Source organism: Bufo gargarizans, unplaced genomic scaffold (genome assembly GCF_014858855.1).
Source record: "Bufo gargarizans isolate SCDJY-AF-19 unplaced genomic scaffold, ASM1485885v1 fragScaff_scaffold_286_pilon, whole genome shotgun sequence".
NCBI lineage: Eukaryota > Metazoa > Chordata > Amphibia > Anura > Bufonidae > Bufo > Bufo gargarizans.
The window spans coordinates 206,666-278,754 of NW_025334080.1; the positions used below are offsets into that span (position 1 = coordinate 206,666).

At 39.4% G+C, this 72,089-nt stretch overlaps 1 protein-coding gene across 1 annotated transcript; it reads right to left on the reverse strand.

Annotated features, from left to right (window-relative positions):
* Positions 1 to 32,595: 32,595 nt before the first annotated feature.
* Positions 32,596 to 54,813, reverse strand: LOC122922365 (ammonium transporter Rh type B-B-like). The gene is made up of 10 exons (XM_044272953.1): positions 54,344 to 54,813; positions 48,652 to 48,838; positions 46,191 to 46,341; positions 43,912 to 44,059; positions 43,426 to 43,592; positions 39,580 to 39,717; positions 39,329 to 39,462; positions 39,118 to 39,239; positions 34,003 to 34,076; positions 32,596 to 33,114 (listed from the first exon to the last, which is right to left on the reverse strand). The coding sequence occupies exons 1-10, from the start codon at positions 54,582 to 54,584 to the stop codon at positions 33,049 to 33,051; spliced, it is 1,428 nt and encodes a 475-aa protein (XP_044128888.1). The 5' UTR covers positions 54,585 to 54,813; the 3' UTR covers positions 32,596 to 33,048.
* Positions 54,814 to 72,089: the final 17,276 nt, after the last annotated feature.

Consider the following 72,089-nt stretch of genomic DNA (forward strand, 5'->3'; position numbering starts at 1 on the left):
GTCAGACTAGCCCACATAGTTGGATACAAAGCCTGATTGTACCACAAAAATGTTCTGCCATCATATCCAAAACATTGTCCAGGGTCAGCCTGGCCCAATGAAGTACCAGAGAATCCTCCAAAACATTGTCTTATTAGAGTTCTTTGAAACCACTAGAAGAAGTGACAGTCTCTCATCATCTATACAGAACATTATTGACAACGCTACTATTAGGCAATCAGAATATGTTTATTGTATAAGTGTGCATTATTTTTAAAAAACTATCTTTGCTTTGAATTGGGTTGGAATGGCCCACCAGGTCCTCAAGAAGACAACCCACATTAGTCATTGGCTTAACAGGCATTTCCTATGTGTCAAAACAGGACCAGAAAGTGGAGACAAACGGGGACTGGGTCATGTTGAGACAGGTGCAGTGGCAGTCATGAGGTATTATTATTTTATTTTTTTTATCTTACCCCAAGCCTTCTGCCACTTTTTCCAGCAGGAGACCCTATACAAGGCAGTGATGTCAGGATATCAATGGAAAAACAACATGGAGAATTATAACAGAAGAGTTTGTAGATCTAATAGTGACCTATGTTTGGAATAAGCCACAAGTGGTAGGTCAGCAGAAGGACCAAGGAACTTGCCATCATGGAGCAATTCAAGAGATCAGAATGGTGATTTTCCAGGAGATAAAGGAGCATTGACCTCTTATATGACTCAAGTAAGGGTTTTTTCTGCTCTGTATTTGTTGGGCTGATCACAAAGTGCCCCTGCTGGAACCCACCAGTGATCAGCTATAATCTGTCAGTAAGTGTTCAGTTTCCCTGCACTGCCACCACAGGAGAGATCAAGTATTACACAGTGTCCATTCATATCAATGTGCTGTCTCTGGAATGGAGGAAAGCAAAAGTGCCCCAGATCAAGAGAACTATGGTCTACTTAGAGCAGCCATGCTTAATCAATATTCAATCTCTTAAGCTGCTAAAAGGAGCAATTGCTAGTTATGAGATTGTCTAATGTAATCTTGAGGGTGACACCCAGACAGAACTTTAATCTGTCATAAATATATTTCTATTACACTTTTTCATTTCTCTTCCTATAGCTGATGTCTTATTTTTTCCCCTTAATTTCTATTTTAGCCTCTTGCCTTCGGAAATATTATCAGCCAGCCAGAGGGTTAAGAAAACCGAGGCACACTATCCTCACCGCAGAAAGCAAACACCAACAAAAAGCCCATTGTATTCCATCCAGACTGAAACCCTCCAGTTCAATTAGTTAGGCACACACAGTAACAAAAAAAAGCCTCGCATTCAGGCCACTGGCTGGCCGCAGAGGACAAGGCGAAAGAAAAGACTGCTCTCCACAGCTTTCGCAGGGTGTCATAACAAGCAGAGAAAACTCTTATTGTGGGATTATTGGAGCTAAGAGCTCACCAGAGGGGTTAGGACGGGATCTGGAAGGCGGGGGTGGGTCCATGTTAATGGAACATAGGTTTGTGTTCTACAAGACTTGGCATTCACCAACATGAAAGACTCTGAATTGTCTTCCTGGGATCTTCCTGATTTCCTCTTTCCTTGTCTTTCCACTAAGCGTCACAAATAAACTAACCCAATAAACCACCTATATATCAGGTAGTCATCATGGAACGTTATGGAAATTGCCCAACTGCAGCCATGTATTGATCTTCAGACTTACTATTGATCTTCTGGGCTAACAAAGACAAGTAATGAGTACCTTGTTCATGACTATCTTCCCTAACTTTTCATCGAGAACCAACCTCTACTCTTGATGAAATCAGGGGATATTGATTTAAGCTGACAAAATTAACTGGTCGCTAATCAATATCTGTTAGCAGTGCAATTGCTATACCTGTCAGGCTCCCTGCAGGGTGAATTGACCCATTTATCCTTTCACTGATTGCCCCCAGCCTACAAACGTGTCATTATGTATCCTTTAAGACAACTCTAATTGAGAGGAATTCTCATCAATGAAGAGGAAGACAATTCACACCACATTGGAGTTGTACAGAGGACAAACATGGTGGATGTGCACCATAATATGGAAAGGACATGGCCTTCAAAAATAATTAGCCCTACCACTTTTATTTCTTAAAAGGTATAACAGAAGGCCTAAAGAAATAAATGACCATGTGGTATATAGTAATATATAGTGAGCAGTAGCTTGTATAAGATGCTCCTTAGACAATGTTGATTGTCCATTTTTAGATCTATTGGTGCCCCCACCGACCTATACAAGTATGCACCATCTTACAGCCACCACTTTTAAGTAATTTTTAAACAGTACTCTGCAACATTTCCCCGTTTCATGATTGAGTAATAAATGAGATTTGGTAATCTGTTAAATTGACAACGTTGACAATGTTTTTAATTTTTTTCTTTATTTTGTCCACTCTATGTCTTCCCAGGAGATCATGATTTTGGATGTCTAAATTCTTTCTCTTCAACTACACTGTTAAAGTCACGCATAGTTTTTGTCACCGTTTCAGTGAGCGATCAGCTCTTTTCCCCGGATCACATCCCCAGGAACAATGGACTAAGCAGGCGGGAGACCCTGTTGTTTGAGAAATGAACTTGAGCAGTGGATGATTGATTGCGTCTCATGGGAACGAACGCTCTTTGGGAATTTTTAACTGTTGAGAAAATATTTGGGACTGTTGGAGATTCATGTTGGCCTGTGAACATTTTTTCCCATTCCACTTTTTAAACTGTCTCCATAATGGGACAGTATACTGATTAATAAAGGTATCTGCTAGTAATGGTAATTTATATCATCTTAGAATATCAGAAAGTTATCCTCTATTATTACTAAATATGTTTGTATCAAAGAAAGCCCAGAATGGATAAAAGTAGGCGTTTTATATTCTCTTAAACTATTAGATAAAAAAATGTTTAATGTCATGAAATATCTTCTCTCATGTGTTTAAAGCCCAAAATTTTTGTTAAAATCTTAGCTAAAGGCAATTTAGGCAAACAAAGAGCCTCGTTGACTGACACCATGATGAATTAGAGCTAAGCTTTAAAAGTTGGCTATTTTCCAGGCCTCAAGGCCTTGTCGTGCTGTGTTTTTGACTACTGAAAGTTCAGAAGTCGGATGGGAGATGACTTTCCCCAAAGAAATGACACCCAGTCTAGATGTGAATTCCAAAGATGGACACACAAGGTAGAAATCTACCATCTAATTAGTAGCAATTGTCCCTGATCAGCTAAAAAAATATTTCAGACCAAATTTTTGACAGGGCCAGATATCTGGGGAGCTGAAAACCAAATCATATTGTGAGGAAGCCCAGACATAGTCTTATCACTTCATGGTTGGGACAAATTAGTCTCATTTATTTTAAAAAAAAAATGGCTCCACCATCATAATTCTGGCCTTATAAACAACTTAACCTGATATTTGGGTAAAACTCGGCCTGTTGAAACAGCTCAAACGTACTCAATGAGACTGTCCTACATGTTTTCTGGTGAACACCATCACACCTTGAATCTAACGCTGGGTTCACACCTGAGCGTCCGCGATGGAGCGCTCTGTATGCGCGATTGTACGGGCGTTTGCAATCGCGCATACAGAGACAAGCGAACGCCCATTGTCGCGCGTACCCGAAAGTCTATGTACGGGAACGCGCGACAAGACGCCCCAAAGAAGCTCATGTACTTCTTGGGGCGTCGGGCGTTTTACAGCGCGATCGTACGCGCTGTAAAACGCCCAGGTGAGAACCATGCCGATAGGGAAGCATTGGTTTCACCTTGTTGAGCATTTTACAGCGCGTAGGAACGCGCTGTAAAACGCTCAGGTGTGAACCCAGCCTAAGGGTTGGTTGCATTCTCTAAAGGCCTATAGTTTGGGAGATGTCATGTGACCAGTGGTGTCATGACACATTTTTTTTCTCTATGGACCCCCAAAGACTTTACACAACTGTCTGCTAGCCTAGAATAGAACACCCCTTATTTGTAGGCTGGTGCTATATAAGATGATATATTGCCTATGGTAGCCTTCCATTAAGGCAGCAACTTGGGCGATATGGAATGTGCCTGTATTAGGATACTGCTTTGAACCTCTTTTTGTTGACTGTTCCAGAATACAGAATTTTTTTTCGCTAGCAAATGAGATTAAGCCCACCATCATAATGTAAAAAATTACCAGGCTGCCCCTTTTCAGAATAAACCCAAGCTATTATTTTTCCCTTGAAATAATTGCATCTAGTTGCCTGGGTTACTGAACTACTCTATTACGATGCATGCAATATATGGCATAAGTAAATACATTTTTCTGAAAACAGAAAGGGCTTCAAAATTACTTTTTGGGGTGTTTCTAGTTTTTATCCCCACAATTAGAGTTTTGAGAAAATTTTCTTTGGAAATTCTAAGAAATAAATCTACTCTTCCTGTTACTACATTAAAAAGTAATAAAATAAACATCAAATAAACCACACTAGAATAGCAATACATTTTATCTAGCTAAAAAAAGTTTTTGAAAAAAAAAATTCATTTCATTTTCCTTTTTTCTTTTCTAAAACACCTGTCGGCCATTAATACCATGTTACAAATGTTTTAACCTCTTGTAACTAAACTGGTATTTTATTTCAATAAGAGATACCAGTTTGTATAGGCCTAGTACTACTTTCTATGGTGCACACATCTATGATGTCATATGATACTTTCAGTACTAGTAACAGATATGTCAAAATACATATTAATATGATGGGTTTTACTGGTTATCACCATTAGAGGTGAGGAGACTAAATTGGGTTCAGATAATTTTAAGCTTATAATGATTGGGCGATATAAACACTGTAGTATCTAATGCTCTGCAGTTAGAAAATGCTTAATTGGTGGCCTCTCGTTATCCCATTTTATTAGTGAGTTAGATAAGCAAAATAATAGTCAGAAGCAGCCTTTGGCCTACCCATCACCGGGATATACACTCAAGTTGTCAACGTAATTTAATATACTATATATCAAGAGCAGTCAGAGGTTGAGGTCTCAGCAGGAACAATAGTTTTAATTACCCACTATATCACATACTCGTTGGAAGATACCGCAATTGTTGCTACACACAGTAGTGAATGTCAATCGTAAATGTCTTGGCTATTTTTATTTTATTTTTAAAATTTTTCTAGCTTAGTATATTTGTTTTATGTTTTTTAGCTATATATATATATATATATATATATATATATATATATATATATATTTTTTTATTTTTTTTATTTTTTGTATTGGGCGGGGGTGGGGGGGTAGGTCAAGTTCTAATAATTCAAGTAAAACAATCAATGCCAAAATTTCAACATCTCCAATTCAGTTTATTAAAATCATGCATCATATTATATAACATTTCACACATGGATTTTTTTTTCCCGCATCAAGAGAATCGGTCAACGGACAGGCTTGTATTTTCTGGAACATTCTACTATATTAATATGCAAGCAATTGAGTTATAATGTAATAAATCACCTAATCAGTCCAATTTTAAAATAAAAAATTGACAAAATTCTGACTTGGTTGGATAGTGACAAGAGATCTGTGATTATTTTGGAAACCATAGTCTTGTAGACACAATTAGAAGTGGTTTTCTTCAAGCAAATTGACAATTCTAGGCGATGTGTATGACGTAGAACCCTGCATAATAATTTCTTAGAACGGCTTGACTGAATTTTGGCAAAATTTTTCACATTTTAGACTCATCAATTGAAAAGACAACGCATTAATTTTAACCTTTTTTGAGCACTAAACCATAGAGGATGTCCAAGTTGACTGGCTAATAGAAAAATATCCATCGAGCTATCACAAATGAGAACAATCGGTCTGTTAATGGGCATGGGGGATGTTGAATATTGTGGACAAGGCATTCCTCTACATCCTAACCATTCTAGAACATTGGGTGGAAAAGTCTATGACACTCGTGAATATTTTATGACCATTATCTCCAGAGATACAACAAGAGTCACCCACTCTAGGGGATCCATTGTGACCAGTCTTTACATCTCTGCATACAACCAGGAAGCTTGAGGATAATAACATGTTTTAAGCCACTCCCTAATGTTGATAGCATTCCAAGAAGGTGATTTTGAGATGTTTGCTGGTACTATTATAAAAATTACTACCCCATGCAATATGGGTTACATAGTGGAAGGGGAGGTCTTCCCTGTCTTAAATATTATAATACAAGGTGTCTAACAGCATGTCCATCATTGGCAGATTGCTAATTTATTGGGATTGTTACAATGTCTCCATGCCAGTCAGTCCAGGATGATGATTCCATTGGTACAGTGACCCATGATAGGCCAGCACAATGGTGGAACCCTATTGGCTCGGTACTGTTCAGTACACCAGTAGACTGCAAGCTGCTTGGAAGGGAAACAATTGTATACATAGAATTTTTTGTGCCTATTTTTGTTAACTGCCCAGATATACGCATTTTTGTAGAATATCCAGGCCCCTAATGCCTAGGGTATTTTTTCAATCATGTTCTCCCATTTACAGCTTAACCCCATTAAGTGTGAAATAGACAGAACCGAAATCAATGGGGTTAAATATCCCTTGTTCATGTTTAGGTTTGATTCTAGTAGGCCTTTTATTTTAGAGCATTTACTAACTGCATAATCCCCTTACATAGGGGGTGGGATTAAAAACCCAATCCCTCTCAGCAGGCAGAGACCTCTGGTCAAATGTCGCTTCCACAGACTGAAATAAAAAGTTTTCTTACAAAGCCATTCTAGTGTAAAACAAGTTAATTATAGAGGGTTAAATCAAACAGGGGCTGAAGGCGGATTTTTTTTCTCTCCTCGACTGAGCTAGTCCAATTATGGGAGAAAGGGATTTAACAATGAAATAAATAAAAAAATGTCTATTGAAAATCATTTTTTTTTTTAAATTATGGAGGCTGTTAAAGTTAAAAATAACAGAAATTTTTTACAGATTTTTTTTTTTTGCCCATAATCCATATTTTTCATGTTTTATGGGAAAAAAAGGAAATTGAAATAAAAAGAAGAAAAATACCCACAATGTAAAAAAAAAATCTTAAAATTCAATCTTCGGCCTCCTGTAGGCCCATTTTACACGATAGTCTATGACAAAAAAATAAAAAAATCAGAGCTCATAATCCGATCAGATGGTTACTTAGGCCTCATGATAATCAGAATTTTTTTCTTTTCTTTTTTTATCCTACACACTGATCCGTTTTTATCCAGGTGGCGCTTTGGATTTTTTTTGAACCCTGGAAAAGTCTTTTCCTTCCATGGAATACCTTTTGGTAAGTCAAGCATGAGGCGCCTGGAGGTCTTGATATAGTCCACAACAAGGTCACTGATAAGTCATTATAGGTGACAGAAGAGGGATGGTTCCTACCTCCAGATATAAATTCCAGGAGCAAATCAAGACTTAAAATTTTATTTTCTGAATTCTTCAGCTTCGACCCAAAGTTATTTTTCCTGTTTGGAAGCTCCAGGTTGGTTCTTTGTCCCTATGATTTCGACATCGGTAGAACAAGGCGCGTAATGGGGTTATTTTTACTTTCGGTTATCTAGCTTTATGAAGAATTGACAACACTCATACAGCTAGATAACCAAAGATAACAATTAACCCCTAGTCATCCCACTGCTGACACCATTCTTAGGGAGAAGTCTTCTCCTCCGCAACAGTCCTCTGATTTGGACTCTAGTTAAGAAATACAGAGATTACCAACATGCGTAATACAGAATTAATAAATTACTAATGCACCAGCATACACATAGATGTAAAAATTCACTAAAATCAACACAGGCATCAAACAATCGAATAATAAAAAAAATAATAAAACATTCAAAATTACAGAACAGTCAATATAGGGGAAAATATGCATTTTGAGCACGCCCAGATGAGGTTTGCGGCTACCTCCGTCAAACCCTGTGGTTTAATTACACACTGCCTCGTTAGTTAAATCAAGCGTTGAGAACGTTCTTCGATGACATCACAAAGGAACCTCACGATATAGGATCTAAATCTCCTGTAAGACTCATTAATTACAATTTGGTCGGTCTCCAGAGACAGATATAAAAAAATAAAAACATCAAAAATAAAAAAATAAAGGAAAAAAATCCCTTTGTCTTTACCAGCCTACCCTTGTGGCACACACCTAGAAAAATCACGAGACAACACAACAATCTATAGAATAGCTCATTAGAAGGAAGGCTGATTTTCTGGTTAGAAGAGTGGTGAGGCTTGGGCTTCTGTTCACCTCGTCTCGAGGAGAACATTCCCTGGGAATGATAGCGGAAGGTGATTAAAATCTGAAATGTGAAACCTTAAAAAAATAAATAAAAAGGCCCCGAGGATTCCTGGAAAGCTGTACGCAGGGTTAACGTGTATCCAGAGATCCATCTGCCGTGGTGGGTTCCTCCGTTCCTCTGTAGCCCAGAGGTTGCACCTTGCAATGCTGCTGCGCTGATGTATCATCTGCTCTGGGGGTGTTAGACCAATGCACGTCCATTCATTCTTAACACACCCCTCCTTTGCTTGCCTGCCATTGGTCAGAATAGCTGTGATGTCACCAACCTGGACTGACTGGCAGATATTTCATTTCATCAATGGGGCGGTTCAGGGGGACAGGGTAAAAAACAATATCTGCTTGTTGGGCAGCACCATTCGCTACAGGATCTTTCGCTTTTATGCCCCCCCCCCATTCTGCCTTTTTGTCTTGCCCACTGAGTGTAAGTTCTGTGGCCCAGCCTACCATTCTAAATGATTATTTTAGTAACCCTTTACTTCCTGAAAAGAAAAGTAACGTCTACTGTCCTACTACATATTGCTCAAGCCCCGATAATTCGCCTGATACGATCCATAACTGGTACAATTTCTTTGTAATATTTATCGGACACGGTATAGCATTTTTTTTGTTGTTGCTTTATTATGAATTTTTTGAGAATTTTTGACTTTGGTCAAAACCAATGAATTCTCAGCAAATATTTTTTTTTAAAACAGAGCTTTTGACTTGGGTTAAAGTCAAGGTTATCTGAGGTCCTGTGATGGAAACTCAAGGTTCTCAACTACCATGTCTACATTACCCCCCATCATCTGTATGAAGAGGATGTAATGACAGACCTCCATATAAGTTGGCACCAGCCAAGAGATGCTAGCCCACAGATCGTTGAGATTTCAGGAACTTGAGAAAACCAAGATTTTGTGATATGAGGGATCTAATTTGCCTTGAGTTTTGCTCATTGCTACAATGGGAAAACTGTTTAGACCATGGCCAAATGTACATTATCATAGAAGAGTCTCTTGAATGATCTAGGCTACCAATTCTACTGGGGCCTACATAGTCTTTCACTTTTGTTTGGCTAAAACCTCAGCTCATGTGCTCTACTGTAGTTTCGTATAAAATAATTCCGTACACGGGCTATAGTGGCAATTTTTTCCCCTTTGCCCAATGCAGGAAATGATGCACAGAACAAGATAACACACGATGCATGAAAACCTGACTGGAGACAAGATGCTGAGCCTGGAGCTAACAGAAGAACAGAATATACAGCGTGAGGGTCTCCAGGCCTGAACTAGTACCTGAGCTATCTATCTACTACTTATCTATCTCTCTATCTAGTCCACTGTATTAATGCTTTGTGAATGATTTCTTGCCAGTAGACTGCATTATGCATGTGCTGGGGTAATATATGTAGACAGCCTCTTCCACCATAACCAGGGATGTGGGAACAGCTAATTAATACATTCATGAAATAAGCAGATGGACTTCAAAAGAGCTAATGTCTAGAGACACAGCACATGCATATATGTATGTATGTACAAGGAGCCCTCATCCATAGAAATATTATCTGTAGACTATGGGCCTTCTCATCCTCCCGTGTAATATGAGCTGAAAGATCTGTGCGTTAGGTTCCTCAGGATGTGGGGCTGATATAAGAAGGAACATATATTTCCCACAATCAGAGGCCGAAGGACATGCTTATAGATAGGACGCAGGTCAAGCTTGTACTCTATCTCTATAGAGGAGGAGCTACAGCCTTGGAATCGCCATGTTTCCACTGTGACGTATCGGGGGCCACCGTGATATCATCAAACGCTGTGATATCATCCAGATACAGACCGCCTAATATACTCAATAAATGCCAATGTCCTGGTGTCATCTATCTATCTATCTATCTATCTATCTATCTCATATCTATCTATCTTTCTATCTATCTATCTATCTCATATCTATCTCATATCTATCTCATATCTATCTATCTATCTATCTCATATCTATCTATCTATCTATCTCATATCTATCTATCTATCTATCTATCTATCTCATATCTATCTATCTATCTCATATGTATCTATCTATCTATCTCATATCTATCTATCTATCTAATATCTATCTATCTCATATCTATCTATCTATCTATCTCATATCTATCTATCTCCTATCTATCTATCTCATATCTATCTATCTCATATCTATCTCATATCTATCTATCTCTCTCATATCTATCTATCTATCTATCTATCTCATATCTATCTATCTATCGCATATCTATCTATCTCATATCTATCTATCTATGTCATATCTATCTATCTATCTCTCATATCTATCTATCTATCTATCTATCTATCTATCTATCTATCTATCTCTCATATCTATCTATCTATCTATCTATCTCATATCTATCTATCTCATATCTATCTATCTATCTATCTATCTATCTATCTATCTATCTCATATCTATCTATCTATCTATCTATCTATCTAATCTATCTATCTATCTATCTATCTATCTCATATCTATCTATCTCATATCTATCTATCTCATATCTATCTATCTATCTCATATCTCCTATCTATCTATCTATCTATCTATCTATAATATGTATATGTGAAACTATTAGTAGTATCTTGATCATCTATTACAAATTCCATAATACACATAACATGACATATAATACCGCACTACAATGCACCCGTCCACCTACATTAAGATTCCTTTAAATGAAAGGCTTAGGGAGTAAAGTGTACCCCTCCCCATTACAATATTATGTTTCCCGAAACAATCCATTTAACACAAAGCCTCATGTAAAAAATAAAATAGAAAATGCCAGAATGACTAGGCCGACGTCACCAAGAGGATATGCTCAGTCTGAAACAAGGAACCTGTATAGAAGAGCGCATGTTCCCCTTGCTTGGATGCTCTCTCCTGACGTGTTGTACCTGCCCCGTGTACCGCAGACGACTGATCCCCCGTATTTACATCTGATTAGAAATGGGGATTCTGCTATTATCTGCTGATGTTGGGCTCCATTGTGCTCAGCCACATAGCTGCACTCCCCCTGCCTCATTATACTGTATGGAACTGGTAAACAGAATTACTGGCGCCCCACCTCCCGCTATACACCACCGAACCGCCTCTACCACCGCTACATTATATGGTTAGGGGAGATAGATAGGAGATATGAGATAGATAGATAATAGATATGAGATAGATAGATAGATAGATAGGAGATAGATAGATAGATAGATAGATAGATAGATAGATATGAGATAGATAGATATGAGATAGATAGATAGATATGAGATAGATAGATAGATATGAGATAGATAGATAGGAGATAGATAGATAGATATGAGATAGATAGATAGATAGATATGAGATAGATAGATATGAGATAGATAGATAGATAGATAGATATGAGATAGATAGATAGATAGATAGATAGATATATGATAGATATGAGATAGATGATAGATATGAGATAGATATATGATAGATATGGGATAAGTAGATATGAGATAGATAGATAGATAATAGATAGATAGATATGAGATAGATAGATAGATAGATATGAGATAGATAGATAGATAGATAGATATGAGATAGATATGAGATAGATGATAGATATGAGATAGATATATGATAGATATGGGATAAGTAGATATGAGATAGATAGATATGTATTAGATAGATATGAGATAGATAGATAGATAGATATGAGATAGATAGATAGGAGATAGATAGATAGATATGAGATAGATATGAGATAGATAGATGGATAGATAGATAGATAGATAGATATGAGATAGATATGAGATAGATATGAGATAGATAGATAGATAGGAGATAGATAGATAGATAGATAGATAGATAGATAGATAGATATGAGATAGATAGATAGATAGATAGATAGATAGGAGATAGATAGATAGATAGATAGATAGATAGATATGAGATAGATAGATAGATAGATAGATAGATAGATAGATAGGAGATAGATAGATAGATAGATAGATAGATATGAGATAGATATGAGATAGATAGATAGATAGGAGATAGATAGATAGATAGATATGAGATAGATATGAGATAGATATGAGATAGATAGATAGATAGATAGATAGATAGATAGATATGAGATAGATAGATATGAGATAGATAGATAGATAGATATGAGATAGATAGATAGATAGGAGATAGATAGATATGAGATAGATAGATAGATAGATAGATAGATATGACATAGATAGATAGATATGAGATAGATAGATATGAGATAGATAGATAGATAGGAGATAGATAGATAGATAGATAGATAGGAGATAGATAGATAGATAGATAGGAGATAGATAGATAGATAGGAGATAGATAGATAGATATGAGATAGATAGATAGATAGATAGATATGAGAGATAGATAGATAGATAGGAGATAGATAGATAGATAGATAGATAGGAGATAGATAGATAGATAGATAGGAGATAGATAGATAGACAGATAGATAGATAGATATGAGATAGATAGATAGATAGATAGATAGATAGATAGATAGATGGATATGAGATAGATAGATAGATATGAGATAGATAGATAGATGTGAGATAGATAGATAGATAGATAGATAGATGGATATGAGATAGATAGATAGATATGAGATAGATAGATAGATGTGAGATAGATAGATAGATGTCCTCCAGATACATATAGTTTATGGTTTGAGGCCTTTGATACACAACCTAAAGAGTTGAAAATAACCTAAAAACAGCAAATACATATTACACTTAAACACACCTAAGAAAAAAACATTATAAAATAGAGAAAACAATTTTACAAAATAAAAGCTTTCATACCTTCTGCTCCTGAATTTCCAATCTCGTGTTTCTAAAAAACAATCAAAAAGCAAACAAAAAATAAGATATAAATAATAAAAGTCTAGCAACATAAAAAGAGCCGATGTAAGCCTGTGACGGAGAGACCACGGCCTGAATTTAGAGCAAATCCCTCCTTTCATTTTCCTATTGACCCACCATTTATATTACTGTTCATCCCACCTGTATGGACTGAGGCCTGCTCATCACAACATACAGGATATGCAACTGACACGACCACCAAGTTCTATCATTCATGTTCCATGTAGGACCATTGAAGACGATTATTACTCTCGTACTTATTATATCTATTTTATAGCATCTGCTGCTAAGGTATATAGTATACCTATATGTGTCAGCTAAGGGTTAGTAATGTCTAGGCCTACCAGGAAGTATCCATGCAAAAGCGTCTATCCAGTATCTATCTATCTATCTATCTATCTATCTATCTATCTCATATCTATCTATCTCATATCTTTCTCATATCTATCTCCTATCTATCTATCTATCTATCTCATATCTATCTATCTATCTATCTCATATCTATCTATCTATCTATCTATCTATCTATCTATCTATCTCATATCTATCTATCTATCTATCTATCTATCTCCTATCTATCTATCTCCTATCTATCTATCTATCTATCTATCTATCTATCTATCTATCTCCTATCTATCTATCTCCTATCTATCTATCTATCTTATCTATCTATCTATCTATCTATCTATCTCATATCTATCTATCTCATATCTTTCTCATATCTATCTATCTATCTATCTATCTATCTATCTCATATCTATCTATCTATCTATCTATCTCTTTCTCATATCTATCTATCTATACTATCTATCATCTATATTACACAATGTATATATTATCTATCAATCACCCATGTATCTATCTATGTATCTTCCCCTTCTATCTATCTGTCTCAGATTTATCCATTGATCAAATACCACAAGAAATATTACAAAGCATAACAATCCACAGTAAAGTGTATACTACAGCCTACAATATATAGCATGCATTTATCATATACTGGGCCCTACTGTTTAATATCCAAAATAAAATTCCTCAACCAATTATTTCCTTTTCAAAAACAATCAATGGGAAAAAAATAATTAATTTTAATAATGAAAAAATAAAAAATGAAAATAAGTATAAAAAATCCCCTCCCAGCTCTGAAAGGATTCATCAGCTATTTAGCTTTTTGCTCTACTATCTAACGTTTCCTCTCCTCTAAGCGGAGATTTGCTTCTGAATTCTTCTCGACAGTCGCGAGAAGCCGAAGAGGTAAAGCAGAAGTCATTGGTCGTCTAGGCCTTTTCTTTCCACATAATAGGGGGCCCATCTTTCCTGCACTATTCCAGTTGCCTCTTCCGTTCTCAATCCTGTTAAATGAAGATGCTAAGTGGTGGCATGGAGGATTATAATGAGAAGAGAGGTACCTCGGCTGCTCTTAGTGCCGTACGTAGCATTCTCTCTATTAATCCCTCTCAGGCAGCAGGGTTAATTCTCCAGCCATTATTACCGAAGGCAGATTTTTTAGATTTTTTTTTAGCCTACAGCTTAGACATGCCTATGAGAGGTCTCGAGACTGCCTCATAATTGCATACGTCCTCCACAGACCCGTAAAGCAACAACAGCTGCTTAATTGGCACTGTTGGACATCTCGGTGGCCATGCCAAAAATCAACTGTCGACCATCAGTCACAATTTTTAAATAAAAAATAAATTATAAAATAGAACAGATAGAAAAAAATAGATGAAAAAGTAAAAAAAATACTCAGTACTCACTGTGTAACGAAAGCATTCTTCCCGGTGGATGCAGCATTCTTGGAGATGCTGGCAAAATGAGGCGCTTTTCCCACATCCTACCCTCTTGTGGCAGTTGGTTGCATCTCGGAGTGACGTAAAAAGGTGCTATCCATTCAGGATTTTTCTCCGCAGCTTTTAAGGTTCTCAGAATCCGTCCTTCCTTTATGCATATGTGCTCGCTCTGCCTCCACAGCTTTTTTTTTTTTTTTTTCTTGCACCAGAAGTCAGGTCTTCATGCTGAACGATTATGCAGCTCCTCTAACCATGGTAGACACAAATAACCACAATTATATATTTCAAGAGCCTCTCCACCCGTACCTCACAGAAAAAAAAACTAGTGAAAGACAATCATAGCATGGCTCTTTTCACATAAATACTTCTTTATCCACTGGCTCCTCCTCACATTCTTTTCAGTTTTGACCAAAGAAAATGTTGATTGGGGTAGGACCGAGCAAGGGGGAGTGGTGGAGAAGAAATAGGGGTGTGGAATAGCTTTGTGGACACCTAATATAGTGGAGTCCCTCCCCTTAACCCTCACTCCACAAATTCAATGTTCCTAGTGAGAGAAAACATTCAATTTATTTGAATACAAAAATTAAAATGCTTACGCTCTACTTCCAAATTTTAATTTTTGAAAACTTTTTAGCATTTGAAAATGTAAAAATCAAGTCTACTCACTTTTTCTTCTTACCATGTCAAAAGCACGGTGGGATTGTCATCTCTAATGAATATTCACTTCTAACTTTGTTCAAAATTGTATTTTATTTTACAGTGTGGTTACGACATCATCTTGTTAGGACAAATGGTGGGCAGAGTCCTCCATGCTCTTCGGGAAGTGACTAAATTGCCAGCCCCATAGGTCTGAATCTACATTTTTTTACGTCTGGTTTCCAGGGCTCATTTCGAGACTGTCTTTGGAAGTTGGACTAATGGTCCGTAGAAAATGCACAATGAATTCACTTTTCTGTCTTCTTGCCTGGGAACTCAGTACGTCCTGAACTTGACAGGCAGTCTACTGAATGTTAATGAGATGTCTCAAGTTCATTGTCAAAAGGCCCTCGCAGACACCCTGTTCTCTCCCATAGACCAGCCTTCAATTCCAACGCTTGTTTTGTTCCACTGACTAAACCCTTGTGTGTGTGTGTTTTTTTTTAATGCATTTGAAGTACCCAGACTTCCATACCGGCATAATTAGCCAAGAAAATTTGCATGGTCGGTCCTTTCAGCTAAATAAACAATTCCCATACTTACGCCTTCAAAGTAGCAGCTTCTGCCAAATGGGTCCACCATATCTTCTCTGCTCTGATTGTGGATAGGATAAAAAGGGAAGACATAAAGATGGGAATATAGTCAGCTATGGATTATAGTCTCCTACTCCTTTTACGTCTTCTTATTTTTGTTATTTTACATAAATCAGGATATGCTCTCTTATCATCCATGATGATGTCTACCTCTACAGAGTTGTCACCCATGAATTCAACTTTGGACTTTTCACCATGGAGCTACACATAGGTGAGTCTGAGATGAGCCGTAGACATTTTTATTATGTTAGTTTAAAAAAATAAAAATTAAGCAAAGATACATTTTTAATGTTTACATCAGTGATCAAAATTTAGGGATAAAAAAATAACCAAAATCAAATTTGAAATTAAGTTCACATTTTCTAGAACCGCCCTTTGTCTGTGGGCATATTAATATGATTTTCTCACCAAGTTGGGATAAATTGAGCCTCTTGTGTCTCTGTCTTTTGTTCAGACAAATCTTTTCATATTGTTAGCACTCCCTGGGAGCTGATTTAAGCACGCCTTCTATAAACCCACGTGACCGCCCCCCCCCCCCCCTTACACCACCTTGTTAAAAAAAATGCTCATTAGCCGAAAGGAAGCTAAGAGGCATATAATTATAATTAACTACAGACACCTCTTGATTGCTTTCCCTTTTTTACCTTAAAAAAATCCCTTTACCCTACTATTTATGGAATTTTACAATTTTGCCAATAAATGTTTACCTTAATTTTTGAAATTTATAATTTATAAACATTTTATTAATAGATTGCTTTAGGAATTATTAACATTATTTTTAGAAAAGATCGTACCTTTTCTTGTGGATTCTCACTGGTTCTTAAAGGTATTTTTTGATCTTTGTTTCTCCTGTAGCTATGTAGTGATCCTATTGTAAGCAATAAATAGACTCTTATGAGCTTACCTCTTATCAGCAAAATTCCAATTCCGATAGAATTCGTCTTCGAAAGTCATCATTTTTTTAACCCCATTGTGAAATATTTTCTCCTTTTTTGCCTTCTGTGGTCTATGAGGGAAAAGCTCTTCAAGAAAATGGGATCGTTCTGGAGACAAGAGTGAAGCTCCCTGTGAGAAAAAGGGGGAAACTGACATGGCGTAAGGATACACGAACTACAAAGGAATACTCCACGTAGCTTTAGACGTAAAGTATACGTATTATATTTAAAAAAAGATGATATGCAGATGCTGTAAAGGGTGGTCTGACCCACCAATAGTTTTTTTTTTTTAAGGGTGGGAATAAAATATTATTTTTTTACCTCTGTTATGTTTTTATTGTAATTGAGTCCTTACAGTCATGCATAGCTGACTGATCATTATAATCTCATTAGCATATATGCAAATCTGAAACCCTGTGCACAGTATGGGGAGGGTAGATCACATCAGCATTATTTTTCCAGAACACATCTGCATCTTTTCTCAGAATCTGAGCAATTTTTTTTTTCAGGATTAAAAAAAACTGAAAAACTAAATTTAAGAGTTATCGAGATAAAACAATGTCTATCTATCTATCTAATATCTATCTATAATAAAAAAAAATTATAAATCAATTTTCCCCAAAAACTTGGTAAATTCTAGTTAAAGTCTCCTAGTGCACCAGTTTAGTTGAATTTTGCTTAAAAAAAAATATATGCTTCTAAAAATAGTTATAGAATTTTTTTTAAATTTGATAAAATTTGGGGGATTTTAAGCAAATTTTACATAAAATAATCAACTAAAATGATATCAAAAGCCCATGTAACGTAACAAAAACCACAACTGATGTTGATAATAGCAAGTGATGGTAATAGTAGGTTCCCATGGCATAAATGATGTGTTTGCAGCCTGAATACCTTGCAGCACACAGCAACCGTTTCATTGTCAACAACATCTAAGTGTAACAGGAGACCAACACTGGTACAAAGGCAAGAGATGAAAACAAGACACGGCGAAATCAAACCTTACCATCGAACACAATCTACAGTTAGTTATGAATTCATGTTTCGTGTGTAATATTCACTTGGGTAACGGAGCCTTTTTTCAAGGGGGATTTCTAAATTAACGCCATGCATGCCCCAAGGGACAACCACATTTTCAATTACTCCTTATTTTTTTCAGTTTTTTTATTTATCTTTAAGAGGGCTTGAATTTTACTCATTTTTATATCTTAATTGGTCTAAAAAAAAATATGGTGTCCAAAAAGTTCTACATAGGAAAGTGAAGCACATATTCCAGGGCATAAAGGAAATTTGTACAAATCCCATTAGATTGGCCAGATTTAGATAAAATATTAATAGTCCCGTGTGTTCATTAAAGTTTTGAATTTTATTTTCGATTTTTTTTACGCCAATCAGAAAATGGTGAAAACCCACACCACTAATATTTATTCTGAGAGCCACTTGATATTAGGTAATGTCAAATATGAGTGGTTAAAGATTTATTAAAATTATGTGTTTTCTTTGGACTATTTTATGTTATTTCCTATCCCATTCACGCCTGGAGGTTTACTTCAATACTTATTGATAATAATGCTAGTTTACTGTGGAGTGCTTGATTTCTATTTTATGCATATTCTAAGCATACAGCTTTAATAAAAGTATAAAGGAATATCTAATGTCATTTTTTTTCTAGGGTTATTTATATAATAATTGTGAAGATAAATAAGTGTAAAATTGTCTTTTCATATAAATGTACTTACCTACTTTCACACAAAAAGGTAAGAGACCCTTGAAAGTGTGAATATCTATCTATCTACATATATATCTGTCTTTCTACGTACAATGTTCTAGAATTAGAAATTTTTGTCGGACGTGCAACTGCTGTATACAAAGTGCACATTTTCCCACCCATGAGAATTTTTTTAAATAATATATTATTAAGAATTGTTGTGCCTGTTCTATTATCTATCTATCATCTCATATCTATCTATCCATCCAATATTGATCTATCTTTTTTCAATCTATGTATCTATCTTGTATCTATCTAATATCTATATATCTATCTATCTATCTATCTATCTATCTATCTATCTATCTATCTCTCTATCTCATATCTATCTCATATCTATCTATCTATATATCAATCAATCTCATATCTATCTATCTCATATCTATCTATCTCATATCTATCTATCTATCTATCTATCTATCTATCTATCTATCTATCTATCCAATATCTATCTACTATCTCTCTATCTCATATCTATCTATCTATCTATCCCATATCTATCTATCTATCTATCTATCTATCTCATATCTATCTATCTATCGCTTAAACCAATACTGCTGCTATAAAAACCAAGGTCTATATAATCTGTACAAACACTTGTCTTCGGTGGATAACTTATTATAGTGTACCAATGATTGTTCAGTTCTCCAGAAGACATCTTATAGTCACCTCTGAAGTCACCTATACAGTGTATGCACTTACTAATGTCATATACAGCCATAGATAAAGCTTTACCCGATGGTCACTCATCCCATCAATATTATATGATCTGAAAAAAATGTATAATAAGAAAAGTACATCATAAAGTAATCCTGAAAGGTCAGTTTTAGGGAATTTCCCTTTAAAAAACTTACAAAATTGCTGATTTATTTATTACATAATTTTTTACATAAATTTACACAATTTTTTCTTTTAGCACTAAATGGCTGCATTTAATGAAAGAATATTTTTTTTTTTTATTACAACCTTTTATTATTATTAGCCATTATTGTTAAGCCAGGGTTAACGACATTTAAGTGGTGTCAGGGTTTACAAGGTTAATCCTAAGAGGCTTTAAGTAAAAAAAAACGAAAGTTTTGTTAAATTTCAAAAAAAATTTAAAGAAATTTGGTGAATAATTTGTTTGAACACATACATATGTGTAATCATTACTATTATTTATCTGAATTAAAGATATGATGTCCCTGGAGGTAAAAAATATTGGGGTGAAATTAGAATTTTTTTTACTTTCAATCATGTCTATGGAATGATGCCTCGATTAGCAAGTTTAGATATCTGTAACCCTTGTACTATTTATTTACTCCATGGTTGTCTTGATGTAGGGCACTTTTACCACTTTTTTAATGTATTTTTTGGTTTTTATTTACACTCTACTTCAATAAAAACTTACTTGACAAAAAAGATTATAAAATCAAAATGACAAAATGTTGTAAATTATAATTTTTTCTGTGTAAAATGTGTATTCATGTTGATTCTATCAAAGAAGGGAAGAATATTTTCTAATGGATGAATAGGTGCCAAGACTTCGTTTGAGAGGAATTTAGATTTGTCCAACACACAAAGACCCAGAATAAGGCCTCATGCACACAAACGTATTTTCATTCCGTGTCCGTTCCATATACGGAACCATTCATTTCAATGGGTCCGCCCCAAAAAAACTGAAGGTACTCCGTGTGCATTCTGTTTCCGTTCCGCAAAAAAATAGAACATGTCCTATTATTGTCCGCATTATGGACAAGGATAGGACTGTTCTATTAGGGGCCGGCTGTTCCGTTCCGCAAAATATGGAATGCACATGAATGTCATCCGTATTTTTTGGGGATACGTTTTTTGCGGACCACAAAATACATACGGTCGTGTGCATGAGGCCTAACTCGTTTTACAAGTCGTCTATTCATTTTATTGAATAGTAGAAAATCCATGCAAAGAAGAGATATTGATGCCATTGCGAAGGATGAAAATGAAACGATGCAGACAATGAGCTATTTTTGAATATGCTGTGTTTTATGGTTGGATGAAACATTGCTTGGAACTTAAAAAATTCTATAAATCTTGATAAATTGAAAATAAAATTAAAGTTTTAATTAAAAATTTGTTTTCATTTTTTATTGCTTTCTTCTGATTTTAGTTAAATATCTCATACAAAACTGAAAAAATATATTTACACACGAATAACAAAACAAAAAAAAAATATACCCACCTTGTACAATTGTGTGCAATTTATACTTTTAGATTTTTTGTTGTTGTTTTTATTAAATTTTGCAGAGTGTAGCACTTAATTCACACAAGTTATAGCCAATAAAAGAACAAAGACATTCAAATAATTTCAACAATTCAATAGAAAAAACTAAATTTTTACAGTTAGTAATTGGAAACCTGATACATATGATTAAGTGATGCTTTGGTCCAAAGTGAATTGAACAATATTGAAATGGGGGGGGGGATTTTTTTTTTTTTTTTGGAGACGGTTAATAGCTGTACCATTATTATGTGACAGAAATGTAGAAAGGGGGTGATGTCTCCAGACCCAGTGTGATAGTATGTGGCTTGTAGACTGCAGTAGTGACCACTACCATTCTTCTGATCTTAAAATAATATATAGAGTAGATGTGTGTATTTTTATTTTTTTACATTTTTGTCCCCCATTTTGACAAAAAAGCATTAAGTTTTACTTATAGAATGAACCCCAATTAACCCAGAAAATAGAACAGGCTTGCCCTACCTAGTCAAGAGACCTCTGTCCAGCACCTGTTTCGAGTTTTACATTGGGGTCAGTAAAATGATGCCCTACCGGGCCTCAACATACATGTTGATAGAGTATTTGGGAGCTAGATTGGGGCTGTATTTAGAATTTAACAATGACCAAGACAAATTATGAGAAATTCAAAAACCTAGGAACAGTTTTTTGAATAGTTCTGTATAAATATCTTGGGATGAGTATTTTTGTACAAAGGAAATATCTACCAGCCCTTACCTACACTCTTGAACTGGAAATAGGGCTCTACATATATCTCTACTGACTAGATCATAGTTTTTATCATAGTATATTACAAAAATTGTCTTCTAATTCTTCTGCCATGGACAGCGACCTGGAAATATATAGACATACAGAAGACAACTTCCGTGAAGCATAAAGAAACTTATTTCTTTATAGTCGGGTAGGTCCATACAATCTGGTTGAAATATCTAACTACTTAAAGAATCAAAATGACCTAATTAAAAAAAATTGAAAAATGAAAAAAAAAATTACTAATGAGAAAACAAATTCACCAGGTCTCTTTTATCGCCTGTAAAACAATCATGACAACTGGTTGAGGTTCTCTAATAAAGTGCAATTACTTACTACCTTCCATTGTTCTGGCCATGTATGTAGGTTTTAAAGGCTTGTTAATCTCTGTCTTTAAGTCTCTTCATACAGTCTCTGAGGGACTATAGAAGAGGCGGTTCCATATTATTTTATCACGTTAGTTAAAGAAGACATCTTCTGAGGCCACAGGACAATGCCCGTATGACCATTCAGGCTGAATGACCTTATTCTCAGGCCTGTGACCTTTGTGATTGTACCGGCAAATAGCACCTTTTTAGAAACCCTCACACATCTGAATAAAAAAAGGGACTCAATAAAGAAAGCAGGGGACAGAGGACTTACACAAGGCAACATGAATGGACTTTCTATCCACTGACTGGGAAAAGTTTGTTTAAATTCTTTTTATGCCTTTCTTGTCGGCCCCAGCAGGAAAGCCGCTACCAGTCATTCTCTTTGCCGGTTCTTCCTACCTCGTACAATGATGTCCAGGGGTGGATGTCACACCAGGAAAGGTGTTGTTTATTTTTGGTTTAAATCAACAATACCAGCAGATGGACTTTGATAGGATTACCTTATTAATTCCCAAGTCGTGGTACAGAGAAAACGATCTGTTATTTGCATAAGAGGGGGGGGGAGACAAAAAAAATCTTAATTTACTGGTGGCTTTTCTCCTAGAGTGAATCAGCCTGTGAAAAAGTTGGAAAGAATTGAAACGGATCGGTGTTCTGCACCGTCTGCTTCAAATTGAAAATTTAGCACAAAAAAAAAAAGTTTGAGCTCTTGCAAATTTGAAATTTAAATTTGCTTTTGAGTTCAAAAATATCTAATTTTTGTACATAATTTTGATTTTGGCAACCCCCACCAAATCAATGTCTCCTTGATGAACATTAATCTGAGTTCACACAACTCTTGTAACTTCTGTTTCTAAGCCAAACCACAATGCTCAGCTAGATACGTGCATGCTAGACACCATCAAGATAGACTAATATGGGGTCAGTTGGGTTCCATCTCTTTGAGATGAAGAATAGTGTTGAATGCACTGGTATTCTTTCTGTCAAAGATGTTGAGACTATCAATGGAGGCTCCAGAAAGTATGAACAGAGCTTAAGGGTTCTTTAACATGGGCATATAACCTAGCTCTAACAAGCAATCGATGATATAGGAAGTGGATCTACACTTGTTCATGTTACTGTTATCAGGCAATGTATGAATGATCATTTTTGTGATCATTTGTTCCTCCTTAATTCTTATACAGTTAACTTAGTTGGAGAGGGCTTTATATATATATTTTTGTGTGTCTACATATGCTTTTAGGGATGTTACATAGAGAATTCCTTATAATAACCTATACAGATTTATTGTAAGCCCATTTCCCACAAAATCCAGCTGTGGTCCTCAAGTTCAACGCTTTGGGGCTTTTCCATCTAATCCTTACTTAAGAGGTCCTCTGCTGTAGACAATACCTGCTCAAATGAGAATTTTAGGTACCAGAAGAGGGTTTCCTGAATGCCTTTGAAGTTGGGGTCCTGAAAAAGGAGGGGGTGTTATCCAAATATGACAGGTTCCTCATCCTTTTCATGAACCCATCCATGATGTATGCCTTTAATTCTATGGCTCTGAGAAATCAATCAAGGAGAAAAAAGCCTGATTGGCTTTCAGGCCTACTTCGCAAGGCCATACTGGTGAGTTCTAGGGCACATTGTGAGAATAGTTTCAATTAAAGGTGCAATCAGTGGGGCAGCTCTTAAGGATGCAGATGTTGTAGTCACATCCAGGCCTATGAGAATGTCCATTCTCTCTCAGACGTATTACAAATGGGCAGTACTGAGGTGTTATGGCATATTGTGATGACTGTAATAACGGCTATATCACCACACAATGTGTAGACATCCTATACCATGACATGCAGTGGCTTTTTATTTTTGTTGAGGGGGGACGGGGACAATGGTGAAATTTTTTTTCACAGGGTTTCAAAAACTAGTAATATTTATAAAGTACACCATATAAAAAATTCATCAATTTTATGGGGGTAAAAACAGCAAATAGTAAAAAACAAAAACAAAAAAAAAACAATGACAGATAATAAAAAAAAATCACAAAAAAACATTTTTTTAATTATGATTCAAAAAATTCCAAGAACCACCATAGTGATGTCATCCTTATAAACAAGATTCCTTCATAGAAGCATTTTTATGGTGTTTTATGTTATTTTTTTATTATTGCTATTGATGGAAATAAAAAAGTAAAAAAAAAATAATGAAATCTAAAAAAAATCTTAAAAATTGAATATAATGATATAGGTAAAATTTTCGCATCAATGACTCACTGTAAATTAAGGATTTTTGCTGTCTCCCTATTAGAATCTCCATCCCCCGCTTCTTTGAAGCACGCCCGTGAATCCCAAATGACGTGTGGGAAAATATATTTTATTCATTCCCACAGTATTCTGCGGGAATAAAATGCTGCGACATTTAAGGGCGGGATTTAATTTGTAGATGTCGATTTTATAACCCTTTCACGACCTCGGCGCTGGGTTGACACTTATCAGTGTTAAACAAAGGCTCGTAATAGGCTCATATTAATCCCATCTGTCACTTTCTATCTGGTTATCTGCGTGGAGTGCAAGCTCCTAGGGGCAATGATATCCTAACCAGTTTAATGCCCTTATCTCTTCCCGTCAGCTGAGCCGGGTTTACAGGAACTGGGTCGAGCAGAACGATCTTTTTTTGGGATGCCGTTTTGGCATTCTCTTTCTCTCTTCGGAATAAACATGAGGACACATCAGGCGCCAAGGGAAGTGACAAAAATGTTGCTGAAGGTATCTTACACTCTCAGTTGGAGGTGTGAAGGTTTAATTAGATTTTGGATTCATCCCCCCCCCCCCCCTTCCCTCCCCAAAAGAAAATGCAAGTGATTTCTTTGAAAGTTCCGTCAGCAAATACCCAAAAAATTCAAAATGTATACTTGTGCCTGCCTGCCAATTTTTGATTATTCTCCTATTGGCTGACAGGGGGTTATCTGAAAAAAAATGCAATTGTAATTCCAGCCAATCATAGGTCAGACCAGTTGTACATGGTCAAAGGACTTTACTTAATGGGCTGAAAACCAGAGGACCCCTAATTTTTTGCAATATTTCTGACTCCGACAACCAATCCCCATAATACCGGACATATTCATTCCTGCCTCTTCATGAAATGATGGGACATTATTCCCCATTCTTCAGAGTTACTCATAATCTAGAAGCTTTTTTTGCCCAATTTTCGATTACTGGACATCCCATACTTTTAGATGACAGATTAAAGGCATATATTTTCCATAGTTGGACTTTTTTTTGGTCTTTTTTCATTCCTGTTATTAAGATATTATATATGTCATTTGTGCCATGTGAATAATGTTGGCGACCATCTTGTAAACAGAACCAACTGATTACCCGGCTGAATGCTCTTCTTACTCATTGGTTTAGCCTACAAAATAGAGTAGGCTCCTCATGATGCTCCGGTTAGTTATAAAATCATGAATGGGTCAGGTATACGCCAATAAACCCTAATTTATCTCCTGTAGATTAAACTGTAGATATTTTTCGGTGAATTTTTGGCCTTTAAAAAATGGCTTCCTGCACCATATGCCGATTTCTCGTTGGTAACGTCATAATTCCTTGGTTTTAATGCTAGCCATGTTCAAAAACACCCTTCCTGGAATAATGACCATCAACTAGATTAAATTGTTTGACACTATTTTAAATTTCCCCTTTAAGCCTGTACTATGTAAGGAAAATGAGTGTCTCTTTCATACATTGTGGTTTCTGCCATTAGGTCACAACTTGATTCACCTGTAGGCGAAAGGTGAATCAAATTTTTGGTGTTGGGAGATGATGGGGATGATAGTATTACCAGGATTCCCAAGCACATCCTAAAAATTCCTATGAAGTTGGAATAGGGAAAACGAAAGCCCTGAGCGCCATCTAGTGGCAAGAGGGTATACCTAAACTTAAGGAAAAATAAATAAGAAGTGCGCTGGTATATTATATTGCAATTAATACATGTAAAGATTCATGGTGGCCGGTGGATGGGAGTCATCTACAGATTCTCATCTGGATTCATTTATTGATCCATTCATTCATTTTGCCTGTAGTTTAAAGGGTTAAAAATTACCTCTTACTCCTTAGAGAGATCTGTCAAGGAACATTGCTATAATCATTCATGGTCACTGCACTTTAATGGGTCATAGTTCAATAAATGTTAATGCCCCTCCCTCATAAATGCTCCACCCACTGGAGGAGGAGGAGCATGAACATCCATTATTTAAAAATTCTTATACCTAAAAGTGATATATATGGTATGTCAACCATTGTGATTACTGCAGCACTGAAGACCAGTAGACAGCTGGCCCTGGAGCTGTGAGGCCTCTGCATGGTAAAGCACCTAGATGCACTTCAGTTGATGCCACTAGGGGCAAGACCGCCATCAGAGACATAACTTGAAGCTTCTGGGTCCCAATGCAAAATCTGTACGAAGGTACAAAACCTACTATGTGCCATTTATAGTACTGGTGGGGGTGGTGGAGCATTTGGGTCTCGATGTCGCTGCCACCTCTGTACTCCATATAGTTATGCCTCTGAGCACCACGGAACAATGTGACCAGTGCAGGACTAGAGCATCTTCCTACCAGCCACTGGCCTTCCAACCAGCCACGATAGAGCCAGTTTTTACTCCTCTATTGCTCACCTGTTCCAGATCCAGATATGTGCACTGCCTCACTACCATCCTCCCAGGTCTCTTCTCATGTGACTTGCCAACCCAGCACCCACTGACATCATCCCACTGGGTTATTTAAATCCAGCTCAGCCAGTGGGATGCTGCCTGATTGTTTGGTTAAGTTTTGGTGGCCGTCCAGTTCTACTACTCCATTCTTCACTTCCACTTAGCTACATCAATCTTCAGTTTAACACTGCTATACTGGTCTTCTGTCAAATCTTTGACGTCAGTCTTCTGTTCTCTGCTGCATAAAGACCTTCAGCTTTGCTGCATACAGCACTGCTACATTTCCTCCTCTCCAGCTCTGCTACAACTGTCCTCCTACTGTACTGCACCGGGGTCATCTGTCCATGCTGCTCAATATCTGGAAGTGGCTTAGTGGCTCCACTTCACCAGGTGATAAAATAACAACCTCAAATGTTCTCTTCCAATTTTACCATTACCTCTGGAAACATAACATCTTTCAAAACACTGTTGGAAATTAGAATTGGAAGGTCTAAGCCTAGAAAAGAAGTGAAGTTTATGAGGGGCAGTGGTACTTTCCTGGACCATGTGTGGTCGAGCACAAGGAAGGAGGTCATAGTTCATGTGATACAAAAACATTCTATCAGTGATGTAAAGGTGAATAACATTAGACTGATGGATGGGCATGCTTGCCTTTATCCAAGAGTTGCTCACCGTGCAATTCATGTTGTACTGATAGGTACTGACAATACTCTGTTCTGCTGTGGGGCCCTGCTCCTCCTACTATGAGTCTGTGAGGTCTCCCTTTCATAACATAACCCCCCCCCCCTATCTTTGCTATAGACAAGCACGTGATAAAATCCAGAAGCAGCTGCCACGTTCTGACACCCATGTTCTCCTCTAGGCCTCGAGAAGATGTAAAGATCCCTTCATGGTAGACAAACATTAACTTCAAGTTGCACATTTCCTTTGCTCGACCCTAAACCCTTTGCTGAGGAGCTTGACAACTTATTGTCTGCTTGAATCAGGGATAGGTGTTTACGTGCCACGGGTTGCCACATTTAAAGTGGCAACCAGCACAGTTAATGAATGTAGACTTCCCATTCAAAGTTCTTGAGAGTATGGGATTCGATAGCCCTTTCCTTACTATTTTCAGACGGTGCATGTCCGCATCAGGGGGTATGAATCTACATCTATCACCCCCACACTTCGCATTATTTTTCAAACCCTTAGCTCGACCAACCTGTTCTGATCCAAATGTTAAAGACTTTCATATAGGAGGTCAGGAGCATAAGAGCGCTCTATTTGCAGATTAGTACTTTTGTTTATGTCTTCTCCTCAAACCTCCCTTCCTAATCTCTTCTGCCTCCTTGATAGGTTGTCTTGTTTATGGGTCTATCATGCTATCCTTGGCCTTGAACATTAAGACTACTTTCACACATGCGCAAAAGCTATCCTGGCAGAGTAACAGCCTAGCCGGAGTTCACTGTATCCAGCCAAGACTTGCCAGAGCCTATTGACTTCAGATGGTTTTGGTAGAGATGATGGAATCGGTTAGTCAACCTATGGATTAACCCGATTAGTTCTTCATATTTTCTGTACTGTGGCTGAGGGACTGTCTGAAAAGCGATGTTAAAATGTATACTTTGTGATGAGGCTAGAAAAAAATGGCCGCCGGTCTCACGGGACCATCTCAATCTCGCGCATGAATCATGCGGCACATGCGTGAATATACTTCATTACGAATCCGAACCCGAGATTCATTATGATTGCAGCACGTGCTACATGCAGTATATTCACGCATGTGCCGCTACTCACAGTATGGTCTCGCAAGACCGCATGGCAAAGAATACATTTTAACATCACTATACGGATAGTCTCTCAGCCACAATACAGATAATATGATGAACAAATCGGGTTTGACCATAGCAGGACAAACCAATTCACTCATCACTAGTTTCCAGTGCATGCACCAGTTTTTATCTGGCTGAAACCCAGTGCTCATGCTGGAAACTGGCCGGATCCCTGCCCTGAGGTCCGGTGATGAATGGCAGTGTCTGGCTAGGTAGGATACGGTGAACTCCAGTAGGCCGTTCCTTCGCCCAAACAGCCTGCCGGATTATTTTAACACAAGTGTGAAACTAGCCTAATTGATCAAATTTACAGCATAACTTTGACTTTCACTGGCAGCCGAATGGCCTTCTGCACCTAGGATGGTATATTTCTAGACCTTTGGAATCTCTATATAATGTCATTTATCCACCCTTATATGCCGTCTAGAACAGGACCTTTTATAGAGGTCCTCCTACAATCTGTCATGGTTAGGGCAGATAAAACTGACCTGGTTACCCAAAATCCTTTATTTGTTTAGCACGCTTCCCATTCCCGTCCCTTGTAGAGTTTTGAATAGTCTTCAGAACAAGCTCCTGCAGTTTATTTGTCATGGGATTCCTCAAAGGACTCTTTATGCTACCTGTCCCTCTGAATTGTTGGGAGTTCCCAATCTCACCAAGTATTGTCATGGTGCCCAACTGGCTCAGTTTTTGGCTGTATTTTCCCATCACTGTTTACCCCATGGGTGATTATAGAGTCTCATGCCGTGACCCCTGCCGGAATGGTTTGCCTCTTGTGGTGTTCAACCCCCCATTTTATCGCCTGTTAGGTTAGCATGGAGGCATGCCTTGATTCCCCCCCACGGTCCCCTGTCTAATCTTTTCTGGCAATGCCACCTTTTCCTCAGGACTTAGTTATGGTGATTTCTGCTGACTCTCTCATATGTACCCTGGATTTTATAGGCTGTGTTTCCAAGGTTGTGGTCAGGAGGGTTTTTCCACATCTGGTGGAAACGTTCTAAGCTTACCCAGTTTTAGATTCAAGTCTATTCTTTTATCCATACCTTATCCAATATCAATCTACACAAGTCTCCTTGGGAGGCTGTCTTAAGGCACCAAATCCCAGGGCTACCTGTCGATTGATCTCTCTTTCTTTAATTGTGGCTATAGTGTGGTCCTGGAAGACCTCCTCAGTCAGCCTTCAATGGAAGCTTTCTTGGATAATGGTTAACATAACAATGGTTATCTGAACTTAGATGGTCCTCATGGTATCAATACCCTCAGTCCTGCAGTGGTACAAGACTAGCAAATTCCTGGCCTTTGGCCTACAGCATTTTTCCCTACTTGTTTAGAGGAATATCCTCCTTACTTTTTTATGTTTTTTCTCCTGTGAAATGTGTTTGGCACGCTCTCCGTCCACACCTCCTCTCCCTTTCCCCCTTTCTCAATATATATGATTTGATGCAGTTCATCATCATTACTTTACTTTCCCTGACTTTGTAGGTCCTATGTCTTCCTCTCGTGGTCTTGTCCTCTGTCCTGGTTCATCTCTTTGCTGTGCCTGTTAGTTGGACTTCTTATTTTATATATATTTTAAATACTATGGGTATTTTTGATGAAACTTCATGTGTTTTATACACTTTTTGTTCACTTTTTTGTCCATTAATAAATATCCTGTTGAGAGTAAAAGTACAGTTCTGCATATGCCACATTTTAAGAGTATATAGTGGGGCCCTAAAGGGTTCAAAAGAAGAATCAGCCATGGCAGATAATGAGTATTAGATATGCGATCAATTCAGAGTAAAGCTCCACCTATGGTTAATACAAGTCATCAAATGTAAGATCCTTTATCTCGGAACATGACAGTCTGGGGAAATTTATCAAAACTGGCTTAGTTGGCAGCAGCAACCAATCTGATTGATCCTTTCATTTTCCAAAGGAGCTTTAAAAATAAAAGGTGGAATCTCATTAGTTGCTATGGGCAACTAAGTCAGTCTTCATTTGCACCACTTTTGTTAAATCTCCCCTTATATCCTCATCTTTGAATTCCAGTTGCTATCTTAAAACAGTCAACAAGCTGCTGTTGATGGTTCTGTTACCCCTACTTAGTACATTGAGTGCACAGAGATGTACTCTTCAGAATTGCCGGTGGCTAAGATTGAATATTTTAAAACTTACACTCACCTAAAGAATTATTAGGAACACCATACTAATACGGTGTTGGACCCCCTTTTGCCTTCAGAACTGCCTTAATTCTACGTGGCATTGATTCAACAAGGTGCTGATAGCATTCTTTAGAAATGTTGGCCCATATTGATGGGATAGCATCTTGCAGTTGATGGAGATTTGAGGGATGCACATCCAGGGCACGAAGCTCCCGTTCCACCACATCCAAAAGATGCTCTATTGGGTTGAGATCTGGTGACTGTGGGGCCATTTTAGGACAGTGAACTCATTGTCATGTTCAAGAAACCAATTTGAAATGATTCGAGCTTTGTGACATGGTGCATTATCCTGCTGGAAGTAGCTATCAGAGGATGGGTACATGGTGGTCATGAAGGGATGGACATGGTCAGAAACAATGCTCAGGTAGCCCGTGGCATTTAAACGATGGCCAATTGGCACTAAGGTGCCTAAAGTGTGCCCAGAAAACATCCCCCACACCATTACACCACCACCACCAGCCTGCACAGTGGTAACAAGGCATGATGGATACATGTTCTCTTTCTGTTTACGCCAAATTCGGACTCTACCATTTGAATGTCTCAACAGAAATCGAGACCCATCAGACCAGGCAACATTTTTCCAGTCTTCAACAGTCCAATTTTGGTGAGCTCGTGCAAATTGTAGCCTCTTTTTCCTATTTGCAGTGGAGATGAGTGGTACCCGGTGGGGTCTTCTGCTGTTGTAGCCCACCTTTCTTTCCCATTCTGACATTCAGTTTGGAGTTCAGGAGATTGTCTTGACCAGGACCACAACCCTACATGCATTGAAGCAACTTCCATGTGATTGGTTGACTAGATAATCGCATTAATGAGAAATAGAACAGGTGTTCCTAATAATTCTTTAGGAGAGTGTATAAATACCATAAAGCCTGTCTCAATTCACTCAATGACCAGGGAATTTAAAATGTTAATAAGCCAAAGGCCCAAAGCCTATTCATAAAAGTACACCCTTGTGCACTCAAAGTACTAAGTAGAGACCTATCATTTGTAAATGACCATCTATCACCAGCATTTTTGATGGTTTGCAGGTAAAAGGAGACTTTTTTGTGCACAATAGGTTTACTTGCCAAAGGTTGTTGTCTACTAGGACACTGTCAAGTAGGCACCGAATACAATTAATGAGTGTAGACTTCTCTTTTAAAAATACAATTTATTTATCAGGCATGGCAGTGAATGGGTATTGGATAGGCGATCAATCTTGAGTGAAGCTCCCGCTAAGATTACTATTAGTCATCAAATATAAGATCCAGCATCGGAGAACTTGACAATATACGCTAGTCATTTTTTGAATTCCGGTTGCTATCTGGAAACAGTCAACAAGCCGCAATTGATAGTTCTGTTTGTCCTACCATGTGTTATGCTTACCATGCGTCTATAGTACCTTGATTGCACTCTTCAGAATTGCCTGTGGGATGTATTGTTCAATTAACACCTAGGTATACCATGAAGTCTCGTGGTTCACTCGGGATTCAACGTGTCAATGAGCCAGACAAAGACCTAAAGCCGGAGAGGTACACCCTTGTACTAAGTAGTAAATGACCATCCACACCACCATTTGACCTGCTTGTCAATGGTTTCCAGCCAGGTAGTAGGATATTTATTTGTGCACAACAGGACAAACCCAATATTTGACAATATTAATCAGGGGTAGAGGTCCCCTATAGTGCCATACAATCATACATTACCTATTATGTGCTCATATACTATCCTACAAATTTTTGTATACATTTAGCATGCATCTTCTGCTTTGAAAAGCGTATTACAAATAGAACAAGATAAAAGTAAAAAAAAATATATATACATTTTTGTTTTTTAAAATAGCGTTAGGTTTGACCTTTCCAAACCACCTGGAAGTCATACAACATTTAGGCACCTTCCTTCTGCCCGGTTGGAACCCGCCTGTGCCACTTCCCAGCTATGACATCTGTGGCCAGATGTGGCAGCACCATCTTTAATGTTAGGTGAAGGTTTGGACTCTTGTGGAGTCTCTCGAGTTCAGCCCACATCATAAAACCGAGGTATCTCGGTGACATTATGCTTGAGTCTGCTGGTCAGGATCCTCGGTGCGCACAGCAATGTGACCTTCTTCTTCAGGAACCTGGAATTAGAAAAATAATGGGGTATTCAGTTTGTCATTGATTTTTTTATTTTTTTTTCAAAAAGAAAAAAGAAAATGTTGCTGCCATCTACTGGTCAATATTGAGATTGCAATAGTAGTGGCGACTTGACAACAGCAGGAGCCATGATGTTGTGGGTCAAGGGGAAGCACCGAGGTGGCAATTTTTGTAATAATTTTATGTGACATTTGACCATACTTTGACCAGTTAGTGGAGTTGGTTGACCAAGTAGAGAAGCCATTCACAGTTGAATTGTCGCAGCATCCCCTACTTGTTCAGTGTCTGCATTGAGCTCATTCTGGTGATCTACATTCAAGGAAGTGTCATTTTTAGACCAATCATTGTACACAAGGAAAGTGTACCTCCTGGAGCTCATGAGAGATGTCTTGCTGACAGTTTCCTGTGAAACTATCAGTATTAAGAATACACCTCTGGAGGATCAATACTAGACATCTCATGCATCTCTTAAGTATGTTTGTGGTTGCCCACTTATTTTTCAGTTTATGTTTACTATTGCTATCTTGATATCTGGAACTGGAAGCCATCAGCAACATGCTGTTCACTGATCTGTTATATGTATTGTGTGACTCTACTACACTGAGGGTACTCTGGATGTGTATTTACTGCATTTAAATTAATTTTTATTTTTTTATTGCGATTTTGGCAAATATGACAATATTCTTCTGTCATACAAACTGCAAAAGATAAAAAAAAAAAAAATTGAAGGCATGCTCCCTACTTTAGCCCGGCCAATTAATATTTAATTGAATTAAATAGAAAAACAAGCCATCAAAGAGCTGTTAACAGCTGTTTTTAAAAAAAAATAATGAAAAAAATAATTATATATATATATACGTAAAATGACTTACCTCCCAATACAGTGAATCATCAAAGCATTCGGCATCAGATGGAGCTCCAAAGATGGATAATTTCAATATAAATCCTGCAAAACAAAAATATACAGTAAAAAAATATAGAAATTCTACATGACATTATTCAACAGTGTAACATAATGCAAAAACATACATATGTAGCAGAGCTGAGTTTGCCATTGAACTCTTTATTTTGTCCAGGGTGGTATCTCGTTGTGTTAGGATCAGGCATGGGATTCAGCCAGTTCCCTCCAGTTCTCCAGATCCGGTTGTTAAAATTACAATTGGATCGGAGAACCGTGTTACCGGCTGAGTTCCGATCCGGTGTTCTGGCGCCGGCAGGGCAGCTGGAGATGTTCACTTCCATTGCTTTGGGTGCCACTGATAGTTTAGCTCCTTAGTTGGTCGGTGTGTGTGTCTACTGTATATATGGTGTATTTATAAGTATGTGTGTTTCATATATATGGTGTATTTATAAGTATGTGTGATGCATATACAGTACAGACCAAAATTTTGGACACACCTTCTCATTCAAAGAGTTTTCTTTATTTTCATGACTATGAAAATTGTAGATTCACACTGAAGGCATCAAAACTATGAATTATCACATGTGGAATTATATACATAACAAAAAAAGTGTGAAACAACTGAAAATATGTCATATTCTAGGTTCTTCAAAGTAGCCACCTTTTGCTTTGATTACTGCTTTGCACACTCTTGGCATTCTCTTGATGAGCTTCAAGAGGTAACCACCTGAAATGGTTTTCACTTCACAGGTGTGCCCTGTCAGGTTTAATAAGTGGGATTTCTTGCCTTATAAATGGGGTTGGGACCATCAGTTGCGTTGTGGAGAAGTCAGGTGGATACACAGCTGATAGTCCTACTGAATAGACTGTTAGAATTTGTATTATGGCAAGAAAAAAGCAGCTAAGTAAAGAAAAACGAGTGGCCATCATTACTTTAAGAAATAAAGGTCAGTCAGTCTCAAAAATTGGGAAACCTTTGAAAGTGTCCCCAAGTGCAATCACAAAAACCATCAAGCGCTACAAAGAAACTGGCTCACATGCGGACCGCCCCAGGAAAGGAAGACCAAGAGTCACCTCTGCTGCGGAGGATAAGTTCATCCGAGTCACCAGCCTCAGAAATCGCAGGTTAACAGCAGCTCAGATTAGAGACCAGGTCAATGCCACACAGAGTTCTAGCAGCAGACACATCTCTAGAACAACTGTTAAGAGGAGACTGTGTGAATCCGGCCTTCATGGTAGAATATCTGCTAGGAAACCACTGCTAAGGACAGGCAACAAGCAGAAGAGACTTGTTTGGGCTAAAGAACACAAGGAATGGACATTAGACCAGTGGAAATCTGTGCTTTGGTCTGATGAGTCCAAATTTGAGATCTTTGGTTCCAACCACCGTGTCTTTGTGCAACGCAGAAAAGGTGAACGGATGGACTCTACATGCCTGGTTCCCACCGTGAAGCATGGAGGAGGAGGTGTGATGGTGTGGGGGTGCTTTGCTGGTGACACTGTGGGGGATTTATTCAAAATTGAAGGCATACTGAACCAGCATGGCTACCACAGCATCTTGCAGCGGCATGCTATTCCATCCGGTTTGCGTTTAGTTGGACCATCATTTATTTTTCAACAGGACAATGACCCTAAACACACCTCCAGGCTGTGTAAGGGCTATTTGACCATGAAGGAGAGTGATGGGGTGCTGCGCCAGATGACCTGGCCTCCACAGTCACCGGACCTGAACCCAATCGAGATGGTTTGGGGTGAGCTGGACCGCAGAGTGAAGGCAAAAGGGCCAACAAGTGCTAAACATCTCTGGGAACTCCTTCAAGACTGTTGGAAGACCATTTTAGGTGACTACCTCTTGAAGCTCATCAAGAGAATGCCAAGAGTGTGCAAAGCAGTAATCAAAGCAAAAGGTGGCTACTTTGAAGAACCAGAATATGACATATTTTCAGTTGTTTCACACTTTTTTGTTATGTATATAATTCCACATGTGTTAATTCATAGTTTTGATGCCTTCAGTGTGAATCTACAATTTTCATAGTCATGAAAATAAAGAAAACTCTTTGAATGAGAAGGTGTGTCCAAACTTTTGGTCTGTACTGTATATATATGGTGTATTTATAAGTATGTGTGTTGCATATATATATATATATATATATATATATATATGGTGTATTTATAAGTATGTGTGTTGCATATATACAGTACAGACCAAAAGTTTGGACACACCTTCTCATTCAAAGAGTTTTCTTTATTTTCCTGACTATGAAAATTGTAGATTCACACTGAAGGCATAAAAACTATGAATTAACACATGTGGAATTATATACATAACAACAATGTGTGAAACAACTGTAAATATGTCATATTCTAGGTTCTTCAAAGTAGCCACCTTTTGCTTTGATTACTGCTTTGCACACTCTTGGCATTCTCTTGATGAGCTTCAAGAGGTAGTCACCTGAAATGGTTTTCACTTCACAGGTGTGCCCTGTCAGGTTTAATAAGTGGGATTTCTTGCCTTATTAATGGGGTTGGGACCATCAGTTGCGTTGAGGAGAAGTCAGGTGGATACACAGCTGATAGTCCTACTGAATAGACTGTTAGAATTTGTATTATGGCAAGAAAAAAGCAGCTAAGTAAAGAAAAACGAGTGGCCATCATTACTTTAAGAAATGAAGGTCAGTCAGTCTCAAAAATTGGGAAACCTTTGAAAGTGTCCCCAAGTGCAATCACAAAAACCATCAAGCGCTGCAAAGAAACTGGCTCTCATGCGGACCGCCCCAGGAAAGGAAGACCAAGAGTCACCTCTGCTGCGGAGGATAAGTTCATCGAGTCACCAGCCTCAGAAATCGCAGGTTAACAGCAGCTCAGATTAGAGACCAGGTCAATGCCACACAGAGTTCTAGCAGCAGACACATCTCTAGAACAACTATTAAGAGGAGACTGTGTGAATCAGGCCTTCATGTTAGAATATCTGCTAGGAAACCACTGCTAAGGACAGGCAACAAGCAGAAGAGACTTGTTTGGGCTAAAGAACACAAGGAATGGACATTAGACCAGTGGAAATCTGTGCTTTGGTCTGATGAGTCAAAATTTGAGATCTTTGGTTCCAACCACCGTGTCTTTGTGCGACGCAGAAAAGGTGAACGGATGGACTCTACATGCCTGGTTCCCACCGTGAAGCATGGAGGAGGAGGTGTGATGGTGTGGGGGGGCTTTGCTGGTGACACTGTTGGGGATTTATTCAAAATTGAAGGCATACTGAACCAGCATGGCTACCACAGCATCTTGCAGCGGCATGCTATTCCATCCAGTTTGCGTTTAGTTGGACCATCATTTATTTTTCAACAGGACAATGACCCCAAACACCCATCCAGGCTGTGTAAGGGCTATTTTACCATGAAGGAGAGTGTTGGCTGCGCCAGATGACCAGGCCTCCACAGTCACCGGACCTGAACCCAATCGAGATGGTTTGGGGTGAGCTGGACCGCAGAGTGAAGGCAAAAGGGCCAACAAGTGCTAAGCATCTCTGGGAACTCCTTCAAGACTGTTGGAAGACCATTTCAGGTGACTACCTCTTGAAGCTTATCAAGAGAATGCCAAGAGTGTGCAAAGCAGTAATCAAAGCAAAAGGTGGCTACTTTGAAGAACCTAGAATATGACATATTTTCAGTTGTTTCACACCTTTTTGTTATGTATATAATTCCACATGTGTTAATTCATAGTTTTGATGCCCTCAGTGTGAATCTACAATTTTCATAGTCATGAAAATAAAGAAAACTCTTTGAATAAGAAGGTGCGTCCAAACTTCTGGTCTGTACTGTATATGGTGTATTTATAAGTATGTGTGTTGCATATATATGGTGTATGTATATGTAAACATGTGTTGTGATGCCGCATGTCTGCCGTTGAGTGGGGAACCTGTTGTAAAAAATTTGAATCCCACCCCTGGTTAGGATACTTCAGTAGGTTTACATGCAGTCCTATGTAAGACGCCACCCAAAACAGTCTATACCAGATGCCAAACCAGCCCCACTAGAGCCTTATTAAAAGGGTTCTCTGGGCTTTTAATATTGATGACCTATCCTCAGGATAGGTCATCAATATCGGATCGGCGGGGTTCCAATACCCGGCACCCCCAGCGATCAGGTGTTTGAAGAGAAGGTGCGCGCAGTGCCAGCGCTGACTCCTCCTTACTGTTTACCTTCTCGCCGTCGCCTAACCGTCCCATTCATTTCAATAGGACGGGTCGCTCCTAAACACTTGTCCTATACACTTGAAATGAATGGGACGGCTTGCGCGTAATTACACCTGCTCACCGCTGCAGAGGCGATGGCGAAAAGGTAAACAGTAAAGAGGAGGCAGCGCTGGCCTCCTCTTCAAACAGCTGATCAGTGGGGATGCCGGGTATCGGACCCCCACCGATCTGATATTGATGGCCTAAGGATGTACCTGTGCTCCCTGGACTTTGTGTGGCTGTCGTGGCCCATAACAGGTAGGAACTAGTGTTAGGGACCACTCATGAAGGCGACCTTGACGTGGTGAGTGGCTTATTACGCTTTGGCCAAAATGTACACCAATGCCTCATTTAACATCCAGCATAGAGGCAGGGCAGAGTGCTGGTTGCAGAGTGCCATTGCATTTGTGTTTTTGCGTTTGTATCTGTATTTCGCCATAGCAATGTGCACCTGCATACAGGGTTGTGCGAGCTGAACCCCCCACATTTTCATCAATATTAAAAGCCCGGAGGAACCCTTTAATTTTCTGTCAGCAAAATGGGTGCACTAGTGCAGTGTTTCCCAACCAGTGTGCCTCCAGCTGTTGCAAAACTACAACTCCCAGCATGCCCGGACAGCATTTGGCTGTGCGGGCATGCTGGGAGTTGTAGTTTTTCAACAGCTGGAGGCACACTAGTTGGGAAACACTGCACTAGTGAAACTAGAGCACTGTGAGGGTAACGTGTTATGGTCACACGACGCCACCTAGTGGCTGCAATATGGAAACAATGCAAGTCATTTGTATCTAACACAGTCTTAGTAATTATTGAAGGTTTGGAGACTCTGCACTGATTTCTGGGAAAAAGGCCACTTACCTACAATAATTCCCCCAACCAGAGCAAATCCCAGAGCGACCAGGAGTGCCAGACCCTGATACATGGCCTGAGACTTGGCTGTGCGCGTCGTGTCCGCAATTAAGGGGAAGACGTCACTCATTCTAGAAGGATGGAAATGGAAAAGATTTGGATATATAGATATGAGATAGATAGATAGATAGATAGATAGATGATAGATAGATTCACTTACCCTCCCCCATAGATATCAGCAGTTGCTGTAAAGGCCACTATAACTCCTATCAGTGCCCCCAAGATGCCAGGCATGCCATGTAAGTTGTGGACCCCACATGTGTCCTGAATTTTCAGCTTGGAGTCTAGTATTGGCTGTAAATAAATTGAGAGGCAATCACATTGAGGATGTAATATCAGCAGCAAAAAGCAAAAAGAATATAACACACACTAATTTACAGCTGTAGTATCTAGAAGCATCACGTTACTCACTGTCAAAAATTTGTATCCAAGAGTTGAAATAATACCAGCGAAACTCCCAGCAATCATAGCGCCAAAGGGAGTCAACATCATTTCTGCAGAGGTTCCCACTGCAACACCCCCCGCCAATGCTGCATTCTGGATGTGAACCTATAGGGAGGGGACATAACAGTGGACAGGTACATAGGAGGCAGTATTCTTATACATAGGAGCAGTATTATAGTAGTTATATTCTTGTACATAGGAGCAGTATTATAGTAGTTATATTCTTGTACATAGGAGCAGTATTATAGTAGTTATATTCTTGTACATATGGGCAGTATTATAGTAGTTATATTCTTGTACATAGGAGGCAGTATTATAGTAGTTATATTCTTGTACATAGAAGCAGTATTATAGTAGTTATATTCTTGTACATAGAGCCAGTATTATAGTAGTTATATTCTTGTACATAGGAGCAGTATTATAGTAGTTATATTCTTGTACATAGGAGCAGTATTATAGTAGTTATATGCTTGTACATAGAGGCAGTATTATAGAGTTATATTCCTTGTATATAGGAGGCAGTATTATAGTAGTTATATTCCTTGTACATAGGAGCAGTATTATAGTAGTTATATTCTTGTACATAGGAGCAGTATTATAGTAGTTATATTCTTGTACATAGGAGGCAGTATTATAGTAGTTATATTCCTTTACATAGAGCAGTATTATAGTAGTTATATTCTTGTACATAGGAGCAGTATTATAGTAGTTATATTCTTCGTAACATAGGAGGCAGTATTATTAGTAGTTATAAATTGCTTGTACATAGAGCAGTATTATAGTAGTTTATATTCTTGTACATAGGAGGCAGTATTATAGTAGTTATATTCTTGTACATAGGAGCAGTATTATAGTAGATATATTCTTGTACTAGGAGCAGTATTATAGTAGTTAGCAGTATTATAGTAGTTATATTCTTGTACATAGGAGCAGTATTATAGTAGTTATATTCTTGTACATAGGAGCAGTATTATAGTAGATATATTCTGTACATAGGAGCAGTATTATAGTAGTTATATTCTTGTACATAGGCAGTATTATAGTAGTTATATTCTTGTACATAGGAGGCCAGTATTATAGTAGTTATATTCTTGTACATAGGAGCAGTATTATAGTAGTTATATTCTTGTACATAGGAGGCATTATTATAGTAGTTATATTCTTGTACCATAGGAGCAGTATTATAGTAGTTATATTCTTGTACATAGGAGGCAGTATTATAGTAGTTATATTCCTTGACCTAGGAGCAAGTATTATAGTAGTTTTATTCTTGTACATAGGAGGAAGTATTATAGTAGATATATTCTGTACATAGGAGGCAGTATTATCGTAGTTATATTCTTGTACTACAGTATTAGTAGTTATTCTTGTACATAGGAGGCAGTATTATAGTAGTTATATTCTTGTACATAGGAGCAGTATGTATAGTAGTTATATTCTTGTACATAGGAGGCAGTATTATAGTAGTTATATTCTTGTACATAGGAGCAGTATTATAGTAGTTATATTCTTGTACATAGGAGGCAGTATTATAGTAGTTATATTCTTGTACATAGGAGCAGTATTATAGTAGTTATATTCTTGTACATAGGAGGCAGTATTATAGTAGTTATATTCTGTACATAGGAGCAGTATTATAGTAGTTATATCTTGTACATAGGAGCAGTATTATAGTAGTTATATTCTTGTACATAGGAGCAGTATTATAGTAGTTATATTCTTGTACATAGGAGGCAGTATTATAGTAGTTATATTCTTGTACATAGGAGCAGTATTATAGTAGTTATATTCTTGTACATAGGAGGCAGTATTATAGTAGTTATATTCTTGTACATAGGAGCAGTATATAGTAGTTTATATTCTTGTACATAGGAGGCAGTATTATAGTAGTTATATTCTTGTACATAGGAGCAGTATTATAGTAGTTATATTCTTGTACATAGGAGGCAGTATTATAGTAGTTATATTCTTGTACAATAGGAGCAGTATTATAGTAGTTATATTCTTGTACATAGGAGGCAGTATATAGTAGTATATTCTTGTACATAGGAGCAGTATTATAGTAGTTATATTCTTGTACATAGGAGCAGTATTATAGTAGTTATATTCTTGTACATAGGAGCAGTATTATAGTAGTTATATTCTTGTACATAGGAGGCAGTATTATAGTAGTTATATTCTTGTACATAGGAGCAGTATTATAGTAGTTATATTCTTGTACATAGGAGCAGTATTATAGTAGTTATATTCTTGTACATAGGAGCAGTATTATAGTAGTTATATTCTTGTACATAGGAGCAGTATTATAGTAGTTATATTCTTGTACATAGGAGCAGTATTATAGTAGTTATATTCTTGTACATAGGAGGTATTATAGTAGTTATATTCTTGTACATAGGAGCAGTATTATAGTAGTTATATTCTTGTACATAGGAGCAGTATTATAGTTATATTCTTGTACATAGGAGCAGTATTATAGTAGTTATATTCTTGTACATAGGAGCATATAGTAGTTATATTCTTGTACATAGGAGCAGTATTATAGTAGTTATATTCTTGTACATAGGAGCAGTATTATAGTAGTTATATTCTTGTACATAGGAGGCAGTATTATAGTAGTTATATTCTTGTACATAGGAGCAGTATTATAGTAGTTATATTCTTGTACATAGGAGGCAGTATTATAGTAGTTATATTCTTGTACATAGGAGCAGTATTATAGTAGTTATATTCTTGTACATAGGAGCAGTATTATAGTAGTTATATTCTTGTACATAGAAGGCAGTATTATAGTAGTTATATTCTTGTACATAGGAGCAGTATTATAGTAGTTATATTCTTGTACATAGGAGCAGTATTATAGTAGTTATATTCTTGTACCATAGGAGCAGTATTATAGTAGTTATATTCTTGTACATAGGAGGCAGTATTATAGTAGTTATATTCTTGTACATAGGGAGCAGTATTATAGTAGTTATATTCTTGTACATAGGAGGCAGTATTATAGTAGTTATATTCTTGTACATAGGAGTATTTATATTCTGTACATAGGAGCAGTATTATAGTAGTTATATTCTTGTACATAGAGGCAGTATTATAGTAGTTATATTCTTGTACATAGGAGCAGTATTATAGTAGTTATATTCTTGTACATAGGAGCAGTATTATAGTAGTTATATTCTTGTACATAGAGGCAGTATTATAGTAGTTATATTCTTGTACATAGGAGCAGTATTATAGTAGTTATATTCTTTGTATATAGGAGGCAGTATTATAGTAGTTTATATTCTTGTACAGAGGAGCAGTATTATAGTAGTTATATTCTTGTACATAGGAGGCAGTATTATAGTAGTTATATTCTTGTACATAGGAGCAGTATTATAGTAGTTATATTCTTGTACATAGGGGCAGTATTATAGTAGTTATATTCTTGTATATAGGAGCAGTATTATAGTAGTTATATTCTTGTACATAGGGCAGTATTATAGTAGTTATATTCTTGTACATAGGAGCAGTATTATAGTAGTTATATTCTTGTACATAGGGGCAGTATTATAGTAGTTATATTCTTGTACATAGGGCAGTATTATAGTAGTATATCTTGTATAGGTGCAGTATTATAGTAGTTATATTCTTGTACATAGGGGCAGTATTATAGTAGTTATATTCTTGTACATAGGGGCTGTATTATAGTAGTTATATTCTTGTACATAGGGGCTATCTAGTAATCAGTCATAACATTTGTGATTTTTAGTTTGTGATATAAAAGGATATATTTTAAGCAAAACATATTTTAATATTTTTGATTTTTACCATATCTAGCTTCCCTTCCCCATTCAGCAGGGATGACAAGGCGAATGTGGCCAGTGTACAGGCAGCTAGAGAGTAGTAGGTGTTCAACACTGTTCGGTGCTGGTCATCCCCATGGGCTGTGATGGCGGAATTGAAGCTCGGCCAAAACATCCACAAATAAATGGTTCCTGAAATGAAAATACTAAAAACATTTAAAGGGGAATTCTAGTTGAAATGCCTTGGCACATTTTATAAATATGGTGGGAGATCACATCATTTGAGTATATCAGTTGGACTTCGATCCCTTCCCAACTGATTAATGCAAGCACACTGGAAAATAATAATACCACCTTGCAGAGTAAATTCTAATTCCATAGAGTGCCCGGTAAACATTTGCATGAGCAGCCACTTTTGTGGAGTCTATATTCCAGACTACTCTGAGTTTGTATATCGGTTTAAGTGAATAATTTCCTTGAATATATATGAAATTTAATAATGTGTATATACCGATCATGGCGAAGAGGTCGGAGTGATAGGCAGATCCTTCCCTGTGACGACTCTTCTCCAGGTGAGGCCTGTATAGAACGCGAGATACCACCAGGCCAAAGTAAGCTCCAAATGTATGGATGGTCATCGAGCCCCCAGCATCCTTGGCCTATGAACAGTGACCCAAATAGAAATGAAGTGCCACATATATCAGATTCAGGATATTATGTCTTTTTGATATTTTTGGGCCTAATCTTTCCTAAAGCTCTGCACTGATGAACCTTGTGATCCACTAATAGACCAGGAAAGCTGTTCTATGATGACCTCCCGTGTCTTTTGTGACTTGGGCTACTGGAAATGTGAGGAATTTTCTAGCACTACAACTGTAGGGGGCAGGCTGGGCCTCTTAGCAAGGATTGATGACATCACCACACAGAGGCAGTGACATCACATACCATGGATATAAAAAAAATGCATGTGAAGATGATGGATGCTATATTATACTACTATGACATTAAAATTAGTTTAAGTATGTGGGGGGTGCAGAGGTCGTATTTGCACCTGGATCCAGGTACAAGAGGAAGCTCAAAGGCCCATCTGCCCACCAGTAGTATACATGTACATAGTAGGTGTGGTCCCAGTTACAGAGTGTCAAGTTTTACCTTTTGAAGGAACAACAAGGAGAGAAGGAAGTGGCTACAGAGATGATTGGGGATGATCTATAGAGATGATTGAGGAGGAGCTATAAAGATGAGAGAAGGGAAGAACTACAGAGATGAGATGGGGCGGGCTACAGAGATGAGATGGGGCGGGCTACAGAGATGAGATGGGGCGGGCTACAGAGATGAGATGGGGCGGGCTACAGAGATGAGATGGGGCGGGCTACAGAGATGAGATGGGGCGGGCTACAGAGATGAGATGGGGCGGGCTACAGAGATGAGATGGGGCGGGCTACAGAGATGAGATGGGGCGGGCTACAGAGTTGGGAGAAGGGAGGAACTACAAAGATGAGAGGGGATGGACTACAGAAATAAGAGGAGAGGAGCTACAGAGAGGTAAAAGGGAGAAGCTAGAGATTATTGGGGAGGGGCTATAGAGATGTGAAAGGAGAAGGACTACATAGATGAGAAGGATAGACCTACAGGGATAAGAGGGGAGAAACTACAGAGATGAGATAAGGCGGGCTACAGAGATGAGATGGGACGGGCTACAGAGTTGGGAGAAGGGAGGAACTACAAAGATGAGAGGGGATGGGCTACAGAAATAAGAGGAGAGGAGCTACAGAGAGGTAAAAGGGAGAAGCTAAAGAGATTATTGGGGAGGGGCTATAGAGATGTGAAAGGAGAAGGACTACAGAGAAGAGAAGGATGGACCTACAGGGATAAGAGGGGAGAAATTACAGAGATGAGATGGGAAATGATACAGAGATAAGAGAGGGGATGAACCACAGAGATCAGACAGGACAGGCTACAGAGATAAGAGAAGGGAGGAACTACAGAGATGAGAGAAGACAGGTTTCAGAGAATAGAGCAGAAGAACTACAGAGATAGATGAAGGACAGAACAGCAGAGATGCGCTACATAGATGAAAATGGAAGAGCTACAGACATGAGAGGAGAGGAGCTACAGAGATGAAAAGGGATGAACTAGAAATGAGAAGGAATGAGCTACAGAGATGGAAAGGGATGAACTACAGAGATGAGAAGGGATGTGCTACAGAGTTGAGAGGAGATAAGCTACAGAAATGAGAATGAAAGAGCTACAGAGATAGATGAAGGACAGAACAGCAGAGATGCGCTACATAGATGAAAATGGAAGAGCTACAGACATGAGAGGAGAGGAGCTACAGAGATGAAAAGGGATGAACTAGAAATGAGAAGGAAGGAGCTACAGAGATGGAAAGGGATGAACTACAGAGATGAGAAGGGATGTGCTACAGAGTTGAGAGGAGATAAGCTACAGAAATGAGAATGAAAGAGCTACAGAGATAGATGTAGGACAGAACTGCAGAGATTAGAGAGGATGAGCTACAGGGATGGAAAAGAAGGCATTACAGAGATGAGAGTGGAGGAGCCATATAATAAAGGAGATAAGAAGATGGCAGACATTATGTATTTTAATGAAGCCTAAGTGACTTTGTGACTTAATGTAAGTTCACCATTTTCTACATCTGGATACAAGAAGGAAAAATTTGCTGTAATGTGAGATGTTCCATCTTCTGGGCCTGGCAAGAATGAAAAGGATTTTCATCATGACCACTGATGGTTTATTTCATGGCCCCACTTACCCTTTGTCACTTACCCCAACAATGTTCAGAATTATGTACTCATTGATTCCAAAGAGTGTCACTTCAAACAGAGTCATGACGATCAGCTGGACTGGACTCGTCTTGCCAAGGAGAGCTCCAAAGGAGATGAGAACAGCTCCGGTGCAGAAGTCTGCATTGATCATACTGAGAAGACAGAAGGAAAATCACAAGAATTTCTAAGTGATCTCCTCCACCCAGAATTTTTGGTAAAATAAAAAGTATTTCTACAATTTTACCCTGATCTGATTGAATAGAAAAGCTAATATTACTCCAGAAGTGAAAGTTCACAGACAGTAGGTTTCAATTGATCTATTGATAACGACTGTTATGAAATACAGATCAAAGACTCTTCTGTTTGGGGACAAGACATTGTGTAACGACAGGTCTAAATTCCAATAGATTTGATTTTTCTTTCTTTTTTCTTTTTGCTATTTACTATGATCACTACAGGGAGTGCAGAATTATTAGGCAAATGAGTATTTTGACCACATCATCCTCTTTATGCATGTTGTCTTACTCCAAGCTGTATAGGCTCGAAGGCCTACTACCAATTAAGCATATTAGGTGATGTGCATCTCTGTAATGAGAAGGGGTGTGGTCTAATGACATCAACCCCCTATATCAGGTGTGCATAATTATTAGGCAACTTCCTTTCCTTTGGCAAAATGGGTCAAAAGAAGGACTTGACAGGCTCAGAAAAGTCAAAAATAGTGAGATATCTTGCAGAGGGATGCAGCACTCTTAAAATTGCAAAGCTTCTGAAGCGTGATCATCGAACAATCAAGCGTTTCATTCAAAATAGTCAACAGGGTCGCAAGAAGCGTGTGGAAAAACCAAGGCGCAAAATAACTGCCCATGAACTGAGAAAAGTCAAGCGTGCAGCTGCCAAGATGCCACTTGCCACCAGTTTGGCTATATTTCAGAGCTGCAACATCACTGGAGTGCCCAAAAGCACAAGGTGTGCAATACTCAGAGACATGGCCAAGATAAGAAAGGCTGAAAGACGACCACCACTGAACAAGACACACAAGCTGAAACGTCAAGACTGGGCCAAGAAATATCTCAAGACTGATTTTTCTAGAGTGAGTCTTGATGGGCCAGATGGATGGGCCCGTGGCTGGATTGGTAAAGGGCAGAGAGCTCCAGTCCGACTCAGATGCCAGCAAGGTGGAGGTGGAGTACTGGTTTGGGCTGGTATCATCAAAGATGATCTTGTGGGGCCTTTTCGGGTTGAGGATGGAGTCAAGCTCAACTCCCAGTCCTACTGCCAGTTTCTGGAAGACACCTTCTTCAAGCAGTGGTACAGGAAGAAGTCTGCATCCTTCAAGAAAAACATGATTTTCATGCAGGACAATGCTCCATCACACGCGTCCAAGTACTCCACAACGTGGCTGGCAAGAAAGTGTATAAAAGAAGAAAATCTAATGACATGGCCTCCTTGTTCACCTGATCTGAACCCCATTGAGAACCTGTGGTCCATCATCAAATGTGAGATTTACAAGGAGGGAAAACAGTACACCTCTCTGAACAGTATCTGGGAGGCTGTGGTTGCTGCTGCACGCAATGTTGATGGTGAACAGATCAAAACACTGACAGAATCCATGGATGGCAGGCTTTTGAGTGTCCTTGCAAAGAAAGGTGGCTATATTGGTCACTGATTTGTTTTTGTTTTGTTTTTGAATGTCAGAAATGTATATTTGTGAATGTTGAGATGTTATATTGGTTTCACTGGTAAAAATAAATAATTGAAATGGGTATATATTTGTTTTTTGTTAAGTTGCCTAATAATTATGCACAGTAATATTCACCTGCACACACAGATATCCCCCTAAAATAGCTAAAACTAAAAACAAACTAAAAACTACTTCCAAAAATATTCAGCTTTGATATTAATGAGTTTTTTGGGTTCATTGAGAACATTGTTGTTGTTCAATAATAAAATTAATCCTCAAAAATACAACTTGCCTAATAATTCTGCACTCCCTGTAGTTGCATTAAATGGGTTGTCTACTATGGCAAACCCCTTTAATATGGACCCCATTTTGAGATGTGTGTCCCTGCTTAAGGTGGATAAATGGGTAAATAAAATATAGGAGCACTATACTACCAAAGGAACTCATCAGTCTGCTTATTTATTAAGGCGTATAGCTTCTTAGGTGAAAATTTTAAATGGAACACTGCTCCCAGGTGGCCCAAAATTGTCATAAAGTGGCAAAAATAAAATGCTGTAGAGCCTCCATAAGCTTAAGTATTTTTAGGTATTTAATAGCAGACTATAAACAGTGCTTCATCTCTTGCCAAGCACATTGCAATAACTATTTTTCTCTTTACCTAAAGAACTAAAAAATGGGCACCGAGACAAAGCAAACATCACATGTTCCTGCTATGTTCCAGGTATCTATTGATCGTTTTCAGGTGGCAAGATATCATCATGGTCATATGACACATGCTTACCTCTCTATACCAACGTGGATTTTTCCATTGTGGAAGCCATGGAAGAATCCTTGGATGAGAGTTGACCACTGGAGACCAAAGGATGCAATGAGAAAGTTGAAAGCCACGCTGCTGAAACCATAACACTTAAGGAAAGTCATCAGAAAGCCGAAGCCAATGAAGATCATGGTGTGGACATCTTGGAAACCTGTAGAAAACAGCAAATATAAGCCATAAAAGGATAATAATTTGGAATTTCTGAGACTAACTTTTGTAATCGTTGTTCTTGGGCACTAGAGGGCAGAGTAATCAACTAATTTTGGAAAACTTTTTTTATCAAAACAAAATAGACTTCTAATGTGAAAAAAACGTTAAAAGACTTCAAAATAAATCAATGTCATATATCCCTACACTTCTATTAATAGCTTACACAGTATATCAAAAACTGTGAATGACAGACTTTGGCTACTACAAAACTGCCCTGTATAGTAAAATAATAAATACTATAATACTGACTCCTATGTACAAGAATATAACTACAATAATATTGCTCCTATGTACAAGAGTATAACTACTATAATACTGCCTCCTATGTACAAGAATATAACTACTATAATACTGCTCCTATGTACAAGAATATAACTACTATAATACTGCTCCTGTGTACAAGAATATAACTACTATAATACTGCTCCTATGTACAAGAATATAACTACTATAATACTGCTCCTATGTACAAGAATATAACTACAATAATATTGCTCCTATGTACAAGAATATAACTACTATAATACTGCTCCTATGTACAAGAATATAACTACTATAATACTGCTCCTATGTACAAGAATATCTCTACTATAATACTGCCTCCTATGTACAAGAATATAACTACAATAATATTGCTCCTATGTACAAGAATATAACTACTATAATATTGCCTCCTATGTACAACAATATAACTACTATAATACTGCCTCCTATGTACAAGAATATAACTACTATAATACTGCTCCTATGTGCAAGAATATCACTACTATAATACTGCCTCCTATGTACAAGAATATAACTACAATAATATTGCTCCTATGTACAAGAATATAACTACTATAATACTGCCTCCTATGTACAACAATATAACTACTATAATACTGCCTCCTATGTACAAGAATATAACTACTATAATACTGCTCCTATGTACAAGAATATAACTACTATAATACTGCTCCTATGTACTAGAATATAACTACTATAATACCGCTCCTATATACAAGAATATAACTACTATAATACTGCCTCCTATGTACAAGAATATAACTACTATAATACTGCTCCTATGTACAAGAATATAACTACTATAATACTGCTCCTATGTTCAAGAATATAACTACTATAATACTGCTCCTATGTACAAGAATATAACTACTATAATACTACCTCCTATGTACAAGAATATAACTACTATAATACTGCTCCTATGTACAAGAATATAACTACTATAATACTGCTCCTATGTACAAGAATATAACTACTATAATACTGCTCCTATGTACAAGAATATAACTACTATAATACTACTCCTATGTACAAGAATATAACTACTATAATACTGCTCCTATGTACAAGAATATAACTACTATAATACTGCTCCTATGTACAAGAATATAACTACTATAATACTGCTCCTATGTACAAGAATATAACTACTATAATACTGCTCCTGTGTACAAGAATATAACTACTATAATACTGCTCCTATGTACAGGAATATAACTACTATAATACTGCTCCTATGTACAAGAATATAACTACTATAATACTGCTCCTATGTACAAGAATATAACTACTATAATACTGCTCCTATGTACAAGAATATAACTACTATAATACTGCTCCTATGTACAAGAATATAACTACTATAATACTGCCCCTATGTACAGGAATATAACTACTATAATACTGCCTCCTATGTACAAGAATATAGCTACTATAATACTGCTCCTATGTACAAGAATATAACTACTATAATACTGCTCCTATGTACAAGAATATAACTACTATAATACCGCCTCCTATGTACAAGAGTATAAATACTATAATACCGCCTCCTATGTACAAGAGTATAAATAATAAGGATAATTCATTAGTATATGTTTGTAGTTGGGTTTACTGTCCCTAATGACTTGTCAATCATTGAAGCCACTTTTTTCCTCATGTCTTTCCTTTAATGATTCATCATGGGTTTCCGGTGTAATTTGTCCTGTCCCTCGCAGTGATGTGGAACAGCCATTAATATCTCTCAGGCGTGAAACGTCTTGACTGTAGGTGTCCTTCTAAACCTTAACTCAAAAGAGAAGTAAAGGGAATCTCGGGTGTAATATGCTTGATTTTACTATTATAATGGATTTCCAGGAATGACGAGTTGTTTGTCTGGACTCGCTGCCCTTCTTAGTGATACATATTTTCTCAGTGCCAGGTCTGGTTTTTCAGGTTGTTGACATGGAAACTACCTGTTAAATATCACAAGTGGTTCACTAAAATACCTGCCGCTGACAGTCGAACACAGAAGCTTTCCTTTCCTTCCTGTTGAAAGATATCCAAGTCCTGTTAAGTCTGATACCTGCGAGGCAACAACACGAGAGGGGAAATCAACTAGCATGATGGGCTCAGAGGTAAGTCTCCACTGGCTCACTAGGAAATGGATATTTTACCACTGGGTCACCAGTGAATTCATTTTTTTACCATAGGCCCACCAGGGAATGGATATTTTACCACAGGACCACCAGGAAATTGATATTTTACCACAGGCCCATCAAGAAATTGATATGTGACCACTGGATCACGAGAGAATATATACTTAACCATTGACTGGAAACTAAACAAGAGCACTACATGGGAGTGATTTCTCAAACACAGCCCCCCAGGATGGATGCTGAATCACAGGGCCACCTGGATGGATACTTAACGATAGGTCTACCAGGGAGTGGTTTCTCAAACACAGTGCCACCAGGGACTAGATGTTTGACCACAGAGCCACCAGGATGTGAATGCATGACTATATGGCCACTGCTCAGTCATCAATTTACCACAGGGCCACCAGAGAATAGATATTTTACCACAGGGCCGAAAGGAATTATATACTTTACCAAGAGGCCACCACTGACTAGGAACTCACAGTCTCACCCGGGATGAAAGCTGAATCACAGAGCCACCTGGATGGATGTTTAACCACAGGCCACCAGGCAGTGGTTGCTCAACAACAGGATCACCAGGGGCTAGATGTTTGAAGACAGGGCAACCAAAGAGTGAATGCATGACTATATGGCCATTGTGCGATTAGCAACTGACCATAGACTCTCCAGGGGTCATATTCTTAACTAACAGGCAACACTCGACTGGATACTAAATAAGAGGGCCACAATAAGAATGTAGCTTAACTACGGGGTAATCAGGGAATAGATGCTGGAGCTTAGCCTAACCATAGAGTTGTCGCTCAACCATAAGACCACCTGGGATAGGATACTTGATTACTTGGCCACCAAAGAGTGGTTGCTTATCCACATGGCCACCAGGTAATGTATGCAAGACTATAGGGCCACTGTGAGGTCATCTATTAACCACACAGCCACCAGATAGTGGACTTATGTTTTCCTGGCTACAGTGTAGTAGTCCAGTGATCTACCCTGTAGTAGACACCATACATGTTCACTGATGTTTGGAACCAAGGGTCACTCCTCATCAGTCACTATCCTGCAGCGACCTCCAGGGTTGGACACTATCCCATGAAGTTAGATAGCCCTGAATGCACTTCCATGAAGTCAGGCAGAACTTGACACTATCACGTGGTGTCATTCAAAAGACTGGATACTGTCCCAGTGTGTCAACCAAGACCGGATGCCATCCTGAAGGTCATGTAGGACTGGATTCTGTTCTACAGGAGCAATTAGGACTTGGAAACTTTCCTCTTGGGTCACCAACATGGGACACTATTCCAAGGGGTGGTCAAGAAGTGGATACTGTCTCAAGAGTCAACCAGAACTGGAAAGTCTCCCACTGGGTCACCAGGACGAGGCAATCACCGTTATCTCATACAGTCACCTGGGTCTGGTCACTGTTGATTCTCCACAATTGTTCCCCTCAGACATGAAGCAGGCGCCTTACTTACCCAACGAGGATATCAAGGAACCAAATGTACAAAATCTCACCTAACACTTAAAATAGTTTTTTGAGGTAAGCCAGCCATCCCTCATCTTTCACATATCCACTGGTTTTGTGAAGACACTGCAGTAAATCCCATTTGGGACTCCAAATGGTTAAATAGTAATTCCCAAACTGTTATTACAGTGGGTTTGAAACCCCACATAGCTTCTACTGAAGCCAATCACATACTACAGACTGCTATTAAGGACAGTATGTACAGGTTCCTATGTAAACCTAGGGGAATTTGCCATCTGGCAACCTTGTGAGTAAAAGAGATTTTCCACAATGAAATTTTTCATATTTCAACATTTTTTGAGGCTTGTATAAGATGAAAGAACAAATGGAGTGAGACATGAGAGTGGTCACCACAAATATATATACAGATAGCAGAGGGCCTTGGCAGTGGAGTCTTGACTGGGGAGATACCTCCTTACATCTATATGCTAAAATAAACAAAATGGAGAGGTCTTGTCCCCAACCTGGACAGTCCCTTTAATTCTGAAATACTCAGATAGGGAATAGCCCAATGTAGTCCACCTAGCAGATTTAAAGGTGGAAAAATGATTGCCTATTATGAGAAATAAAAAAGATCACCACTGTCAGGACATGATGGGGGTGGTAGATTCACATGAGCGACCCGATGGTGACCACCACAAATGGCTTTTTGAAGAAGACACATGACTACGAGCTGTTTACCATCAGCCTGGACTCAATTTATCGTAAATTGATTGACCTCCCCTGTCCTTAAAGGGGCATTTCTCATAGTAAATTTTGCAAAGTAAACAAGCTCTAAAGTATGAAGAATTAGGGTCCATTCACACGTGTTCGTGTGTGTTTTGCGGATCCACGGACATCGGCAATGTGTGTTCCGCATTTTGAGGACCGCCCATCGCCGGCACTTAATAGAAAATGCCTAATCTTGTCCACAATTGCGGACAAGAATAGGACATGTTCTATTTTTTGGGGGAACAGAAATGCGTACCCGGAAGCGCGAGTTTCGCACATCCGGATCTGGGCCGCACATTGTGCTGCCCCATAGAAATGAATGGGTCCGCAATTCTGTTCCGCAAATTGCGGATGTGTGAATGGACCCTTAGGAAGGGGGCTTCTCAATTCAATGTGGAATCCCTCCTTAACATTGATTAGGAAGTAAATAAAGCTTAGTCATAAATTGTAATATTCAGCAAAAAAATTTTTTTAATACATTTTATACATCAATTTCTCAACCATTTCAAGACCTCTGCTTGCTGTAAGTGAATGGGAATATTCTTTATCCCAAAGGCAAAAAATAAACTGCGCAGATGTAACATTTTTCAGCAGTATAGTATAGGTTCTAGACACACCAGCAGCGCAGAACTTTTATCCTGAGGGTTTGTTACTGTGTATTAGGGCAGGTAATATGTATCAGCATGGAGAATTGTGCAGACTGCACCCTGCATGTTTCCATTCACTGACAGCAAGCAGAATAAATATCTGGGACTTAACAGATGCAGTACATGGGTGGACGGGTACTTACTTGCATAACGATAGTAAAAATCATTCTGGTAGTCAGAGACGTTTTCGTGATGCCAAGCGCTGGCGTCCGTTTCGTGGTCATACCTGACGAAGACGGCGAAGAGGATGATGGTGATGGCTTCAAGCAGGAGGCAGAAGAGGGGCAGCTTGACCCTCATATTGGTGGAGTGACTACCCATAGGTTGCTGGCAGAGAAGAGGAGCAGAGGAGCCAGAAAGTAAAGCTCTATACGACTGATACATTTAATGTCAGAGCTGATCCCGCCCTGCAGTCAGTAGAAGGACTTCCCCATACAGGACCTGGTCACACCCCACCTCCCCTCCCCAGGACTTGTCTTGGCACATCTGAAGATCCAAAGGTCTACAAAGTCCGACACAGCAAATGACAGATGTTATATGAAGCCTGCAGAGCACAATCTACTCTCATCGACAGGTGTACAGGAACGTAAACCTAGATCCATCCACTTCGCAGGCAGTATCACACAGGACAGGCTGAGACACATCGGTTCTGCAGGATAGGGCCAAACATGATAGGCTAACGAAGCAGGACGTCTCCCAAAGCATAAGATTAGCTCCGTCATATTACCTCCAGTTTACAACCTGTCTGGATAAACAGGAAATACAAGTACTTTCATTCTTATGTCTCATTCACTCGTCAGTGTTTGGTCAGAGATTTCCATCAGTGATTTTGAGCCATGTCTGTGGAGGCTCCACTCCTGGTTTTGGCTCACAATCACTGGTGGAAATCACTGACCAAAATACTGACGTGTGAATGAGGCTTTAGAGATGTGTTATCATTTATAGGCTCTGCTGGGATCATTAATCCGGTCATAACTGTCAGATAACACAATTCCTTAAAATAAAACTACTATAACTATCCCCATGTACAAGAATATACAGTGCCTTGCAAAAGTATTCACCCCCCTTGACTTTTTTTCCGTGTTTTGGTGCCTCACAATCTGGAATTAACATTGATTGTTTGAGGGACATGTCCACAACTTTGAAGATGTTTTATTTTATTGTGAAGCAAACAACAAATAGGACAACATAACAGAAAAAGTCAATGTGCATAACTATTCACCCCCCTAAAGTCAATACTTTGTGGAGCCACCTTTTGCAGCAATCACAGCTCCAAGTCGCTTTGGATAAGTCTCTATGAGCTTGCCACTTCTTACCACTGGGATTTTTGCCCATTCCTTCTTGCAGAACTGCTCCAGCTCCTTCAGGTTGGATGGTTTGCGCTTGTGAACAGCAATCTTTAAGTCTGTCCACAGATCTTCTATTGGATTGAGATCTGGGCTGTGACTCGGCCGTTACATCACATTTACATGTTTCCCCTCAAACCAGTCAAGTGTTGCTGTAGACGGGTGTTTGGGGTCATTGTCCTGCTGGAAGGTGAGCCTCCGTCCTGGCCTCAGATCACACACAGAGTGGGGCAGGTTTTGGTCAAGAATATCCCTGTATTTAGCACCAGTCCATCTTTCCCTCCACTCTGACCTGTTTCCCAGTCCCGTCCCCCCAGCATGATGCTGCCACCATGTCTCACTGTGGGGATGGTGTTCTTTGGATGATGTGATGTTTTGGGTTTGCGCCAGACATAACGTTTTCTTTGATGGGCGAAAAGTTCAATTTTAGTCTCATCAGACCAGAGCCCCTTCCTCCATACATTTTGGGAGTCTCCCACATGCCTTTTCGCAAACTCACAACATGCACTTTAGTTTTTTGCTGAAAGTAATGGCTTTCTTCTGGCCACTCTGCCATAAAGACCAACTCTATGGAGGGAACGGCATTTTGTCGTCCTATGTACAGATCCTCCAGTCTCTGCCGTGGAACTCTGCAGCTCCTCCAGGGTTACCTTTAGGTCTCTGTGCTTCCTCTCGGATTAATGCCCTCCTTGTCCGGTCCATGAGTTTCGGTGGACGGCCGTCTCTTGGCAGGTTTGCTGTTGTACCATTTTCTTTCCATTTGGTTATGATAGATTTGATGGTGCTCCTGGGGATCATCAAAGATTTGGATATTTTTTTAAAACCTAACCCTGACTTGTACTTCTCAACAACATTGTCCCTTACTTGTTTGGAGAGTTCCTTAGTCTTCATGGCAGTGTTTGGTTAGTGATGCCTCTTGCTTAGGTGTTGCAGCCTCTGGGGCCTTTCAAAAAAAAAGGTGTGTGTATGTAATGACAGATCATGTGACACTTAGATTGCACACAGATGACATCATTTCACTAATTATGTGACTTCTGAAGGTAATTGGTTGCACCAGAGCTTTTTATGGGCTTCCTAAAAAAGGGGGTAAATATAAACACACATGCCAATTTTCTGTTTTCTATTTCTAAACTTCTAGTTTTATTAATATATTTTTCTCATTTCACTTGACCATAAAATTCAGATTAACAAAACATTGAACTTAAGGCTGTAATGTAACAAAACAATAAAAAAAAAGTAAAGGGGAGTGAATACTTTTGCAAGGCATTGTAACTACTATAATACATCCCCAACATGTCACCTTGCTACATATCCGTGGCATTGGCACCCTATTATTACTCACTATCTATAAAAAATAAAAATAAATCTCTAATCCAAAGATCCAACGTAAGTCCTGCATCCTCTTTTTCCTCGTTTAAAGAAGGATTTTGTAATTGTGATACTTTTTACAGTGCTGCTGCTTTCACTTTTCTTAGGGTAGTTGCCGACCCTACCTCTACTCGGGTACCTTCACCACCCACCCAGGCTAATTCAAGGCCTGTTTCTGCTCTACATAACCCCCCCGCCTGGAGATACCCTACGCCATGCTCCCCCTCCACTGCATGGACCAAGCTACTTCAGGCGCTATGTAGAGCTTGCTTACCAAGTTCTGAGTTTGTTTCTGTGTTATGTCAGTTTGTGTACTATTGTCTGGTCTTGTCTCCCCCCCCCCCCCTTCCCTCATGTTCTTCCCTTCTGTTGTCGCGTGTTCACCGAATCAAGGCTTCAACAAAGGTTCAGGGTTATTTGCAATTGTCATATGCTCCTATTGATTTCTATATTTTTTAATCTTACAATATGAATTCTGTTGTAGTAGCCTCTTACAATGTGAAAGGATAGAATGAGCCCTGCAAGCGAGCCCAAGTTCTTTCGCTCCTCTAGAAGGACAAAACCCCCATTATATACTTCCAGGAGACGCACTTCAAGTCTAATCTATCCTCTACACGATTCTCACACTGGTTCCACAGTACTTACACTGAGGGGGTGAGCATCACTATCCACAAGCAGCTCCCCTTTAAACATCTATCTACGGTCACTGACCCTGATGGACATTTCCTATTTGTTAAAGGCCTCCTAGCGGACCAGACAGTGACTCTTGCCAATTTCTACGCTCCCAACAGGGGCCATATTCATTTCTCATTCAGTCCTTCACTCTTTTATCTACTTTCCAAGAAGGTATGACAATCCTGGGTGGGGACTTTAACGCAACTCTAGAACCGGCATTAGATTCCTCACCCAAACGCTCGGCCTTGAGACATCTCAAAATCCACCTTAAAAAGCTGGGGGTCATTGACGTATGGCAATTCCTGAACCCCTTGGAAAGAGATTTTACATTTAACTAACATGCGAAATCCTCTTATCAAAGGTTGGACTATCTCTTTTTGTCTTCAGCTTACAGAGAGTTTCCAAAGCAAGCATAGGAAATATCACCCTTTCAGATCATGCTCTAATATTCCTTTACGTATCCTTGACAGACTCCCCTAAGAGAGAACGAAATTGGGGCCTCAATGAGACACTTATCGTCGATAGCTCCCACATAGCAGCCACGCTAGCCGAATTTTTCTTCAGTAATGGATCAGGTACCCCCCCCCCCCCCATTATCTGGAAAGCCCATAAAGCCAAAATCAGAGGTGACCTGATAGCTCTGGGCTCACATATAAAAAAAACAATGCTCCCTAGCAGTTAACACACTCCATTCGCAGATCTCAAGCCTAGAACTGGCCTACAAAATGCAACAAGCCCAAGACACAGCTACGGCCATACCTGAAGCGCGCTCTAACCTGATAAACTTGCTTAATATCACCTCGGCTAAACTGATCTTCCGCTCCAGGTTTCGGGCATTTGCCCACGGCAACAAGGGGAGCAGATTGATGTCTGCCTTGGCTAAAAAACAGCGGACCACATCCTACATCTCATCTATCAAAAACGCCTCTGGAACACAACTTAAATCCACGCCGAAATAGCTAAAGCATTTTGCGATTTCTATGCTAAATTATACAACCTTTCCTCCTCTGACCAAATGTCCTCACCAGACGTCACAGAGATGACAGAAAAGTTTCTAGACAGATTATTGCTCCCATCTGTTGCCGGGGACAAATCCTTGAGATTGACGGCCCCTGTGACTGATGCCGAGGTGCTTAAAGTTCTAGCTACCATCCCCTCAGGTAAAAGCCCTGGCCCAGATGGTTTTCTTATCCTTCATTACAAAACCTTCAAAAAAAACTTAGTCCCACACTTCAGAACCTTATGTAATCATCTCCTGTCGGGAGGTATCCCTTCGCCGCAAGCTATAGAAGCGCACATTACTATTATTCCTAAACCAAATAAGGACCCCACACTATGCGGGAATTATCGCTCGATATCTCTCCTAAATACCGACATCAAGTGGTAGGCGAAGATACTAGCCCTACGCCTCCAAGAAGTCCTTCCGGACATTATTAACAGGGAGCAGGTTGGCTTTGTCAGGGGCAGACAGGGGAACGAGAACACAGCACGCCTGCGACACCTACTCAATTAGGCTAAATCCAAATCCGTTCCTGGCACTCTTGAGTATGGACGCGGAGAAAGCTTTTGTTAGGGTGAGCTGGAACTACATGTCTCTCGCCATGTCGAAATTCGGCTTGCCGGCTCAGTTCATTATGGCGATCCTAACACTCTACTCAGCCCTCTCTGCCCGAGTCAAGGTCAACGGTTCCCTCTCCCCACCCTTCACCATTTCTAATGGCACTTGGCAGGGCTGCCCCTGTCCCCAGCATTGTTCATCATAGTAATCGAAACCCTCCTGTGCCGGATCCGTCAAGATCCCGAGATCCGAGGACTCACCATAGGTAACCAGACCCACCTCACCGCAGCCTTTGCGGACGACTTACTGATCATGACGTCCAATCCTTTAACCTCCTTCCCCAAACTGCTGTCCATTTTTAAAGAGTTTGGATCTCTATCTAATTTCAAAATTAACTACACTAAATCCCAAGCCCTCAACATAACCTGCCCTTCTGCGGTTGTCAACACACTTAAGCGATCCACCCCATTTACTTGGGCCTCTAATTCAATTCAGTACCTGGGAATACACATCTCGGCTACGGTGAACGAGCTATTTAACCTAAACTACCTCCCGCTACTCAAAGATGTTAGACTACATCTACAAATGTTGAAATTGCCGTTCATATCTTGGATAGGGAGAAAGAACTATCTGAAGTCATTTATTGTCCCCAAGTTCATATATCTCTTACAAACGCTCCCAATATGGATTCCTAACTCTTACTTTACAGAAGTAAAAAGACTGTTCTCGTCTTATATCTGGAAGGGTAAAGTGGCCAGGATAGCCTAACTCGACCCTTACTAGGGAAAAAAGATTTGGTGGCGTTGGACTCCCTGACATTCGCCTATACTACAAAGCCTCTCAACTTAATAGAGGACTTGAACTATTAGCGGAACAACAAACGTCAATGTGTTGAAATCTAGAATCTACCCCCTCACCTATAGAGAAAAACTCACCCTATGGGGTATACGCCCTTGCTCGCTCGACACTGCTAATGTGTCCCCAATATGGAAAGCAATGCTAACAGAATGGTCCAAGCTATATATATCTAAGGATTTGAGATTCCCACATGCACTCCTCCCTTTAAAATTGTAGATTCACACTGAAGGCATCAAAACTATGAATTAACACATGTGGAATTATATACATAACAAAAAAGTGTGAAACAACTGAAAATATGTCATATTCTAGGTTCTTCAAAGTAGCCACCTTTTGCTTTGATTACTGCTTTGCACACTCTTGCCATTCTCTTGATGAGCTTCAAGAGATAGTCACCTGAAATGGTCTTCCAACAGTCTTGAAGGAGTTCCCAGAGATGCTTAGCACTTGTTGGCCCTTTTGCCTTCACTCTTCGGTCCAGCTCACCCCAAACCATCTCGATTGGGTTCAGGTCCGGTGACTGTGGAGGCCAGGTCATCTGGCGCAGCACCCCATCACTCTCCTTCATGGTCAAATAGCCCTTACACAGCCTGGAGGTGTGTTTGGGTTCATTGTCCTGTTGAAAAATAAATGATGGTCCAACTAAACGCAAACCGGATGGAATAGCATGCCGCTGCAAGATGCTGTGGTAGCCATGCTGGTTCAGTATGCCTTCAATTTTGAATAAATCCCCAACAGTGTCACCAGCAAAGCACCCCCACACCATCACACCTCCTCCTCCATGCTTCACGGTGGGAACCAGGCATGTAGAGTCCATCCGTTCACCTTTTCTGCGTCACACAAAGACACGGTGGTTGGAACCAAAGTTCTCAAATTTGGACTCATCAGACCAAAGCACAGATTTCCACTGGTCTAATGTCCATTCCTTGTGTTCTTTAGCCCAAACAAGTCTCTTCTGCTTGTTGCCTGTCCTTAGCAGTGGTTTCCTAACAGATATTCTACCATGAAGGCCTGATTCACACAGTTGTTCTAGAGATGTGTCTGCTGCTAGAACTCTGGGTGGCATTGACCTGGTCTCTAATCTGAACTGCTGTTAACCTGCGATTTCTGAGGCTGGTGACTCGGATGAACTTATCCTCCGCAGCAGAGGTGACTCTTGGTATTCCTTTAGTGAGGCGGTCCGCATGTGAGCCAGTTTCTTTGTAGCGCTTGATGGTTTTTGTGACTGCACTTGGGGACACTTTCAAAATTTTCCCAATTTTTCGGACTGACTGACCTTCATTTCAAGTAATGATGGCCACTCGTTTTTTCTTTACTTAGCTGCTTTTTTCTTGCCATAATACAAATTCTAACAGTCTATTCAGTAGGACTATCAGCTGTGTATCCACCTGACTTCTCCACAACGCAACTGATGGTCCCAACCCCATTTATAAGGCAAGAAATCCCACTTATTAAACCTGACAGGGCACACCTGTGAAGTGAAAACCATTTCAGGTGACTACCTCTTGAAGCTCATCAAGAGAATGCCAAGAGTGTGCAAAGCAGTAATCAAAGCAAAAGGTGGCTACTTTGAAGAACCTAGAATATGACATATTTTCAGTTGTTTCACACTTTTTTGTTATGTATATAATTCCACATGTGTTAATTCATAGTTTTGATGCCTTCAGTGTGAATCTACAATTTTCATAGTCATGAAAATAAAGAAAACTCTTTGAATGAGAAGGTGTGTCCAAACTTTTGGTCTGTACTGTAGGTTCGAGGAACTTGCATTCTGGGAAAAAAGTGCCAGACAGAAATTATTAAATATCTGGCAACCTTGGAAACAGTTTAGGAAATTTCATTGAACTACTCACGGCACAACCCCCCGCCCACACTATACATTCTCTCCCCTTTCGTGTCTTGTCCTCCCTTGTCTGTCTGGTTCTGATATTCACCAGCGTTCAGTTCTCAGGTAGCACTTTATAACATGGCTACATATTAGAGAAAATGATTACTCTCCTATGTTGCAAGTCTCAGACTCTGTGTGTTTTCGCTTTATATGAGGAAAATAAGTCATGTACTTTATCTTTTACCCTTGACACCGAAATATGTGTTACAAAATGCCATGTCTGATATGGAATCATTGTTACCTGTGTTTAATGTCAACTTGTTCTTTAATAAAAAGAAAATTGGCAAAGAATATAACTACTATAATACTGCCTCCTATATATAAGAATATAACTACTATAATACTGCCTCCTATGTACAAGAATATAACTACTATAATACTGCTCCTATGTACAAGAATATAACTACTATAATACTGCCTCCTATGTACAAGAATATAACTACTATAATACTGCTCCTATGTACAAGAATATGACTACTATAATACTGCTCCTATGTACAAGAATATAACTACTATAATACTGCTCCTATATACAAGAATATAACTACTATAATACTGCCTCCTATGTACAAGAATATAACTACTATAATACTGCCTCCTAGATACAAGAATATAACTACTATAATACTGCTCCAATGTACAAGAATATAACTACTATAATACTGCTCCTATGTACAAGAATATAACTACTATAATACTGCTCCTATGTACAAGAATATAACTTCTATAATACTGCCTCCTATGTACAAGAATATAACTGCTATAATACTGCTCCTATGTACAGGAATATAACTACTATAATACTGCCTCCTATGTACAAGAATATAAGTACTATAATACTGCTCCTACGTACAAGAATATAACTACTATAATACTGCTCCTAAGTACAAGAATATAACTACTATAATACTGCTCCCATGTACAAGAATATAACTACTATAATACTGCTCCTATGTACAAGAATATAACTTATATAATACTGCCTCCTATGTACAAGAATATAACTACTATAATACTGCCTCCTATGTAGCAAGAATATAACTACTATAATACTGCCTCCTATGTGCACGGAATATAACTACTATAATACTGCCCACTTCCTATGTGCAGAATATAACTACTATAATACTGCTCCTAGTATAAGAATAACTAGCTTATATCTGCTCCTCTGTGGCAAGAATATAACTACTATAATACTGCTCCCTATGTATAAGAATTAACTACTACTAAACTACTATAATACTGCTCCTCTGTACAGCGAATATAACTACTATAATAATGCTCCTAGGTACAAGCATATCACTACTATAATACTGCCTTCCTATGTACAAGATTATAACTACTATAATACCTGCCCCATATGTACAAGACGATAACTACTATAAATACTGCTCTATGTACACAGAATATAACTACTATAATACTACCTATGTAAAGATATTAACTACTAATAATACTGCTCCTATTGTACAAGAATATAGCTACTATAATGCTGCTCCTATGTACAAGAATATTAACTACTATAATACTGCTCCTATGTACAGGAAATATAACGGCTAATACTGCCTCCTATGTACAAGGAATATAACACCTATAATACTGCTCCTATGTACAAGATATAAACTGCTATAATACTGCCTCCTATGTACAAGAATATAACTACTATAATACTGCTCCTATGTACAAGAATATAACTGCTATAATACTGCCTCCTATGTACAAGAATATAACTACTATAATACTACTCCTATGTACAAGAATATAACTACTATAATACTGCCTCCTATGTACAAGAATATAACTACTATAATACTGCCTCCTATGTACAAGAATATAACTACTATAATACTACTCCTATGTACAAGAATATAACTACTATAATGATCTTTTTATTTAAAAACAGGCAACAAAATATTACAATACACTTACTATAAAATCATAGAAAAGAATAAATATAAAGTGACATCACAATGCATTATACAATTGCTGACACATGGATGTTCCTCCAGTACATGTTATTGCGGTTATTTTTCAAGTCCTTCTTATATATCATCTTCAGACTTTCCTGGATATTATATAAGATTTTATCACAGGTCAGGAGCTCTCTGTTGATGACCAGGCAGCACCGCGCACACCACAGATGGTACATGGTCACCACATTCACTACATACAGGGCACTTCTGCTGTATTGTCTGAGATCTGGGGGGAAGTCTCCATACAAAAGCTGATTATACGGCTGTCCCACTAGATGTGGTAACTGAAGGGACCGTGACACGGCCTCCCATACCTGGACACTGAACGGACAGTCCAGCAGAAGATGCTCCATGGTCTCCAGTACCTGACGGCATTGCTCTCTAGGGCAGGATCTGTCTGGCACATTTCTACACTTTAGATTGTCCCTGACATACATTTTACCATGAAATGCCAGCCATGACACATCCTTCATGTGAGCGGGGACTCTGGGGTCCTCCAGGATTTTCACAGCCTGTTTTACATCCAGGTTCGGGGCGTTCCTCAGCTGGATATGGGCACTAAACTGAGACGACAGCAGGTTCTTATACATCTCTTTCCTACTGAGCTGCTTTACCTCACCATATAAGATTTTCCATTTAATGATCTTGCTAATTGCTTGTACCGCGTACCAGGAAACGTTATTCTTAATGCGCCCCGAGATCCTCTTAATGGGGTCACCTACCGACCACACAGAGACAAAATGCTGTATCTGGTTCTTAAACAGACGACTCCACAGCTTCAACTCTAAACTCTTACAAAATGAGAAATTCCTCATCAGAAACATTAAGTTAAAGAAGAGCTCTGGGCAGGGCATGGACAGGCCACCCTCCTTCTGGGGGAGATAGACAATGTTCCTCCTGACTATATTCACCCTATTACCCCACAAGAAGTGGAAGAAGATATTGGTCAGTCTGGTAAGTAACTTATCGGGCACTGGGAACACCACACTGACATAGAGGAATAGCGGGAGCAGGAAGCTTTTCAGCAGGCGGATCTTCTCCTGATAGGTCAGCTTCCAGTGCCTCCAGCACTGCACCTTCTGCTCACACACCGCCAGCTTCTCCTCCCAGTTCACTTTCCCATCATCTACAGTTCCAAACTGAATCCCCAAAATCTTTATCTTGTCCTGCACTGTTCTAAAGGGCACTGAGAAGACCCCATGGTCACCCCCCAGCCACAACGCCTCGCTCTTATCCATATTCACAGCAGAATTCGACACTCGAGAGAAAGCTGCTATCTCCTGTTGTAGGGCCGCACAGTCCTCACTAGACGAGACCAGAACCGTCACATCGTCCGCATAAGCACAGAACTTTATGTCCACTCTTTTACTCTGTAGGTGACATTCTAACCCCAAGAGATTTCTATTATCCTGCAACTTTCTTAAAAAAGGATCCAGACTGAAGACGTACAATAATGGGCTTAGAGGGCAGCCCTGCCTTACACCAGACATGATCCTAAAGGGTTCTGCCAAGTGACCATTAATCAGAGGCTGGCTTACCGCCTCCATATAGAGAACCTGCAGCCATTGTACGAAGCGTGCAGGAAGGCCATACTCCAACAACACCTGGTACAGGTAGTCATGATGGACTCTGTCAAAGGCCTTGCTCTGGTCTAACCCAACCACATATGCTCCTCCACTGTGCTGCCTGATGTAGGTCACTGCTTCCCTCACCAGCAGCAATGAGTCCTCTATAGTCCGGCCTTTCACACCACACGTCTGGTTGGAGATGATCAGGTCATCTGCCACCGCACTCAGCCTGTGATACAAGATCTTGGCCAAGACTTTATAATCGGTGTTCAGTAAGGACAATGGACGCCAGTTTTTTAAGTCTTTTAGATTTCCTTTCTTTGCCAGGAGAACCAGAACAGATTTATACTGTGACTGCAGAAGTTTCCTGGCAGAGAGGCAATCATTATAGACCTGCGCCAGGTCTGGGGCTAATATATCTCTAAACTCCTTATAGAATTCACTGGTCAGACCGTCCAGGCCCGGGCTCTTCTTGGTTTTTAAGGAGTCAATGCTCCTCTTCACCTCCTCCTCAGTTATTGGCTCGGCCAAGCCATCTGCTTGTGCATGATCTAGTTTAGGGAGTTTGACGCCTTTCAGGTAAGTTCTGATGCTGTCACCACTTATCTGACGGCCTTTAAACAGATTTTTATAATAATCTCCAATAATCTTGTGGAGTTTAGTCTGATCTGACTGCTCCACCCCATGCTCATCTAACAGGCTGGTCATAAGCTTCTTATTAACCCTGTTCTTACAGGCAATATAGGGGTCTGGGTTGTGAACCCCCCAATTATCAAACTGCCCCTCTGCTTTGAGAGACTTGAGGCGGTCATACTGCAGCTCCCGCATCTCCTGCTTTATCTGGCTGACGTATTTACCATCTATCTTCTCACCACTATTGATCTTACCATATACCCGGCTTAGCTGCAGCCTCAGTGCAGAATACCTCATATACTCAACATTACTATGCCTCCTCGCAGCACGTATCAGAAACTGCTTGATATCACCCTTCATACACTCCCACCACTCCGCTGTGTCATCACACATACACTGGGTGGTCCTCCGGTCATTATAGAAGGTGGTAAAGGCCTCTCTAAACCCTGGATCTTGCAGCACCGAGCTGTTCACCTTCCAGTAGCCCCTACCACAGACCACGGCCCCGGCCAGATCCAACGTGACACTCACCATACAATGGTCAGAGAACTCTATGGGACTCGTCCTGTAGTCAGAGCTCCTCACTTCACGTTTTATATACACCCGGTCTATTCTACTGGCGTTACCGGCCTTATGGTAAGTGTAGGCTCTATTGGAGCCACGCAAACCATAGGGATCCACTAAATGAGCCTGCTGGACTATATTGTTAAGGAAGTTCTCATCATATTTCAATTGCTTATGACTACTGGAACGGTCCACATTACAGGAGACACTATTAAAATCCCCGCACATTATAAACACCCTGGATGTAAAACAATATGGCTTCATCTGCTGGAACAATTCCCTCCTCTCCTTTCTAGTCTGAGGAGCATAGACATTAATGGCTCTATAATACACAGTGTCCAGTATGAAGTCCAGCATCAGACAGCGGCCCGGACAGATCTCCAGGACTCTCTCCACCTCAACTTCCATCTTATTGAAGAGAATCGCCACACCATCATTTCTCTCCAGCCCAAAGGACCAGAACGATGCTCCATGTCTCCAGTCTCTCTTGGCTGCAAACACCTGAGCATTGCTCTTCAAATAAGTCTCCTGTAAGAAGAAGATGTCAGATCTCTCCTGAGACAGACGCTGGTAGATCGCCTGCCGCCTGTTCTTGGTCTTCACACTGTTCACATTTATAGAGCTGATTCTCAGCCTCATCCAGGTCACTTAGTTTTTCTTATTCTTTTTTCTCCTTCCACTGCTGTGACCTTTAGAACCCCATCTTTTGGTGGACACTGAAGGGCCAGGTTCATCTTCCAGAGGGTCACCATCAGGGTTATGTGAAGAAACATAGTCCATTTCAATCTTTTCTTCTGACTCTTCTTCCCCTAGCGCACCATACTGCCCGGAGGTTATGGCCAGCACTGGCGGATCCGGGGTTTTCTTTGCTGTAGCGCTGTTCTTTCTTTTTACAGTCTGGAACCCCTCTTCATCCACAGAGGACCTCCTGAGCTTCCTGAGCCCTGCAGCTGGACCATCAGGCTTTGTAGACGTAGAGGGCAGTTCTTTAGGTGGTTTGGCAACTGGTTTACTGGTCACTTTACTCTGCAGATGAGAATTCTCTTCAGTGACTGGTACTTGTAGTGCTACAGATGGTACTTTAGTTTCCACAGCAGGATTTCTGGATATCAAAGCCTTTTCAATAGCTGGTATTTGTGGTTCAGCAGATGTTGTTACTTGTAATGGAGTAGTTTGGCTATCAGTCTCCAACTCTGCCGGTACTTGTAGTGCATCAGGAGGGTCACCACTCTCTACAGCAGGGTCACTAGTACTTTGCATTACTTCAGCAGGACGATTACCAGTTTCTGGGGCTGTATCTGCTCTTGCAGTGACATCCTCCTGACTTTCCTCCATGGCCTCTGAGAAGATCTCATCACTGCCTTTATTATGATCTGCATGCGGACAGTCCCGGAACGTATGACCAGATCCTAAACACAGGTTACAGATGACCGGACCTGTACAGTCGTCCTTTGAATGACCAAACTGTCCACAAAATGAGCACTTAATACGGGAGCAGTTGATGGCGAGGTGCCTGCCCCCACATCTGTGACACAGCCGCGGCTGACCGGGGTAGTAGCATATCCCTCTCTCTGAGCCCAGGTAGAAGGAGTGTGGCAGATGTCTGGTCACACCATTACTCTGCGCTAGTTGTATCATAACGGTGTATCCGCCATTCCAGATGTCTTCCTCATCATAGATTTTTACAGGATGACTCTTCAACAGACACTGTCTGCTCAGCCAGTGCTCCAGATCTGCCAGTGCCACCACCTCAGACTGGAACAAGATGGTGGCCCTCACTACCTGAGGCTTGGACAGCTGGATCACCTGTAGATGCTCCCAGATTGACTGTTCTTTTGTGTCATTGTATATATTCCAGAATAAGTCCAAATCATACTGAAGCTTAAAGCTGATGTCAAAGATCCTGCTGGAGGGGATATGGATCAGGGCGTACACCTCAGATGCCTTAAATTTCATGAAGTCCTTCAGAAGAACTTTCCCTATGTACAGTCTGGAGGGGAGGTTTTCTTCTGGACCCGTATACTTAATCCGTACAGCATTCCTCCTCTGAGGTGGAGGGTTAGCCGGCCTTGTAACATTGGAGAACAGTCTCCTGAATTGTGGACGGTCAGCAGGAGGATCAGTGCTGGGCCTCTCCTCTACAGGCTTACTGACTCCAGATTGTCCTGCAGATCCACCTGTGTCTGCTCCAGACTGCTGTGCAGCTGACATTGTGGACGGCTGAGGGTCCTGTATACTGACCTCCATGTCTGCTCCAATCTGTGCAGTTGTCTCCTCTGAGAGCCGATCGAGCGGGGTCTCAATCACAGCACTGAGCGGGGTCTCAATCACAGCACTGAGCGGGGTCTCAATCACAGCACTGAGCGGGGTCTCAATCACAGCACTGAACGGGGTCTCAATCACAGCACTGAGCGGGGTCTCAATCACAGCACTGAGCGGGGTCTCAATCACAGCACTGAGCGGGGTCTCAATCACAGCACTGAGCGGGGTCTCAATCACAGCACTGAGCGGGGGCTCAATCACAGCACTGAGCGGGGTCTCCTCCACAGCACTGAGCGGGGTCTCCTCCACAGCCCTGAGCGGGGTCTCAATCACAGCACTGAGCGGGGTCTCCTCCACAGCACTGAGCAGGGTCTCCCCCACAGCACTGAGCGGGGTCTCCTCCACAGCACTGAGCGGGGTCTCCTCCACAGCACTGAGCGGGGTCTCACCCACAATGTCCATACATGAAGCGCTCTCCTGCTCACACACAGGATTGCTGTTCTCATTCACTTCACCAGAGAAACAAGCTGAGTCCACTGCAATTAACTCCTTGTTGGATGGCTCACTTTGCTCCATAGTATTTCCAGCATTTTCAGAGACTGACTGCTCAGACCCCATACATAGTGACCCTGAAAGCAGTGACCCTCCAGGCGCTGCACCCACACATCTCTGAGCGCTTCCTTGCTTCACCATATTATGCACATCGCCGTAATCTTTACTTTTTATTTCTATGATTTCTTTTATCTTCACATTCTGGGCTCTGGCCTCCCTCTTTTTCCCCATTGCCCAGCTTTCCACTTTAGGTATTGTGTTTTTACCTGTATCTAATTTGTCTTTTAATATATCCAGTTCACGTGTGCAGTCATCCAGGCATTCATACTTCATAAGCTTTTTCTTGGGATCAGCCTCTATCTTTATCTCATCTCTTAGCTTAGAAATGCGCCTTTCCAGCTTAAATAAACTTTTCTTTGTCACAGTTGTACTCAATCCAGAAGCACTACAAGTTTCAGTAGACTCACCAGCCACCATTTCCAGATCATCGCTTCCAAGATCTCCATGCTGCAGGCCACACTCCAAGCTCTGGGCTTTCCCAGGATCATCAGCCCAGCTCCCCTCCCCTCCACCTGGGTCAGAAGCCATGCCCCCTCCCTGCAGGGAGCTCAGCACCACACGTCTATCCTCTCCTATGGACAAGAATAGAACTACTATAATACTGCCTCCTATGTACAAGAATATAACTACTATAATACTGCCTCCTATGTACAAGAATATAACTACTATAATACTGCTCCTATGTACAGGAATATAACTACTATAATACTGCCTCCTATGTACAAGAATATAACTACTATAATACTGCTCCTATGTACAGGAATATAACTACTATAATACTGCCTCCTATGTACAAGAATATAACTACTATAATGCTGCTCCTATGTACAAGAATATAACTACTATAATACTGCCTCCTATGTACAAGAATATAACTACTATAATACTGCCCCTATGTACAAGAATATAACTACTATAATACTGCTCCTATGTACAAGATTATAACTACTATAATACTGCCTCCTATGTACAAGAATATAACTGCTATAATACTGCTCCTATGTACAAGAATATAACTACTATAATACTGCTCCTATGTACAAGAATATAACTACTATATTACTGCTCCTATGTACAAGAATATAACTACTATAATACTGCCTCCTATGTACAAGAATATAACTACTATAATATTGCCCCCTATGTATAAGAATATAACTACTATAATACTGCTCCTATGTACAAGAATATAACTACTATAATACTGCCTCCTATGTACAAGAATATAACTACTATAATACTGCCTCCTATGTACAAGAATATAACTGCTATAATACTGCTACTATGTACAAGAATATAGCTACTATAATACTGCCCCTATGTACAGGAATATAACTACTATAATACTGCCTCCTATATACAAGAATATAACTACTATAATACTGCTCCTATGTACAAGAATATAACTACTATAATACTGCTCCTATGTACAGGAATATAACTACTATAATACTGCCTCCTATATACAAGAATATAACTACTATAATACTGCTCCTATGTACAGCAGCACTTTAATACTGCCCTCTATGTACAAGAATATACTGTACATACTAGAGTATTGCTTCTATGTACAAGACTATACTGTAACACCTGCGGTAATTATGATATTATTCAAAGGCAACATACAGACATGAAAGCTCTGTATACTCCTTTCAGCTCTCCGTATCATCAGCCTCTTAATATAAGCAGAGATAACCCTAAAATCTAACAATTATAATAAAGAGATCACTGAGAAGAAAGGAAACGATGGTGAGTTCTCCATGCATAAAACTGGCTTCTAGGAAGCTGAGGTCTAAAGTGTTGTTTGAAGGAGTAGATTAACATTTGGTGATCCTTTACCTGCCTTTGCCATGGGGGTGATATATGATTTTTTTTTACTAAGATGACAGCCACCAATGCCATAGGCCCCTCTTTAGTGAGATCTCCTTCCGAATTGTCAGTGCCGAGGGGAATCAGGGAGGTGGGGCTGACTATTTGTGTTTGGCATCTGTATATACAACCTCACCAATTAAATGTGCATGACAAAAAATGGTATGAAAATATATAAATTCTTTATTAATACATACAATGACATGGACAATAGCGGGTAAAATACACAGGACAAAGATGGGACCCAATACCTAAAAAAACAATAAAAAGGAACTGCTATCCTCATACTAGATGCTTGGACAGATGATTAAACCACCATATATACGACGACGTCACAAAAATTGGGTATATCAAATATCAACAGCATAATATGTTTAAAGTGCAACACCACAATATGGAGACAGGAGGATAAAAGCAAGTAATAAGGTATACTAACCAGGCAGAGTCCCAAAAACCCCGACGCACGTTTCGCGTTAGCTTACTCAGGGGATATCCTATCCCCTGAGGAAGCCAACGCGAAAGGTGCGTCAGGGTTTTTGGGACTCTGCCTGGAGCACTCACCAACTTTAAAGTAAACCTATCCAAGTCACAAGTATTAAATGTAACGCTCGACTCACAAACACAGAATAACCTGGAGCTGAGTACACTTTTTACTTGGTCAACAAGCAGTATTCCCTTCCTAGGTGTGACCATCACCTCTCACCCATCAGCTTTA

What these genes read in the sequence shown, in the direction of transcription:
- LOC122922365 (XM_044272953.1), bottom strand. Translation starts at nt 54,584, where the DNA reads ATGTATCAGTCGTATAGAGCTTTACTTTCTGGCTCCTCTGCTCCTCTT. An exon ending in TTTTTACTATCGTTATGCAA is followed by an intron (nt 48,839 to 54,343) that starts GTAAGTACCCGT and finishes TGTTTTCTACAG; the next exon opens with GTTTCCAAGATGTCCACACC. An exon ending in GCTGATATCTATGGGGGAGG is followed by an intron (nt 39,240 to 39,328) that starts GTAAGTGAATCT and finishes CCATCCTTCTAG; the next exon opens with AATGAGTGACGTCTTCCCCT.